At 42.9% G+C, this 72,089-nt stretch overlaps 1 protein-coding gene across 1 annotated transcript; it reads right to left on the bottom strand.

Annotated features, from left to right (window-relative positions):
* Nucleotides 1-36,060: 36,060 nt before the first annotated feature.
* PXDC1 (PX domain containing 1) lies at nucleotides 36,061-61,122 on the bottom strand. The gene is made up of 5 exons (XM_058803486.1): nucleotides 60,666-61,122; nucleotides 47,850-47,941; nucleotides 47,449-47,566; nucleotides 44,630-44,741; nucleotides 36,061-37,718 (listed from the first exon to the last, which is right to left on the bottom strand). Exons 1-5 carry the CDS (start codon nucleotides 60,919-60,921, stop codon nucleotides 37,601-37,603), a joined length of 696 nt encoding a protein of 231 aa, XP_058659469.1. The 5' UTR covers nucleotides 60,922-61,122; the 3' UTR covers nucleotides 36,061-37,600.
* Between the last annotated feature and the right edge of the window lie 10,967 nt (nucleotides 61,123-72,089).

The following is a 72,089-nucleotide window of genomic DNA, read 5'->3' as shown; positions in this document are numbered from 1 at the left end:
AGGGCCAACCTAACAAAAAAGAATCAAATCTTTTCAGTGTTGCTACACGTTCAAGGGAGATTTCTGCACCTCTAGGCTTTCTGTGCAGCCGTGACTTCAAGCTATAGGCTAAGCACTGAAGCAGTAGATCCTGCTTGAGAGATTGCCTCATTAACCAAGGCAATAACCACAGTCAGACTTCATGATCCCATTCCTAACCTGCTTCCATGATCAGTGCTCTGCACTGGGCAGGTGAGACCACTCTTCACTCTCACATTGCTAGCTAATCCTGGGAAAGGCTCCTGGATGCTTCCTTATTCCAGAGAAAGATGTTGCAGAATGCTAATAACACATGCAGTTTGGTACCCTGCGAATTTAATGGTTTCTCTTCTCCTCTTCTGAGTGAGTAGCTCTCAGGGTTCTGCTACAAAGCTGCAGAACCAGTGTAAGCCAAGCCACAGCCAAGACAGGCACTGGTCTTACATTAAATACAAAACCCAAGCAAAACAAAAACACACACAGAGGTTTAATTATATACAACCACATTCAAGTGGCACCATAGCTGATCAAACTAGAAACTAAACCTGAAGGGACAAAACCAAACACCCTTTTCTTTCCACTAGGAGTCAAGATTGTCACTTGGCCATACAGTATAATAAAGATAAGAAAAAGAAGTAAGAATGGTTAGGAGGACTCAAACTAGCTGCCCTTGCTCATCAGCAAGTCTTGTAAGTAATTGCAAAGGAATTTGTATGATAAAGGCTTTCAGAAAAGAAATCTAGAATGGAAAGTAAATGATAACTATCATTGGTTGGCCTTTGGACATCTCAAAACTTAATTATGTATTTTGGTTTATTCATGCAGAACATAGCATATATAACATTTACTTTGAGAGTAATTTCTCAGAGTATAGTATTAGAATAGATAGTATAATATTATATACAATTACATTATAGACTATAATATTAGTATTAGAATAGTATATAGTATAGAATATATGCTATAAATAGAATATGTATAGTATTAGAATATAGTATTAGATATTCAACCATTCTTAGAATGCTGATGACACTGTCAGGTACACAAATATATTACCATCTGCTCTGCCTGTATCTCTTAAAGATATCCCAGAAAATTAAAGCATCTTTGAGTTCCACACAGGAGCAAAAGGTTTCTAAGGCAGCACAAGAAAATGAAGATATTTCAGAGCTTACTGGTTCAGCAAAACTGGTCCAGGTACTTAATAGTTCATTATATCATAGGGAAGTCAGGAAGAGCTCAAACTGTAAAGCCAGACTCACTTATCTAATTTTCAGCTTACTATAAGGCAATAGAGACTTTAAAGAAGCAGATTATAGCTAGACTCTACATGTAGATACATTTGTATGGAGGAAAAGTAATTTCAAACTTGATAACGTGTGCAAGTATATCTGAGCACCACTCCTGCAATGCTAACAATCTGGATAATGCATTCTTCAAAATCAGTAGACGGAAATGCTTACATTTTGGAAAGAGGGCATGTTTCTGGATGTTCACCTCAGCTGCTTTCCATCAACGTTTTCCTCCTAAACTGAGCAATTCCTTTCAATTTGTTTGATTGAGGATGTGTTCACTATCATGGACTCAAGACAGCACCTGCATTAACTTCAGCCATATTTTATGGAAGATGACATTTTTTTCTGAGACTTCTGTTGGTCTGGGAGTATTTTGAACACACTGATTTAACGGAGGACTTAGAAATTTGCTGCTCATCATATGAGAAAAGAAGAACTCTTAATCAAATCTAACAAAAGTTTGCCTGCAGGTAAGCAGACCCTGGAGAGGCCACAGCTTGTGTCTGCCCAGCACCTACCTCAGCTTCTCCCCATCCCTCAGGCTCTAACACAGCAGGAAGGTCAGTCCACTGGACAAGTCTAAACTCTTTCCAAACACAAAGTCAAAGGGGAGGCACCACAAGCACAGCATCCACCACTGTGAGATCCAGCAGCAGCTGAGGGGTCTGCCTGATCATGAACAACCACAATCAGCTGCCCAGCAAAGACTGAGCTGGTGAGGTGTTACAAGGCATCAGATTTTCCCTCAGGATTCTTTCTAACCTGGTTTCACCTGACTGCCCCTTCAGCCTCTCTCAATCTCCTTCAGTCAGCATGTTCACCTCCTCTCTAGAGCTCTTCCACAGGAGCACTCTTCTTCACTTTCATTCCTGCCTTACATATTATTTCAGAAGAAAAGCCCCATGCTTGAGGGTCCTGTCTCTTCTCTCAACAGCTCCCTTTCTGAGCTGTGAACTCATAGACCCCTGCCAAGGCTTTTAATAACCTCTCTCTTTTCTACCCTACAGATTTTTCTGCAGCCTATTCACAGACAGCACAGTCTGATCTGAGCCTGCTGCACACACAAAAGAATATCAGCCTGGAATTTGCTCTTCTCCTTGGAAGTTTTGGGTTCAAGTCACAGGCAAAAGACAAAAGAGGGAAAGACAGGCTCTTGACATAGATAAATAGAGCCATAAAACTCATAGAGATATACATGAAACCACAAAAATAGTCTACTCCAGCTCCCAGCTTTTACCATGCTTTTTAATTTTTCCACCCCCTGCAGAGAATGGAAGAAGTCTTGCATGATCAACAATTCTGCTCTAGTGGGAGAGATCCAGAAAGGCCATTAGGACCATTCCAGAATTAAGCCATTGCAGAATTTAAGCCAATGAACATTTCCATGTATCTTTCTGCTTTCCATAACCTGGTTTCTAGAGCTAGATGTCACTGTTTGGATTGTACCAAAAAGCACTCCCAAACAACCAAAATTCAGCAAGTCCAACCCCAAAAAAACTCCACCAATAAATATATACAGCCAAACTGTCTGCAAACCCTTTCTATTATAAAGTTGAAATGTTTTGTCTCCTTTATGTTAAAAATAAATCAGAATTAAAGTGATCCGTACTCCCCAGAAGAAAGGGCAAGACATGTCAGGATGACCAAAGTCATCTCAGCTGGCAAGAACCAGTGTCTCAGAAATGCCTACTCACCAGTGAAATTCACTGCAACAATTCACTGCACAGGCAGATGTGTGTCAAAGTCTGCTAAGAGATTATAAAACCAGGCTGGAAATTAGCTCATCCTAAACATCTGAGCTCTCATTCTTACCACAGAGCTCTCATTCATCCTGGGGGGAAATCTGTATGCCTGTTTCCCATTCCAAGAGAATTAGCCCTCCTTCTCTTGCAATGAGTCAGTTCACCTTGCCAGGCCACAACCTGGGTAGGAAACGGCATCAATTTGCTCTGGCCACTCAAACTCTGAAGCAGCTCCTGTGCAGCTTGACAGGCTCCTTTCCCAGGAATATCCACTGGGTATCTGCTTGCCCTGGCACAGGGACAGAGAAACAGCAATATAAGATGTCAGATAGAGCTCGTCAGGGCTTGTCAACCTGGTAAAGATTCCACTAGTTCCTTTGGGCACAAAAGCTCTGCACTTCCGAGGGGTTAATTTTCATGGTGGGAGCATCGCTTGGGGAAGGGGGAGACAAGACATTTGCCATTGTTGTTGCCTTAAGAAAACTTTTCAAACAGCTGATATTTTTACAGCTTGGCTGTGGGGAAAATGCCAGGTTTCTTAACTTGAAATCAAAAAGAGAAGCTGTGTTAAGAGGGCACTCACAAAGGCTGGGAGACACACACAGGCCTGGTTAAGATCACCTTTCCAGGAGCTGCTTGGCTCGCTAAAGCAATCAGTGTCACCTCATGGCAGCCTTGTCTCATTTGGTTCTGGCTGGGTAGGTTTCCATAACATCAAGTGGCAGCTGGCACTAACTGGCACCTTGGCTGGTCAGAAAAGTGAGTAAAGACATGAAGAGGCAGGAAAGGCTCCCCCTGAGAAGTCCAGTCCACTGTATTTAACTTGACTCTGCATCTTAGACAATAGCTGACAAAAAATTCAGAGACTGGATTTTAGTACTGCTTGTACTGATATCATCCTGAAGCTTTTAGGGGTGTCAGAGAGAAACATCACTGATCTATCCACAAGGGATATATTCCTCTTGCCAAGTGTAAGGAAGGTAGCTAATTAGAAAATCAGGAAATTAGATCTGCTATGAATTTATTTTTTGAGATTACCAAAGCAACAGAAGCTACACAGTCAAAGTGCAATACTTGTTTTGAATGTAACCTTCAGTTTTGCTTTTCTAAGATTACTGTATGAAGACAGAAGAAATTTGAAAATTGGGATTTAAAGTAGACTCTCTATTATGACCAGTCAAGACAAAGCACAGCTAGACTACAGAAAATCAGAAAGGAGGATGTATTTTAAGAAGAATTTATCTTGATGTTCAGGAATGCCAAGTAGGAGCCAGGGCTCCATCAAACACTGGCCTCTTGTCTCAAACATGGTCTCTGCATATTGTCAATATAGATCTCTTTTCTAGCTTTCAGACCACATCCTGTATCACTTATTGCTAATTAATCCCTGAGGGGTTTAGATATTTAATATTGCAACATGAGAAGATGTCTTAGAAGCAAAAGAAAACCTGCCTAAATCAAAGGCACCTAGGCTTTAACCAAAGAATTAATCACCAAGGGCCAGACTGCCTCTGGAAGCAGAGCTCTGCTCTGTGCAAGAGAAAATGGGCATTACCTCCAGATATATTGGAAATCTCAAATCTAATCCCAGAAAGAGCAGAAGCAGCCCAGAAAGTGCTCTCATTTCTGACATTAGCCTGAACTCCAGCAAGGAAACTGTGGGTGAAGGATCAGCCAACCCACAGCAATCACTAAGCCATGGCAAGGAAACCAGTGGGAAATGGGTCCAGGGTTTTGCCAAAAGCAGTTTCCGGATCAGAAGGAGATTTACAACCAGTTACTTATAACTGAAAACAAATCCATGGTCTCCATGACCTTTGTGTTTGATAGAGGTATAAATATATAGGAAAAATGCTTGTAGAAAAGATGCCACAACAGAACGATTTGACAGGTAGAACTTCCCTTGATTCTGTGGTGAAATATGCCAAACTGACAGATAGAGACAGCTCTAAGGACTTCTGCCACTTTCAAGTGTCATAAAAAGGAAAAACAATGAGTAATTTTGCCTCTCTGCAAGGTGTTATTGCCCTGGCAACAACCCTCCACGTCCATGGAACAGCTTTAAACAGCGCAAGTGGGCAAGACATTGGTGAGTAGCCAAGTTTGCCTCTGTGGAGAAAGGCAGCACATTGCCTTTGTGACACCTGAACTGCCCCTCCAGCTCTGCTTGGGCTTGAGAAGATGCAAAGATATGGCCCTTATGCTCTGTGTGAGGAGGCAGTCCCCCTGCCTGGAGCTCTGACATGACAAAGAGCAGCTCCCACATTCAGGGCAGCTACAGGTTTTGCATTCTTAGGCCCAGATTCATAGTTGGGGTACAGATGGCATCATTATCTCTCCTCCTTGGTTTCCTACAGAAGTACACGTTTAAACAGCATGGGAATGAGGGCCTGTCATGCCATGGTCTGTCTGAAATTGTCATTATCTCTAAAGCACATGTCACAATGTCAAGATTGAAGTAAATGTACCAGCGCTTTACCCAGCTGACAGAACGTGACACCAGCTAAGGAGGTTGGCAGAAAGAGTAGGTAAGGCTGAAAAGTATTCCAGGATGGAGTAGGGGAAATGTAATAGCAGCACATAAAACCTTGGGAATGCTAGGTTTGCCTTGTGTTCCCATTCCCATGGGATGATGTGGAGTTTATATGCAAGGTAAAGGGCACCCACAGGTCTTGTCATTACAACTTGGGGGTCTTTAACTCCACAAGGTGCATCAGCTCCCTTTGACTACAGCCACTGATAATTATAGAGCATGAGCAGGTTTCTCTTGAGCCCTACAGTGGGCTCCATCTAAGATCAGCTTCCATCAGTCAAGCCAGTGTCAGATGACATTCTAGATTTACAGCAGAGATCACCATTTGCCTTGCCAGCTCTAAGAGCCTAATGACAAACTCTGAAGTTGGAAACTATTTTAATGGGAGCACACAAGCACAGGAAGTAGTAAAATTTTTCCAAAATATCCAGTGGGGCAGAGCTCTCTCTCATGCCCCACTGGATGGTAGCAAATAATAATGACCACATTTTAGTTAATAATTACCAGGCCACCAGATCACACTGCCCTGGACAAAGATCCAGGCATCTCCACAGAGTCAGGCAGCTGCTCCATCTGCTGGATGAAGCCTCCAGCTAAAGCAGCTTAGCTCTACCCCTGTCCTCGTGAATGTGGTCCTCTGTGCCAGCCAGCCTGTGAATTGTAGCTATGAATAGTTGTAGCACTCCTCGGGGAGGTCATGAGTACTATGGAGGTCCTAGGGGTGTGGGTCAGTTGAGTCATTGGAGTAAGGAATAAAAATGGCAAGGCCATGGGCATGTTGGCCAGTCTCCAGCTATTCTCTGATGAGACAGGCTCTTGAAAGATAATTTGTGATGTGACTGAAGTCAAACCATAAATGAAATTTCTTAAAATATATAAACAAATAAGCATTGATGCTGCTGTTTCTGGGTTTCTAGGGTACACAGAATGTCAAGTGACTAATGATGCATACAGAAAGCCTTGCAACAAAGGAGATCAGTATTTGCTGAAACAGAGCACATTATGGAGTTTCTCTTTGAACTCGCTGGTATTCAGCTCTGTCAAATCTTCCACACTGATAGATCCAGTCAGCTCAGAGAAAAAAATTCTGTATCACCCCACTCTGTGTATGGTCACTTTTGTCAGGGTGACATAGGAAGAGTTTTAAAAAATATACTAACTTTGCACAGCTTTAAATGTCTACACAGAGATGTAAAAGAGCATTAGCTGCAATCAAAAACAAAAAATAAGTGGGTTGGGAAAAAACAGATACCTTTCTTTAAGGTGGCCATCATTCTTGGATACTGGATAGGATATTTCAGATTATTTGCACAGTGAAGATTTGGTTTAATTTGTGTCTTTTCTTCCCAGGGAAAATCACATTTATTCTTATAAAACCTAGAAAAACCCCAAAGTGTGACGAAAATGAAGACTGGGGCAAGGTCGTAACAAAAGCCATGTCAGAGGATAGTGCAGCTGAAACAGAGTTTCAATTCTCTATCAAGGCAAACTCATCTATAAAAAAAAACTGTTGAAGACAGCTACTAATGCACAAAGATGTACAACAGTTGTTAGCCATGTAATAGTTCTGCAAATACTTCTTTTGGGGAAGGATCTCATTTTGGGAACCAAGGAACAACAGATTGCTATTTTGTTCCCAGCTGTGATGGAGAGAGTTTGTGTGATATTGGGTTAGCTTTCCCCATCTCTGTGATGGTTATTACAAGTAGAATCTCTTATCACAGCAAAGTCACTTTCCTCCTGGAATTTTCAGCATAAATATAACATATCATTATTCTTAAACAAAATTATTTAAAACACCAGCAAGTTAAACCATTGTCTGCATCCACCAGAATTAAATTTCACACTCAGAGATGTCACTGAAAGAAATCCCAAGATATACAAGAAGAAAGTGTGGCCTTCCTAAAAATTGCTGGGATAGGAACCATCTTTTGGATCTTGGATATCTGCGCAGCTGTTTCATCTGCTGCTTTCCCAGTTTGGTGGGATCTGCTGAGAACAATCACCTCCTGTCCTCATTTATGTTCTTTAGGCTAGAAACTGGAACAAAAGACTAATGGCAGGGCTAGGTCTTTCCTGTCTGTTTTGATGATTTGAAAACACAACTGCTGGCTAGCCACAAGGGGCCTATACTTGCTGCCTGCATTTGCATCTTCATTCCTAAACCCTGAGTCATGGTGGGAGCACTGAGATTAGCCAAAGGACTGCATGAGATGACTCATGCAGCATTTATCCCTGCAGGGGTTCACAGCCATGCACCCCTTTCCCTTATTGCTCTTACCCTTGTCCTTCTGCCCCAGTTGTCCCTCATATTTTTGATATTTCTTTGCCGTGTCTGGTCCAAGCAGAGCACAAATGCTGGTATTCTATGTGTGGGTGGGGGTCTCTCTGCTGTAGCACATCATGTGATAACAGACACCTATAAGAATCTCACAGCAGCATAGCCCTTCCTTGGCAAGGAAACCCCTTCCAAACCTGACTAGTGAAGTGTAGTTTGGAGTACTACACAGCCAGGAATACAAGGCAAATAAAAATACTCAGTATTGTGTTAAATGTCCTAGCATATTTTACTCCTACTGCCTCTCAATGACTGGCAGAGATGTCTATCAGAAGATATTTGAGAGACAGCTACATCAAAACACAAGGGTGACACATGCACAGTGCCTTTTATGATATAAATAGGATGTCGTTAAAATTCTTTGTTACATGCAATGATGAACACACTACTTCTGATTCTTAGCAATTCAGATTATTTTCCACCATGGGTACAGGAGAAAAACCCAGGGCATTTCCCCTAAAAACACCAGATGCTGACAGTGTTCTGTAGCCAGGGATTGTTTTGTATTTCTTGTGTGTTTCACAGTTAAAGTAAGGAGAAGATAAGGACTATCTTTGGAGGCTTGCAAGCTCCTGATGATCTTGGTTCTGTGGTGAGCGTTAGTGGAGCCTGATGCCTTCCTTGAATAGTCTCTGTCTGCGCAGTGTGTGCATAGCTCAGTGAATTTACTGAGCATGGACTGGGAGCACATCACACTGCTTCCCACCCTCCATCACTGACTCCTCAGAAACTGACACCCATCCTGTCCTACATCAATTTAGGGAGAAGGCCCAGGCTGACAGACTGTTAACAAGGGCATGGTGTTTTCTACTTACTGCAGTGAAGTTAATCTTGCTCATTGAAATTGTTTAACTGTAAAAAAAAATCCAACCAACCACCAAAACAATGAAACCAGAGAAGGTCAGAAGCCCCTAAATCCTTGCACCATAGACCGAATGAGTATAAGCTGTCCAGATTCTCATTTACTCCTTCCCTGACTCAACAGAAATTAATCTTTATGTCAAATCTATCACAAAGCTCCCTGCCAAGAGGGCTGTCAAAGGTGACAGATAGCAGTGATCAGTGTATGATCTGTGTTTCACGATCAAAAAGAGATTATGGCATTTTGTGCTAGCTGATGTGATGGCAAACTCAGCTTCAAGGTGCACAGACAGTGCTGTAGAGCCCAAGGCTGACATGTGGAAGTCAGGCCCATGGAGCCAAATTTTGGGTCCTCCCAAGCACAGGGCTGGGTGCAGGGTCAGAGCCAGTCTGGGTCTGGTACATGGGCCAGGCTCAGCTGGAGCCTGCCCTAGGAGCTTGCATCTGGTGGGGAAGGTCGAGCTGCTCTTTGCAAACAGATGATTTTGTGCCCATTAAGCCACATCTTGTTTACACCTGAACATGATAGTGAACAGTTGTTCCCATTACCATCAATATTCAAGAGGAAGTTTTGAACCCTATCCATCTGGATGCCTAAGGGAATGCTATCTGACCAATACTCTCCAAAAATGCCACAAATTGTATGATCTGTGCTCTCACTGCCACTGCCTTAAAATATTTGCTAACTTTTCCTGCCCATACACAGCAGGAGCACTGAGGATATTTTTCTCTTCCACATCACTGACTTAAAGGTTTCTTTGAAATCCTCTTATTTTTCCAAGGAAACTATACCACAGAACAGTATGTGTGTGGCACAACATACACAACCTCAGTCAGGGGACAGTGGAGTGGAATAATGCATACCCTGGCTGCTATTTCTTAAGTAAACATCTAAAAATTATCAATATTGATCCATGCCCAGAGCAAGTCTGATGGAGATTAGACATGCTCACGGAAACACATTTCTGTCAGAAGGAGCTGGTGCACACAATGCAAAATTTATACACTTCACATCATAACCAGATCCAGAAGCGTCTTCCCAGATGGCAAAGATAAGCAATAATTGCTCTACCAGAGCCTGCTGGAAATTAGATGCTACATTGGTATGTTTCTAGGAAACTGGAAGCAACACAATTTATCCATACTGTACTAGCAGTTTGTGTCACTTGGTTGTCAGCATTCTTGATATGGTTTATGGAAGATCTTTGTTCTTTCTAACAACAGCAAAAAATTGGTGCTCTGCTGACACACATTAATGTCCGTGCAGAGCAGAGCTATGTGAGAAGCTCCAAACAGCTGTTGATATTTCTCCTCAGGTGCTGCTGTGCAACTCTTCACCTGATTCACTGTGAAACCTCCCAGCCCCAAGGACCGGTTTACACAAAATAATTCCTGCCAGTTTAACTGCAATCAGTTATTAAACTGATTCACTTAATCCCTCAGAAACTCCTTTGGGGACACAGGTGTAATAATTTATATCAGTAATGACTTAAAACAATTTACCTTTCAGTTGGTAAGATGTCATATCAATTTAAAATTTTGTTTCAGGTTCATAAACTACAAAATTAACACCTAACTGCTATCAGCCAAAACACTGTGTTTCCAAGTGATGTTTTCCATAACTGATTACAGTTGAGTCAGTTCAACTATTGTACAGATCAGTCCAAAATCCCCTGCTCCAATTACATGGCTTTTGGTTTCAAATGTTGAGCAACGCACAAGTGAATGATCCATCTGTTCCAGTGGTAAACAAAAGGGTAAGGCAGGCAGCACTTGACCCTGTTTTTAGAACAGCTCAACATGCAGAAAATGTGTTGAGGAACCAGAGTGAAATGACAGCAGTGAAGAATTTGACACACAGACATGCCTTGCAGCCCATCATCCCACAGCTCCTCAAAGACCCCCAGCTTTAAGCGCAGTGTTGGGTTTCATGTACATATTTCTCTCCTGTGGTTGTCCCAGACACTAATTGTGGCCTTGTCTGTGTGGTGTGGCTACTCTTATGATACACAAGGGAATTGGTTCATGTTTCCAGAAGCCTGGAGCTGGCATTGCTGCAAACAAGTTGAAACAAAAGAAGCAGTTCACTAAATGCTAGTGCTCCTGGTAGGCATCCCACTAATAAAACTAGTTTTACTTCTAACCACCAACTTCAGATTAATTACCTATAAAACCTAGTTGAATCAGTCAATGGAATTAATTTTAATAAAATTAAATAACATCAAAGAAAAAAGGTTTCCTCTAGGATTTTTAGGATGGGAGAGGAGCACCAGGGAAGATAGTCTCTATGCTCTTACCTGATGGTTCTGCCAGTGCAAAAACAAGTGGTATCAAGCCCTTTTGCTTATGTATCTGTTGCTCAATCAGACCACCACCTGCTGCAGACTCAGCAAGAAGCAGCCTGGAACTCACTGGCAAACCAGCTTGGGGAGGAGGGTGCCCTCGGGTCGGGCTGGGGTGCATGGGACAGACAAGCCTGCACTGCCAGGGGGGCAGAGCAGAGCCTGCTGCTGGCACACCTCAGGCTCCTGACACTGCCAGCTGCTGCCAGGGTCGGGGCAGGGAGCCAAAGAGCTTCTAGAGCTGCTTTCCCTTGCAGCTCTGTTCTTAGCTAGCAGAGGGACAAAGCAAGGAGCAGGGGTTGAAGTAGGCTGAGTGACAGCATGGTGCTGCTCCCAGCAGGGTGGATGCAGCCTCAGGAGGGGCTGATGTTCACAAGAAAACAGAAACAGCTTCTCAAGAGGCAAACAGCTCTGCTCAGTTGTTCTAGCACACTTGAATTGCACCTGCCCCAGGCAGCACTGCTCTGTAGGGTGATATCTCCACCTGCTGTCCACTGCAACCTGCTCTGCTTCTCCCTATAAAGGGCTTTAGGCTTTTTTTTGTACCTCACGGGGCACCGGGCTGAGTTTGACAGCTTCTTGGAGGGAGTGCATATATTTCACTTCTGTTGTATTTCAGCTCAGTGGACAGGTTCTTCCTCAATTTCATCCCCAGTGGAGGATTTTTTCCATTTGATGGACAAAAGTTTTTAAAGTCCTCTACTATTTTGGGAGGGCACCAGGTGTCACAGCTATATGCCAAGCTATGTTGAATTATTTTGTTTCAGCTAGGTCTCTTTACAGAGTTGAAGTTAGCCTCAGTTTTTCCTGGGTTAATTTCTTTATCTGGGGCTCCCTTTGGACAGTCTATGCTGTCCAGGCAGAGAATTCAGTTTCATTGCTGTTTGCTTTCCAGTGTATTATTACTGCTTGGCACAACAATGTCATGAGTGCAACAGATGTAAATCCAACAACCTTGCTTCTGTTGTTCTTTGGCTTTCAGTGTGCCACCTAGTAGCAACAAGTAGTCTATAAAGTTTAGAGTGTAAAACCATTCTCCTACACAATATCAGCCTGCACTGCTGGAACCTGCATTGCTTCTTACTCACCTAGTGCAAGGCAGTGTCACAGAGCACTAAAGAAAGAGATGCTAAAGCTAAACCCTCTCCTTTCTCAGGGCACCTGCTCCTGCACTGCTCTCCACACTCTTGGAGCTGTGCTGCTGAAGGACAGCTGATGGATGGCCCCATGTTGGAAGCCATGGACATCTCTCTGGCTGTCCTAGGGGGCTCAGAGACCTTGGCACAGAGCCCAAGACACACCTGTGACTTTGATTTTGACCCATGGAGCAAATTTACACCTTTATATGAAGAATTACAAGCCAAGAAAGTTTAAGTAAAATAATAGTTAGTTTGTCACAGGGTGAAAAATAGATTTATGGAGTTTTTAAAATGGGGGCTCGGGGTCTCAAGACGGAGGAATTTGGGCATACCCTGTCCTTCTTTCTTCTGCCTGGCCTCCATCTTCTGAGTGATGTTGGCATTTTTGGATGGGTTTAAGGTAGAAACTCACTGTGTAACATAGGTGATAGGTATTGGGAATTTATTGTAAATAATGTGCACATAGTTTTTAGTATAAGAGACAACATCACCTTCAAGGGGGGGTCAGTGTGCCTCAACCTGACCTGCCAGACAGAAAAAAAATAATAAACAACCTTGAGAACAGAAGAATCCTCACTCCTCCTTCAGCTGCCAGGCTAAGAAAAAAGTACCTATCTCAGAGTCACTCTGACCAGCAGAGATTCTGAGAGTCCCTTGCCCATCCACCCCAGCCTTCAAATGCCTTTCAAAAATCAATTCAGACACAAACAAGGGCCCCTCATTTTGCATGCTCACTGGCATGTCTTCAGCAGGAACATGCAAGGTGTCTCAGGGTTAAAGCCAGCCTTGTCTTAGCTTTGCAACCATTTCATCCTGCATCTGTGACTCTTGTCAAACCTCATTAACACTCAATCCCCAAGAATGAGCCTTCATGCTCTCTCACTCTCTAATTGTACATGGCATTCCCTCCCACACCCAAACCCCCCCATGTTGGTAAGCAAATACACTGACACCCAGGCCAGCCTTTTACACCTTTGCAGAGACTTCCTGCACCCCTGCTTCTCCTCTGCAGCCCAAATCTGCTGGACAAAGAAGAACCCAGGTGTCAGACCTCTCTGTTAAGCCTAGGCTGAGAATGGCTCTTTGATGGCAGGAGAATAAATAAGTAATACTCCTGGGGCAGGTGAAGCGCAGCCTTGCTGTTCCTGTCATGCCCTCTGGTCAGCCTGAAGGCAATTCCTATGAAAGCTGCCTTTGCCAGCCCTGCACAGCTGTGCTAGCTCTTCTGAAACAGGGATTCTTCCTAGAGCACTTCTGCAGCCCCTTGCTGCCCACTGCACTCACATGAACAGCATTCCCTGAATGAACTGGAGAGGTAAGAAAAGAAGAGATAAAAAAAAATCTTTAAGTGAGGCACTTGTACTTTAAGTGAGTGTGCAGTAAAAAATGAGAAGCTCTTTGTCAAAGTCCATGGTGGTGATTCATTTTGAGGCAGCACAGAGAAAAAGAGAAAGGGTTATTTTTTCTCCAAAAAACCAAATGCAAAGAAATCTTTGGCTTGTGTAAGAATTCCTTGAAAGGACAAGATGCTCAAGAAACAGGATGAAAGCCAGCAAGCAAGGATAATAAGACTTATTTTCCCTTGGAGACATAGACAGCAGATATTCCTGAAGCACCAATCCAGCATTTAACCAGCTCTGAACAGTTCTTGCCACAGCTTTGTAGCCTAATTCATAAGGCTGCCATCATTCACAGGAGTGAATGATGGCAGCCTCCTTCTTTGCCTCCTGAACAGAAAAGCAAGACCCAACTGCTAAATGGCTCAGTACCCTGCACTGCTTGGTATCCATTTGTTAGGTCCAAAGAGTACAAAAGCACCAAGAAAGAAACAGACACCAGAGAGATCCTTCCCTGGGGACCAGCATTGAGATGGACAGTGGGAAGAGACCACTGAGAGATTGTTTCATGCTGGGGGCAGCAGTGGTGGAGGGTGTTGGTAATGCCAGATGGCACAGGGCTTTGAATCATGCCTTCAGGCCAGCAGCCACCACAACAATCTGTCAGCAGCACTACAGGATTGCCAGAATGCCATTTCAGGCCCAGAGGCTCTTTATACAATGGCTGGTTTCTGCCAGGGCCTGACACAGCTGGAGGAAGGAGGCTGTAGGCAATATGATCTCCCCTGCAACAACAGAAGGGGTTTGTTTGCTTATCTGCCTCCTCAACAAACACAGTTTTGAGACATGATTTCTCATGGCTTGGTTTTCAAACAGACTGCAGTAGGAAATAGATCAAATGAAAAATGGATGGACTTCTGCTGATATGACGTGGGTTTATAAGCCTTTAAAATAATTGTAAATGACTGGCAATCCAAACCCAGCAGGTTTGATGGGGTTTTGGGTTCAAAAGATCTTGTTTTACTGTCTGTATTAAATAGGGGATTCAAATAATGTAAACACAAAGTAAATTACCATCATAGATGGTTACAGGACTGGGACCTTGCAGTAGGCTTGGCTCTGGATCTTTCTTCTAGCAAAAAGTCACTGCATTCAACCCAAAGGAGAAAGCATTATTCCTCACCTAAGCTCAGTCTCAGCTGCCACCCAGTGGAATTAGAAATCTCTGCATTATACCAGTGGCTCCTACTGCTGCCTCTCACACTTGTCTACAAAATTTTAGTGACTAACCATAAGATTTGATTAAACTGCAGTGTTCCCTGCCCGTAGATTCATGTAGCTCTTGAGAGAAACATCACCATTTCTATTACTCACAAGAGAAACTGAGGCACAAGAGCCAAGGGATCTTACTGGTCATACTGCAGGCCAGGAACTATATTTGGGATAGACCATGCCTTTCATGATGATGCCCTAAACATGGCTGGGTGCTGATCCAAAGAAGATCCTGTGGATTCATGATCTGAAGCAGAAGCAACAGTGCCAAGCAGAGAGAACAGATTAAAACACAGTGGAGGCTGAAGGTGGGATTGCACCTGTCACTTATAGAAGAATCCTGTTCTTATCCTGCTCTAATCCTTATAGAAGAACCCAGTTCCCTTCTCTTTGTGGTGTTGTGTGTTTGCTTAAACTGAAATGAGCAGGCAATCTGGTTTAAGAGATATCTGCAGGGATTTTGCAAGCTGTCATGAGTTATCTTTCGCTCTAGGAGAACATGCTCTGGTTACTGCAACACAAACCTCAGCATATAGTAGGATGTAGAGGTGAAAGACAGAGCTGTCTGTACATCTGGAGGGCAGCTCCTGGAAACAAGTGGTCAGCCAGAAAGCCAGAGGTACTAGGAATACAGAGGAAGTGCCACACAGAGGCAGGCACAGCCCTAACAAAAATGCAGACAGGAATTGTCTTTGCTTTAAGCTATGACCACTTAATATGCAAAGGGAACACAACACACCTGTCAGGTCTCATGGGAGCCCTGGTGACCAACAATCCCCCATCTGCCCACCCACAATTACCATCAAATTTAATTCTCTATGAATTATTTCAGTGAAAGAAAATTAGGAACAGCTGGAATGTTTTGTTGCCATCCTAGGCACAACTCTGAGTGCAGCTCTGTCATAGCAGGGACAAGAGCTGGTAAATGCCATAGCCTGGAATGTATGGAAAATGTACCCTAAAAATAGGTAGTGGCAGAGAGAGGAGGCATTTATTTCTAAAGACAAAGTGTATGCATGCATACACTTTAGCATATGTGTATGTATGTAGCTTGAAAGATTACAAACAGTGTCATATTTACAAGCAACAGAGATTCTGAAAGCACAAGCAAAGCCCAACCTTCTCTGACCTGAATTACAATGTCAGGATAAACACTTAAACAAGTTGTTTTTCAGAAGAGGAACACTTTGTGCCTTCTGTGTGCTCCTGAAGAGCACTCAGCAGAAGAGTATCACAAGTAAGAAAAAAAGAACATTTCTATAAGCTTTTATATTGCTCCTTAAATAGCTGGATTTGAACAGCACATCCCCAGGCATTCAGATCTTGGTAGCACATAACACAAAAAAGTGACCATGGGGATATAAGGGATCCAGGGGAGACTGCTCAGCAGCCAGCAACTCAGGCTATTCCTAGTCAAATGAGAGGCTTCCTTTTCAATCCACTTTGCAATTTGCTCTGCCTTTGTTCCTTTTACAAGGAAGAGTGAGGCAAACACAGAGCAGGAGGTGAACACACATGTTCAGCTCATCTCCAAAGTCACTGAAGACCAACTGTAGTTTCACAATATTTTCACTTTGCTGCTGAAGGCTCACATCACTGAAAGCCTGCTTCAAAGCAAGAGCCAACAGTGACCCAGTGCCACAGAGTAATCCCAAACTGCAGTAGCATTATATTTATTTGATGGCATCATCAAGCAATGACAAAAATACCCCTTGCTAGATTTACCAAGTGGATACTATTTCAGGAGATTTCATTTTCAAGCTTTATATCTTCAGGATAAAAAATGACCTACTTAACTTTTCATCATACCTCTGGAAGAAATGACACTTTCTAGTGCTGTGTGAGAGAATTTTAAAACAGTTTCCATAAAAAAGTAAATCCCTGACTGGAATGTGCAGCAGCAACAAGCCTTCCTTGGTACTAACTACTTAACCTCATGCACCACTACATCAAAACCACAACTGGTGCAAGCCAGTGGCTGACTGATTTCACCAATCAGATGCCAAATTATATTGATGAGGAAGATGAAGGGAATGAGCTGTGGTCTGAGACACAGGCAGCCTCATGCAGCCAGATCTAGGCACAGACAAGTCCAAGCAGAGCAACTCCATGAAAGTGCCAAGGTTCAGTGTGGGGGGGAAGAAATCTGTGTAAATAGAAACCCCATTTACCCAACTATCTTTATTATTTCATCTGCTGCTCTGGTTTCCCTGTAAATTAAATCCAGAGAATATACTCTGCCAATCAATCATGTAATGCTGGACAACATGTCCAGGCACACAAGCTGTTAAATTGCCACCAGCCTTCAATCTGGAGCCATAAAAGACACACAGGTGGGCTGATGGGCTTGTCCCCTCTCTAAACAGGCATTGACAGGGAAGACACCATCATGCTCTGACTAGACAGCTGGACATACAGGCAGCAGAGTGATGTATGTGCTTCATTTGGCCCAAGAACTCCACAGGATCAAGCCTCTTCAGTATGAGGAGATACCCCCTGTTCAGCTTGGTGTACTAGAAAGAGTTGCTGCAGCAGCTGCTGTAGCTGTTGCTACAAATATTTAATCCCAAAGCAGAACTGAGGGATCAAGGCACCTCAAGAAAATGACTCCTATATCCTCTGGCCAGGGCACTGGGCTCTGTTAGCAAAGATCACTTTGAGGGTTTCCTTCCAGACCTGCGGGTCCAATCTGCTCCACACAGCAAGAAGAACAAGCTGCAGGGATCTTGGGGACCCTCCCCACCCCTCAGTCTATCTTCCCATTCACACTTGGATCCAGATTAGCTCCTTACCCTGGTGCTGGCTGAGGGTACTCCAAACATAGCCATTCCAAATCCCAAAATACAGGGTTAGTGATCAGAAGGAGTGGGGTTTCCAAACTGATTTTCTATGACAGGTAGAAGTTAGTTCAAATAAAGCTACTTCAAGTCTCAAGCAATTGCAATTCGCCCCAGACTGCTGTCAACTAGAAAACTTACCAGAACAGCACTACATCCTTATTTTTGTTCTGTGTCAATCACATAAATTAAACTGTAGGTGAACGTCAAACTAATTTTAGGAGCTTTTTCTTTACAAATATGAATTATTTTCCCCCTAAAACACTAGCAACCTTTTCATCATACTCAGACCCTAGTTATATGATCATTTGTTTATAGCCATAAAAACCTAGAAGCTTCTTTTTTCAAGACTTTTCTTCCTCACAATCTATAAACACGTTTGAAATAGCAATAGACTGCCTCAGTACATTAGTGTATGGCTCAGCTCTGTGTCTATGCACTGATCCTTGAATGAGAGCTATAGATAACATTGTTAAATACACTGATGAAATCTTTTTTTAAAGCAACAAAGCAGTGAAACACAACCCACACAGAGTAAATATATCTTAGCTTTGAAAAAGAAGAAAATACCACAAGCATTTAGCTTTCTCCATGAAGATCACCCCTTCAAAACCACTAGAGTTTTGAAGTACCTTACTTTGGTTCTCTCCATAGTCTCATAAGATACCCAAAAATGGCAGTTTAACATATCCATCAAGAATCCAGCTTGATCTATTGATTGAAAGGTGATTTTCAGCTTTACCTATGTCCAAACAATCCAGGTCGTCTCAGACTGCAGCAGCAGCTGCCACCCTCCTGGACATGTCTCTGTAGATGTGGACATGATATATGAGGATTTTAATTCTCAGCTAAGCTTTGTTTAAAAACACTCTCTAGACAACAGCCTATGACAATTCATCTGTCCTTTCTTCTATTGTTAACCTGCCATTCAGTAGGGAACAGCAAATGAGAACAGCTAAGGGGAAGGGAAAGCTGGGAAAGTATTTAGAACATTCAGAAGTAGGTATCAGGAAATGAGAGTTTCAGTGTGTGTTTGTAACATTTTGCTTAGCACAAAAGAGTCATTCTGAGGATACAGAAAATGTCAGAGTTGTTCTTTGGAAACTCATATTCCAAATAATCCATCAGTATTTTGCAGTTTTTATGATGTCCTGGCCAAGAGGAAGGACTGACTTGTATTAGCTTTAGTACAGTATGATGGTTTCTGCCTCCAACATGTTTAATGAGTCATTAAATTATTGAACAGATAGGCTATCAAGAAAGCCAAAATAAACTCCACAACAACAAAAAACCCAAAACACAGGGAAAGGGACTTATTTGGTTTTGCTTTTGAGAATCAGTGTAATAAATGAAATATCTTGTCAATGTTAGTAGCAAATGCCAACTCTTTTGCCTGCATGAATTAAAATTGCTGGTAAGATTAAGAGAGAAAACTGTTTCTAAAGAACTGTTCTGGCTTGGTCCAATATAGGACCTCTGTAGGAGGGTGGCTTGTGGTGGTGTTCACAGGGGTCTCAGAATGAGGGAAGAGATGAGAACCTTGACTCTATGTCTCAGAAGGCTGATTTATTATATATATTATATTAAAGAAAATGATATATTAAAACTACACTATAAAAAAAGAAAGGAGCCATCAGAAGGCTAGCAAGGAAGGGAATGGAATGATAATAAAATCGTGAGACTGACCAGAGTCCCAACACAGCTGGACCTGTGGTTGGCCATCCAGTACCAACAACTCATATGGACCAATCAAAGATGCACCTGCTGCATTCCACAGCAGCAGATAATTATTGTTTTTCTTTTCCTCTGAGGCATCTCAGCTTCTCAGGAGAAAAAAATTCTGTCAAAAGGATTTTTTGTAAAATATCTCCATGACAGTGGTTTATCTCTGGAATCCAGTGGGATTTCTTTACATTTCAGGGGAAAGAAGGCATTTTCTTGTAGCACTCCTATGCCTTCCCTATAAAGTGCTTGTGTGCTGGATGCAAACCAGAATACAAGATCACCATTCCTATGCCTACTTTCCCCACCTTCAGGACAGCTGCTTTGAGGACAAGCAATTGGTCGCAGATTCCAGCATACAGAGATTGCCACTGACTTCTCTGCCTGGAGAGCTGGAAGTGGACTTCTCAGAACAGGTCTCCTTTTTAGCTCACTTTTGCATCATCCTCAGGCCATCTTGCATTTTGGAGGTTGTAAACCCCTTTTCATCTCTCAGTTTGACACTAATCTTCATTGTTATTCAAATTATTTTAAACACCAAAGCTCTAGTCCTGCACAGAGTGAAGAGGCATTTTCTGCAAGCATTTCCTCATGACCATCCCAAATCAGCTATTGCACAGGCACACCAGAATTTGGGAGTGCACCAGGAATCAACATAAGAAGCATGACATACTGCAAAACCTCTGACTGAATAATGCTCACAAAAATACCTGTTTCTGGTAGATTGTGGAGAGAACAATGTCATATTTATCACTGAAGCACCTGGAATGAATAGAATTATTTCATTGATTACTTGAATCAATGAGATGATTGCTTTTCCTCCTACAACTCCCATTACATTCACAGTGTCCTAAAGCTATCACGAAGGCCAATTCCTTCCATAATAACATTACCAATCTAATCTAATAAAGAGCCATCAGCCAGTAGAAGACTACAAAAACAGCCTTGCTTCTTGATGAAAGGTTACAATTTTTCTCTAAATTTCTCTGTTAAATTCCAGGCTAGTTCCTGATAGCTAAGTGCCCTCGTGCACACTGCTATTGCTTCATGTTAGAGCACAAACAACCTCAGCAAAAGCAATACCTTTGAGAAATTTCATCAGGCCCCAGCCTCAATGTCTCATGTTTGAGGAAAGATGTTAAGTGTATTGGTTGAGTCTTAAGCTCCCTTCCACAGGGAAGAATGAAAAGTGAGAAGCAGCCAAGAAACAAACAGGGACAGAGGTAATGAAATTACTGATTTAAGTACTTGCCCAGAAACTGTATCCAAACTTTCAAAATCTTCCTTTAAAGTCTAAGCCTTGTTCAGCATATGGAAACATTGGTGAATATTCAAATATAAATGTCTGTATATATATACATACACACCAATATACATGTATGCCTACATATGTTTATCTCAAATATTTGTATCTGACTTTATGAAGCATTTAATTCCTTTAATCACACTAGAAAAGGACAATCCTAAACTAATTTTCCCTAGTAACAGCACTACACCACTAAGAATGGCATGGTGGATTCTTCCCAGACTGCCACATTGTAATCTTGATGGTATAATTGCAAACAAGAACAAGGTGTAATCACAATATTGAGTACATCACCTAAAATGTTCAAAACTATATTTCTTAAACAGCTGAGATAATATATTAGCTAGGAAAGGGGAACATTCAAGCAAGAGCCCTGGCTATTCTCACATCATGGGCACAGAAAGCTGGAGGGCAAGCTAGAATGGCAAGCAACTACTGAACAAATGGATACCTGCAGCAAGGAAGTGATCTAAGTGTTTATTTTATATTTATTTAATAAGTTATTGCCCTGAAAAGCCATGTGTCAAACTGGATTTGGAATTCCCCACTCTCACAACTGAAAGAATGACCATTTACAAAAACAGCTTTACATTTTTCCTACTAGGCAGCCACAGTAGGCTCAAAGCCTCCAACCTAAGAAATGCAGATTCCAATTTTCTTATGTAGTAGGTTTTAATAAAAGGCTCTGTCTAGCATGAATGTGGAAGGCATTAATATTTATGCCCAGCTGAAAGAGGGCTGTTTGTCATGTAGTGCCATTCTACCACTGAACACCTTAATCTCCCTAGTCACTACCACTCATATTTCTTGTCTTTAAATTTGACTGCCTTTCTTGCTGTGACCTATTTTCTGGAGAACATATACTCAGCTAATGCTGGTAGATCAAATCAAAACTGTAGCTATGATTCCTTTGAACAGAGTTACATCCTTTTCACTTGAAACATAACACATCAGGGCTTTTTCTGGCATTTATTTCTAAATGTACGTGCTAGATCTGTGTAGCCAGGCTCTTCTAAGCCTACCTTAAACTGGAAATTAGTTATCCTTATTACAGCATCAGAAGCTCTTTTTTTCTTCAAAACAGGCTGGACTACCTTTACTAGTAATTGAATTCCTATCTATTACACAATAGCCACATGTTCCACAATATTCAATAAAAATCAGATGAGAATAGCACTGCAGAGCTGATTTTTGACACATTTGCACCACTGCTCTACCTCTGTGGATTTGCTTGCTGCTTCTGAAGCCTCACCAAATGTAGTAACTTAAGTGAAAAAGCTGAAGTCAGAGGGAGGAAATGCCTTTGCAATTTTCCCCATCAGCTCAGCACCAGACATGTTCAGCTCTGCTTCAGCACCTGGTTTCAGCTCAAAGCCTTTTGACTCTTTAACTGATTGCAAAAGATTACTTACCTTCATTGCCCAGCAGCAGCCCATAGCCCACACACAGTGTATCCATCTCTGTGAACCCTGGGATGACCAGGAGTTCTCCACTTTGGGGTGAGCCCCATGGGCTGTGCTGCCCCTTGCTGCAGGAGAGCTGCTGAGCACCCATGGGAACTGCAGGAGCAGATTCCAACCCTCCTGCACAGGGACAAGGTGCCGCTGCCTGGAGCAGTGAGGGGCAGAGGAGGCAGCCTGATCCACAGTAGCAGGATCCTGGGAGAAGCTTGCAGCAGGGTAGGGCAACACAAGGTCTTCTTTCAGGGGTTCTGCAGGAGCTGGGATCTTACTTCCTGCTGAAGCCAGCCTCTCCCAAGAAATGCCATCTTGCCTCTCAGCTATGACTTAGAGCTTGTCTTGACTTCACTGGCTCCTGGTTAAATGGTCTAAATTGTGCCTCGTGGGGATCCCCAACTTCAAGAATGCACGAATTTTCCCCAGCTCCCATGACAAGGAGGCCGTGCATTAGAAATGGAGTTATAGGATAGGTTTTGGCAGGGAAGTGGGGACAAGTTTGTGTCTGGCAAAGCCAGACCTTTATATCTCCCACTGTTAAGCTGCATCCTTGACAATGTTGCTACATGGATGGTACAGATCCTTCGTGGCTCTAATGGAGCAATTTTTTATCATTATTTAATAACTGCTCCTTGAGCCTGTGTTTGACCTGCCTTTAGAAGGCCTGCCTCTACTACTTCTCCTAAAGACTGATTTTTATGGGTTGTACAGAAGTCTCGACCTCCACATATCCAGATTTGTTGTCATCTTGTTGCAGGGGTTCCATACTGTTGTCTCCTTATTGCAAAATTTTCATACCTTCTTGGTGGTCCTCTGAGCACTGACTCTTCTTCACAAAGCAGCCACTGACTCGAGTTCCCTTCTCAAGCAGCCACTCCACTCTTAAGCACTCTTCTTCTCATTGGTTACAGCTGTGGCCTGGTAAAGTCAGGCCTGTTCCTAATCTTTGATATTGGCCCAGCTGAAACTCCTTAGGGGTAAGATTACTTTCTACACTATCTTTATTTTTTTATATTCTATCCTCTTACATGAATTTATTTTAAAAACATCTTTTTCCTGTCCCCTGCAAAAGGCTATCTGTGTCAGACTATGAACTGCACACATTAGAAGACAAAGTTATTACACAGACCAAGAAGTCAGAGCAAACCTGACTACTAAAAAAGGCTCCATTAAATCTTTTGTCATGGGCCATCTGAAGATTCTCACATAAATGGGCATCTTTCCACTTGCTGCACTAAGAGCTGGATCAAGACCTTGGCTGTTGCCCAAGACTCAGTTTTCAAGTACAACACTTCTCAAGAATAGCCACCTGTGTATCAGGGGAGAAAGCAAGACAGAAGAAAGGAAGGAAAGTGAAAGGAATTCCACCACATCACCCCACTGGTAACTAAGCTCCCTACAGCAGAATTAACAGATTTAAGCTAATCAACAGTTCCAGTGCAGCCTGTGGCCCAGTTTAAAGAACAGCCACTGCTACTGCTGCTTGCATGACATTTCAGTCCAGTGAAATGCTTCTCTAAGCTGCTTTTGGCAAAGCAGATGTAAGCTTCTCACTCACTTAGATATTACTGAAAATCTACCCTGCTCACATTAATTAAAAGGAGAATAACTCTCATTACACAGCCTAATTAGCACCAGATTCTGCAGAGGGTATCATGTATGTGATGTTTAATGAGCGTGAGGCAGATGTTACTCATCTCATTTAACACACAGCTGGCAGAACTTCTTCTCAGAGTACTATGGTGAAAAAGAACCAGCTACAATAAACTGTGCTTTGCAGAAGTATTTCTGGCTTGCTCCTTTGGGGTTTTTTTTTGTACCCTCCACCATCAGTTCCTGAAGATCCAGCTTAATTTTTGTGGAACTAGAAGAGCCCCACATTTTTCTGGGACTGCTGCATGACTATCAAAGAAGGTAAAGATGCAAGAGGTTATTTTTGTGAAGTAAAAGTGATAGAACACCACAGAGCCAGGCAAATGCTAGTTGACAGAGGTACACACACAATTACTACTGCACATCTCAAAACTCTCTCCAAATTCCATGTAGCTACAGCTGTGCCCTATGACTGCCAGCAGCATTAAAAAGTTATATCATGGGCTTATCTGTCAGGGGATTCAGAACACCAGCAAATATCAGCCACAAATTCTCCCCATCAAGGGGCTGCTGCCCTGTCAGAAGAACCTCATGGCTGGCAGGTGGCTGTTGTGGTGGCTGAGCATCAGCAGCAGGCTCTGCCTGGCTGAAAGCCATCCATCATGGCAAGCAGTCCCTCAACCCTTCAGCACTGGCAGCAGTACAAGAGCATGCTAATAAATATGAATATCTTATGGTGTTAAGCTGGCACCCTCTATAAATAGCAAGGCATTCATTTTAATCATTTTATTGGAATATGGAAGCCTGGAAATATCTTGCTTTGGGATTTGAATATTTATTGCCATTTGCAATGTTCTATTGCTTGGTAAGCTTCCCTAAATGGCTAGATGCTTCTTCTATCAAAAACTCATTTTATTTTTCTTAAGTACTGCAGAAATCTACTGTAGAAGTTGCAAACAAAAAGACTGCAAAGTATCTGCAACTTAGGCATTATGAGAAAAATACATTTTAAAAATGGGGTGGATTTTGGTGTGTATTTTGCCAAAAGGCTCATTTTTCACTAATGTAGTTAACTGAAGGATTTCTATCAATTAATGACAATAAAACAAGTTAGAATAAATCCTTTGATAGTCTTGTCTGGAGCATCAGTTAGTCTGTCCCCCGAGTGTTTCTATCAGCATCTACGAGATGCAGCTGCACTCACCTTGAAAATTGTGTTGATGCTTGTTCAGATAAGTGATTCTGCATTAAAGTGGCAAAAAACTACAGTTAAAATCTGTGGAGGAAGAGAGCAAGAGAAGCCACCAAGTTTAATTTCTAATGTAGGATTTTGCTTTGTTTATTGCTTTTTCTCTTCCCTACAGTCAGGTCTTGTAAGAAGGCCTTAACCAAAGTTACCTGATTGGCAATTACCACTCCAGAATAAAAAGTTTTCCTAAAGGGTGGCTCAGTTATCTCCTAGCTCCTCCCACCAGGCTACAAGCATATGCAGAGGCTCTGTACTGACCTTTTCAGAAAGACATGCTAATTCACCTTCTGTATTTGTGGGCAAGGCCTTCTCAAATTTTATAGCAGAGGCAGTGTGTTCTTCAGTGCCAGTCATGGGACAAGGCTGGCTTCAGGTTTACCACAAACTTTGTCTCAATGCAGCTACTTCATAAGAAGATCTTTGTGCATGCCCTGCACCCCTGCGGATGTGCCCAGCATTATTCCTGGGTTCATCCAAGTGCCCTACAGAGCTGGTCAGAGGCATGAGTTTTTGACAATGCTGCCAAAGAGTGCAAAGACAAGGGGAGAACCATTGCTCCTGCATTTTCCTCCATTTTATTTGGAGGAAAAACAAAATGGAAGTGTACAACTCTAATAAGAGAGAAAAACCCATTTTCCTTCTTACACAAGAAAATTGCACAACTTGGTTTAGTAGCTATTTTGCAACATAGCCTGTTTCCTGCCCTTTAGTACTCAAGGGACCACAGAAATCAGAGGGCTTTCAGCAATCTAAGACTTAATGGTAAAGGAGAGTGCTACATTTCCCAGTAAGACAAGGGGGTTAAGAATAACATCTCTTTTTCCAATTTCATATCTGCTTCCAACTGGGCCAGAATGACCATTAAGGATACAAAGCACATTTACCCTGTCCCAGATGCAATTGGTTTTTCTATTTGCTCTCTGCAGATTTCCCACTCCAAGAGCAGCCGTATCCCCGTAACCATGGAAACCACTCATGGCAAATTCCCTCAAAACACAAAAGCAGAAGGATGGAAAGGAACAAATATTTTAAGCAGGCTTCACATGAACAGGAAGACAGCATTCTGTCTTCATAGAATAAAACCACAGTATTCTCATGCTGGAAGGCTTGCCATTGGATTGGTGACCTTCCTCACTGGACAGCTGGCATTAGACAAAGTCCTCTGTTTCATCTCTAACACTGCTATTATACCCTGAAGATTTGCACACTGTCAAACCTTTTCTGAAGATCTGGGAGATCAAAGGACAAAATAGTGAATTTTCATGGCAGTATATGACTACCTTGCATCATGCCTAGGACAGATGTGCTTTGAATTTAAAACAGTAACTTAGACTTTTTACTTCAAAAGTAAAAAGTAAAGATAGGAGCTAAATCACAGTAAAGGTAGCATTGTATACCTTGGTCCATCTAGTTCAGTTTTCTGTCTCCAACAGTGTCTGTAAATGAAGTAAAAAACAAGTGCCACTTGGCAGATACTTTCACACTAACATTCACCCCAGCCTTAAGGGACTACTTTAGCCTGTTGTGGTTTATCTAGATAGTAAGACTCCAAGAAACTCTATTCCAAACACTTCTCCAGGCTCCTGTCCAAACCATCCTTTGGCAGCCAGTACAACAAGCCTCATTCACTTCCCAGGAACAGCCACCTCCTGTTTGCACCGAACCTGCCTCCCACTAGTGTCACTTGATGGGCCACAGTTCACATGCAAGAAGAAATAACAAGAAATCAAGTTCTTGTCTCCTCTGTCACTCATGATTTTGTAGATCTCTATCACATCATCCACCCATCCTTGGGAAAGGACAATGCAAATTTCCTACTTAACTGCTCCTTGTAAGACATCATCTCATACCTTTGCTCAAATGAATTACCTTTCTTCAGACTTCCTCTGCTGTGATATATTTGAGACGAGAGGATCAAAACTGCATTGACCGGGGGGGGGGGGGGGTCAGACTCTTTTATGCCTGTTCTCTTTCCACAAAGTAATAGTATCTAATCTTTTATTTCAATGCTACTGTGTACTATCTGATGGTTTCATGAAACTATTACAAACCCACAGTTCCACTCTTACATAAGAATAACAAAGTGTTAGCTCAGAATATTATATGTGAAGTTAGGATTAATTTTACCCAGGAGTTACATTGACATGCACCAAATTTCATTTCCTATTTTACTATCCATCTCTCAAATTCAGGAGATCATTCTTCAGCCTACCCTTGAGCTCCTCCAGAACACCTGGGTGATTAGTCCCAGCCCTGGCAATCTGCTAATTTTCATGTTGTTTATTTGTACCTCAACCTGTTCCAGAATTACCTCAAATTTCAGGCTGGAGATTTGCTGAATCATTGCTAAAAAGAACAGAATAGGGAATCTCCCCAGCTTCTCCTACAGTAAGCAGACACAAGTTATTGTCTCTGCAGCAGCCTTATCCACACGGTTAACAGATGGCCCTACCAACCTTCTGGTCAAAGTTTTGTTCCTAGTGTTAAGAAGAACAAAACTGCAGCCTCTCCTCCCCCTTAGAGGGCCACTGCTCAAGGCTGGCTCCGAGATGGTCCAACTGTGTGACCTGACTGCTGGGAGCAGAGATGGAAGATGCTTTGCTGGGGCTCTCTGCACTTCCCAGTGTATTAAGCACAAGCCCTTGCTCTTGGTCCCTGCCCAAGCTATGCTGTAGATGGCCCTGGGCACCCAAATCTGACCCAATAATTTAATTTCCCAACCCTGCACCTTCCTGTCACAACAGACTCGCATATCCAGCTGGACTCCTGGCTGGCCCTGGTCACCATCACCCAGTCCATTCTGCTCTCTCTGCCTGGGACCCACCATGAGGGCACTGTCCCACTTATTTTGCTTCACCTTCACTCCTGGCTCTGTGCCCTGTCCAGTAGCCTCAGCTCCATTTCTGCTTGGCAGACAGGATGGAAGGACAACCAAGTCCTTTTCCTATCTGAGTCTCATATTTTTATTATATTATCATAAATTTCAAACCCATGATAAGCAAACCTAAGGAGTGGTTTTGAAAATAGATGTGGAGATAAGGGAAAACAGGACCTCCAGTTTATTCTGGTGTTACCAGAGGAGGCTCAGCCACTGCATACACCACACACAAGCCCTGCGTGTGACCTCAGACTGGTTGTTTAACTGCTCCCAGTCAGCTCCTCTTGCTCTTAAAGGGGATTAAACTTTGCTACTAAGAACAAAAGAATGCTCCTTCCTTCCTGTAACAAATGTCAACAGCAACAGCCCTGAATACAACTAGGAAAACTTGGAAGATTGCCATTAACTTCAGCAAGTCAAGAAAGAGGCTTCATTTACAGAGCAGGGACAAGATGAGCTTTTCTGTGAAAAACCTACCAAAAATGGTCCTCCTCTGTGTTCAGCATGTATAAATAAACTAGCACATGGTTGGGCATCAGATATCCCTAAGTCTTGTCAAGACATACTCAGAAACTTGAAGAAAATAGCTTTTCATGCTGAAACACCTAAAATTTACTCATGAATATAATACATCATATTGTGTCAATGTAGCCAGCTCGTAGCCTCAGCTACCACATCTTCCTTTTTAAAAATCTCTATTTTGGCAACAATTTTACTATGCCGATCTACAAAGGAGATGGCATATAGTCTTCCACTGACTATGCTTTAGAAAATTCTCCTCTACAATACTAATTATTAAATAGCTTTCAAAAAGAATGCTAATGCAGTATTGATAACTCTGTGTTGAAACACATACAGAGGCACAAAAAGTTAAAACCAAAAGTCAATCTAAGCTCTATAGCCACATCTCAACAAGGTATAAGTGAACAGCAAGGGGAGCAGAAACAGGAAGAGCACCTCAGCAAGACAGGTTTTCAAAACAGCAGGTTTTATTGGTATAAAACCCACCCCAATACTAAAATATCTTCTAGTTTCTCCTGATTCTATTTAAGGAAATTAATGCAGTTTTATGGTGCTCTGCATTTCAAATTTAGTTTTTCCCCCCTTCTCTCCTTCCTCTGTTTTGCTTCAGCCTTCTTGGTGGTAGTGACAGCAGAACAGCAGGGAGAAAAACAGCCATACAAACATCAGGGGAAAGAAAAATCAGAATATATCTTCTTATAATGAAACTGTTCAGAGTAAAAATTGCCCTAAGAAAAGCCTTGCTATAATGGCATGTATAGAAATATATGGAAAACCAGACCAGGAGGCTGAGACAATATTTGTGGCTTGTTTTGTTTTAAAACCATTATGTTGGCAATAATTTTAGGAACATAGTAATTCTTATGAAGGAAGACTGTACCTAAAATTTCACCCTCCCTCCCATCTATATAATTTCCTATTAATATAACTAAACTCTGCATAACTTTTGGCTCCTAAAGTTGTCATGCCTACTAATGTTTAGCTCAGCTGCCTAAAATATTGATCTTAAATCAGATTCCAGTGCCATCTCTAAGATTAAGCAGCACTGGTATTAACAGAGTAGGATGAAAACAAACACAATAATTATCTCACTTTCAGCTTTTAACATTAATCCTGATTTGAATGTCCTGACTTGGCTTCTGAACAGGGAATTTCATAGTGTCCACCCAGAGGATAGGAAAGGTTATTGATGATAATAGTTACAATGGATCACAAGACACTCCTCAGCTCTGAATATTTAATGGAATAAGGACTTGGAATCCTGGTCTAAAAGGCTCTCAGAAAGGGCTTTTTCTTATGCTCACATAAATGCCTCAGACTACATAAACCTAGGATACAGGCCACAGTCAAAGGAAGAGAGCCTAAGGAGTCAGTATTTTTCATTGCACATCATATCCTTTCTCCCAGGCCCTTGCCATTCAAAAGGTTTAAATTGTTGTGCTGGACCTAAAGAGGGAGAGATACAAAATCCATACCTTGTATCTGCAGGCTGGTGCATGAAAGGTAATGCATTTAAATTGGATGAGTAGCAGATCCTGCTACAGGACTTGTGCTGACACTAATTTAGAGGTGAGTTACTCAGGAATAGCTTGGTATATAAACACCATGCAGAGCAGAGCCATCTCGAGTCCTGATCTAAGCAGAAATTCAATTTCACCTCTCCTTGAAGTGTGGCAACAGCCAGGTGGGAAGCTGCTTTTCCCACCTGGGGAAATCACTCCTATGCTCTAGACAGCTCACTACAGGCTTTAATTGCTCAGAGTCACACTTCTTCAGCTGTGTGCTGTGCACATCTGCTTTAACCAAGAGTTCCACATCCAGGAGTGCCTTAGGAGCCTGTGTGTCTAATCTGTAGTCATGCCCTCTGCTGCAGCAGTAAGCAGTGGGCAGCTATTTTTAGCACAGCAGCCCCATAGGATGTGTGTTATGTTGGAGGCTGCTTCAGTGACTGGAATGACAACAGGACTGTACACATGGAGCATAATTTCCCTCTTCAGGCTAATTAAGTGTATTAGGGGAGGCTTCCAAGTGAGAGCATCTAACTGCATATAGAATGATATTAATCTTCCTTCGCAGCTATTAATGAATCACCATTTAGATGCCTAATAAACTTGCACATTAAATTCTAATAGCCTCCTGCTTCCTTCATTAACCTGAACCACTCTATTGGTGAAAACCCTCTATTCTTCTACTAGGCACTACAGTGCTTGATACTCCCTCATCAGACTAAAACACCAAGTCTGTATCTGCAATCTCAGAGCCACCTAAAGTGTAATTCCATCTTTTCTATTTATTATGTCCATTTAACTGCCCTGCACCTCTCCTCTGACTCACTGAGATATGAATGCTGAAGCTCTGTTGCATGCTTCATAAAAATCCTGTCTGGCACTGTAGCCCTATGGAAAATAATACCTGTTTTCCACTTAAATGCCTGCAAGGTCTTAAGCAAAAGCCCTGTAGGTTCACAATATATTGCCGCAGTACCTGTTACTGCATCCCTTGACTGGCACTCTCGCTCCTGTTCTGCTGGTGTCTGCTTACACCCATTAGCAGCCAGCCTTGCCTCCCCTCAGTCATGCATCCAATCACCCATCCTCCACAGCTGGCCTGCCACCTTCATCATTGCTCAGGCTGTTAAACACAAAGGAGACAAATTGAATTACAAGTCTTCTCACAGCTCAGAATCTGCAGTTCTGCACATTTCAGTTCATATTGAGTAAATGTCCCTGTTGTCTCCTCAGCTTGAGGAATGGGACTGCCAGCCCTCTTCACCTGTCCACAACTAACCTCAAGGATATTATGATATTAAGTAGAAAGGAGATGAATTTTTTCTTTCTGAGAAACTGATTGCTTGCACATTGAACACACCCAGCACCAGTGCAGGCACCCTGGTGATGCCACACCTATCAAACCCCTGACATCTCTGGGTCTTCTGCCAGGGAACACCTCCACCCTTCCTCTGGTAATGATCATATTTACCACCCGGAACCACAGGTTATATGACCAAGATCAGTTCAAATTTGTAGCTATAATAATGTCAGCTTGTTTATTGGATTAGATATTTACTAGCTTTATAGAGGGAAGGCGTCAATAAATAATTTCAAGTAAACTGCCCATTGACTTCTGAAAATGGTTGGAATCGGAGAAGAAACACAAGAAAATCCCGCAGCCATCAAAGCCTTCTAACATGATTATTTTTGGAAACTACACGTGAATAGAAGTAGTTGTTTTATTCTAAAACCCAGGGCAACATTAATTTATCATAAATACCAATGTTACATCAGTGCTTTCTAGCAGCTGAGTCACCAAGCAGCTATACTTTCCAGAACAAACTAACTATACTCTTAACTCATGTGTTACACAAAGAATGTGTCCCCAGGCATAGAGTCTCTATAGACATTTCGGGAAAGCATTTCTCTAAAACAGGAAAAATCATGTTAATATCAGGAAATGCTTGTAAAGATGAGGCTTCTCATAATAAGCAAAACAGGGGAACTCACTGTGAGCAAAGTAGGGCGGTCATCAGTCACCCAAGTGCACATCAAGCATGACACAGCTCACATCAGAAAGCAGCCCAAGGAATCCCTCCAACAACTCAGGAGCAGGACTAGAAGGAACCACCCTTGTAGTCCACTTAAAAAATGCTAAAAGTCCTAAAGGATGGAGCTGAATAAGAGCCCCTGTTTGGAGGTTGTGAGGTCCCAGCTGATGCTGGTCAGGGCAATCCAAGCCTGTGAGGGCCCCCATGGCCATCACCTGCAGCTATCTGCATTTTAATCCTACACACATGGGCACAAGGCATGCAGAGTAAGGTGCATGTGGGAATAATTAAAACAGAAGCTGAATTCCTAAACCATTTACATGAGCTGTGCAGTGCTTTGAAGTGGCAACCACAATCAATTTTGTTGCTGCAAAATATCTGTTTCCAGAAAGTTCAGCATATTCACTTTATACAAAGGCACCTGATCAGACATGGACATCTCCTCTCAACAAAAGCAGCCAGGGCTGGCAACATTCCTTGCAGGATACTGGGTGAGGAGCAGTATGATTCAGCACCCAGACACTGCCAGAGCAGAGCTCTCTGACAAAGATGAATTACTTCAGCTTCAAGACTGAAACTATCCCTGGAGACCTCCTCTGTTTCTCTGTTTGCATTACAATCCTTCATTTATTTCTCATTCCTTCTCCTTCCAAGCCATGCCTGTGCTTCCTGCCCTCCCTTTGACCTACACCCACTGCTTGTTTTCCTCTCTGAAGGCCACTGTGAGATGGCTGGATGTACCATGTGCTATCACCGTGCTTAACCACTGAAGCCAGCTCCCATAAGACAAAAGGAAACTTGGCAAAATTTGGGATATTTCTCTTCTGAAATGAGCCCATGTTCATTCAAAAGTCATGGAATCTGTTCAGCCTAATTTTAATGGCTACAAGGGAAAATAATGGGAAATGGCTGTTTTGCTGGTGGTGGTGCTGATGGTGAGGTTTTTTTTCCCATTTTACATAACAAAGTTGGCTTCTGGTACACGTAATTATTTCTATTTCCAGCCTGCCCAGTACAAGGTGATACAGCTAAACAAGATTACTTGCAGATGGTTTCCAAACTACAATGCTAAATGGAGCTAACTTACTAATGGAAATTATCAAAGCTGCTTGGAACCCCCAGAATGCTGGAGGAATTTTAATGTGACTGCACAGAGATTTGTAGAGTTGACAGGTGCCTCCAAGGAATTGAGAGCCTCCTGTGAGGTGCCAGGGGATCCAAAGGAAGCTCAGTATTTCACAGACCTTACAAACACACTTGCTGCAACTGCGGCCAAGCATTGATTTTTACCAGGTTGCTTCAGAAACAGCTGTACCAGAGGTACATGCAAGGCCTTGTACAGAGTGCCAACAGATGCTGTAAAACATTTTAGTGAAGAATCTTCTCATTTTTGAAGTTCACTGGAAAATACATACACAGAGCTGGTGCTGGGATGCTTTTAATCAAGAATCCCTGTTCACATTTGGGTTTTCTTCTTGCCAGTGTATCAGATGCCATTTCTATCTAAAAGCTTCTGAAAATTGTTTAGCAGAATTTGAGGACTACAAGAAGGATGGTTAAAGGCATCTCCACAGCCCAGGCCAGGACTGGGCTCTAATCCAATACTTTTTGGCAGAAGTGGGCATTTGTGCAGCTGAGAAATTATTTCCTACCAACCAGTTCTTCAGTTCAAACATGTAGGTAGCCTCACTGGACAAGAGAAAATGAACTTCACTACTCTGAAAAGTTAGACAAGGCATCTTCAGAAAGTAAGGAGCTTTTCTCTAAATCCTTACCTGAGCAGGTTCCCTTAACAGCACTCTGTGAAGAATGACAACCCAAACATCTGCAGCAACTCCTATCTTGCAGTGCAAGGCATCTGCATGCTAGATGTCCTGCTTGGACAAAAACTAAGCACTCCAAAATTCTGTCTCAACTAACTCTTGGTGTTCCATCTTCCCTTCTGTGATACCAAAGTTCAAGATTTTCTTTCTCCCAACAGAGCACAGTGGGGTTATATACATTAACTGTAAGAAACAGAGGCATGATAACAGGGTTTGAGAAAGCCAAGGAAATTCTGATTCATACAGCTCAATTGTAAATGCATCCCACCAATCTTCACAGCTGCTTTTAGGTAAATAAGAATTCTCCATTTCTTACATCTAGATATAGTATGTTTATTACCATGGTATTTTGCCCTTAGCTAAATCCCCTAATGTATGTATTACTAACAGAGCTAATTAGAATGAGAATGAGTTTAGAGCAAGAAGAAATTATCTGACAGCACTGAAAACAGGAATAGTTTGTGTGCTATAAAACTTGAGAACTGCACTTCAGGCTGTGAATATTTCCACCAGAAAGGAATTACATTGATGAAAGCTGATCAGTAAAATAGCCTGAATAATTTGTGTATGCGTGGGGAAGGGAGTTCAGAGATAGCTGACTAGAGCAGGAATGCATATTACAGGAAGCATTAGAAAAAGTTCTTTTTTCCCCACTTTTTTATTTTAGGGTTTGATACTGAGCTACAGATTATTGCTGCTATGAAGTATGAAGAATGCACATGGAATCCAAGACTGAGTTTTTAAATAGTAGTTGATGCAACTAAAAAAAAGAGACTGGTGGACAAAACACAGCATAGTGTGATACACTTTGTCTTCCCTAATTCTCCTATGATTTGGCAACACTATAATGTCAGCATATTTCATGACTCAAAAAATAAAACCCAAAAGATTTTGTCATTGCTGCTCCTGCCAAGAGACACATACCTCCTGCTCTTCCCTAGATACCAGCACACTCCAGCCCTGCTCAGGCAGCTCATAGCAAGCACTGGTACACATGATCCCCACAATGCATGCCAAGGGCAGAAGCCAAAGTTGCAGAGAAAACATAGACCAGCTTTTCAAGGACAAGCCTTACACAGGAAGTATCTTGGCATGGTGTGGAGAGGGGTTTGGGGACAAAATCCTTGTGCCAATTTCTTCCTTTAGAATCACGAACAGGTTAACTAATGAATAACGACGCTAATTTTTTACATTTAAAAACTAACAATACTTATCTATTTATTTTTTAATTCATGCAATTTAAAGTGTTTTAAAAGATAAGTAGTTATCATGTGGTCAATAATTTATCAGAAAATTCAAATGAATTAGGGGACAACATTGCATCAAAAGCCAACAACTCTGCTTTTCAAAATATCAGTCAAGGAAAACTCAGTAGAAGGGAAATGAACTAGAATTACCCAAAGCAATGTGGTAGGCTGACAGCAAGGTCAGGAATTGAAATAAAATATTTCAGTATACAGTCCAATACACATGTCTACCAGATGCTATTTCTACTTCATCATGGTTAACTAAGAACATTAGCAGAAGAATTAAAACTAATGAGCATTGTCATCATATTGCAAAGCTCTCATACCTTCTTGGTGATGTCTCACAGGCATCTCCTCACAGTACTGACCCCCTCACAGCACAGCCAACAAACTCCAACTCACTCCTCACCCACCTACCCCACTCTTTTGTAGCACTCTTCTTATTGGACACAGCTGTGGCCTATTAAGGGCAAGCCTGTTCCTAATCTTTGGTGATTAGCACAGCTGCAACTCCTCAGGTGTGAGATTACCTTCTGCACTATCTTTATTTTCTTACATTCTATCCCTCCACAAATGAGAGTAAAACAAAATTTAAAAAAAAAATCTTCCCAATTCTAATTGAAGAGGCTGCTCAGAAAGTCTTTGAGTGAGTAATGACATATTCCTTTCCACTACAGAAATTTACCTTGTAAGAATCTGCTTCATCTTAAAAAACAATCATGTCCAAATTTGATTTCACTGATGATAGTGAAAATACGGAAATCTTCCACTAAGCTGAGTGGCATTTAACGACATACACCTAGACCTAAGATCAACAGCTAGGCAGAGGTTCCATGTGGATACACACCATGTCTACAGTATAAATAACAGGTGGAGCACAGAAATTGCTGTTACTCAGCATGTTTCAGAAACTATGTGGAAAAGAAAGAGGATGCGAAAAATTTGGGAAAGTATACTCAAAACAAGACAAAAAAAAAAAAAAGAAGGCACTGTTTGAAGCTGCAGAAGTGTACTGAAGGTGAGTTATATTTTATTTTATTTCATTAAAATATATTTTAAAAACATACTGTGTAAAATAATTAGGATTCTCAATAATTTATTATTTACATTAACAAATTCTGCTTGACTGTTATTCTATAGATAGAAATGAAAAGTCTGTGGAAGGGAGTTGTATCAGCTTCTTCAGGACCAAGCAAGCCTCTTGTCCAAGAAACATGTCCAAAATTGCATTTCTTTCCATTTCAGTCCCTTCAAAATAATATTTGCAAACAGATGGCAAAAAGCTCAATGAAAGGTCATGCTGGTGAGTGTTGAGCACTCACAGCGAGAGCCGGGAATTCAGGGTGCTCTGCAAGGGGCAGACTCCAAGGAGACATTAACATTGCACTGCTCAACAGTCAAGAGGCTGCAGGGTCCAATCCCACTCCTGCTCCCACTGTCCTATCTCTGCTGAAATCCATGGCATTACACAACAAGGAGGCCTGCACGTGACCTCTCCAGGCAGATCTCAGAAAGCTGGACAAACTCCTTGAGACAGGGTGGCAGTGGAGAGACTGTTGTTCCTACCACTGTAGGCACACTGCAGCTTATCATTCTTTTTCAGTCCAAACACAACATAAAACTCAGTGTCTTCCTTCCCATCCTCTGGGAAGAAATATGCATAGGGAATTATCTCTCTGATGTAAACATCTGTAAGCACCATTCACATATGCTGGTCCACATGAAAAGAAAAAATATTATCAAAGTGCCTGCTGCAGCCTTGACCCTTCTTAGTGGAGCAGCTCAGCTTTCCCATCGGCTTTCCAGACTTCTGAAATCATCCGGGTACCCAAAAATCATGCACAGCTCATTGCATTGCCAGTTGCTGCCTGCTTTACTATTCCAGGAAAGAGCAGTTGCCCTTCCAATGATTATACAAAAGCCCATGATTAAAAGAAGTAAAGCTGTCAGCTCGTGTGTTCTGTGTCCTGGAGGCACTCAATGGTATTTCTGACATCTCGTGTAAGGCACCAATCATCCGGTAGCTGAGCAAAAAGTGACCCACGAGACCTCCATTAAGCAACTGCAGAGGGAACTGACAAAGTTCAGCTGGTTTGCTTGTCTTCTTGCTTACAAAGCATAAAAAGTGTGGTCACGCCATCTGAGGAAGTTTCTGGTGGTATCCTAAAAGGGGAACTCAACTTGCACCACAAGGGGCATGGGTGACTTGTGCCTGCTTCAGCACAAGTTTCTGACAGCTATGTAAGGGTGGCAATTCCCACAGACATAGCAGAGATTTCCTTGATCCCCAGGAAGCCTCTGCTGCCTTGCTTTCACAGAAAGTGGGTTTGTTGTCAGCAGCAAAGCAGATACCTCCTCACAAGATGTCTCCATAACACACAACAGAGGACCACACTTACAAAACCAGATTTGTGGCACTCTTGCTCCAGCTTCCCTGCTGTTGGTGTTGTCTGCACAGCCTCATTCACAGAGATGCAATGCCAGAGATAGCAGAACCTATGGATGAAGAGGTTGGCTGGATGCTGGCTGGCTGCACCCCTGAGCAGCCTCAGTCCAGAATGTCAGTCTCAAATGGGACCAGGTGGTAGTATGTCAAATTGGTGACATAAGCTGTTGGATCATCACTGTCTTCCAGCTCTGAGGTAAAGTCACTAACACTTTCAAACCTAAGGAGAGATGAAAAAAAAAAACACCAAAAGGCATTAAGTAATTTAGAAAATCAAAGGAATTGGGGAAAACAGTACTAAGGGAGTGGGAGAAGCACTTGGAGCTGATTTCATCCACACCTCCTTCATCTCATATACTCATGTGTTTATGACTAAACCATGGGCCAGTGAGAACCATGGTGAATGTAAGCAATTAATCTTGTCACCCTTGACTTTCAAAGTTACTAGTGAGGAAGGAAGGAAGAAAGCAGCGAGTCTTGTAAGAGTGAATCACGCAGTTGAAGTCCACATCTTTCTATTTTGTTCCCACAGCATGTGTCAACAACACATGATGCCTCAATTCTCACATAAAAGTGAAAAAGAAACTGCCTTTGTTTCACATCTGAATGTGGACTCTCAGTCTTTCCCTTCACAGGTACCTTCTCTGGATTTAGCTTTTTAATAGGCCAAGTGTCTAACATAGGTAGGGAAAAATGACTAGAGTGTCCTTCTTCCAGAGTCTAGCTGTACTTCCTATGGTACAAGGTTCAGATTTTGACAATCAAAGGATCTACAAATATAAAAAGATACCCAAATTTAGTTTCACTTGTTTTGGTATTTTCCTCCCCACTTCCCAACACCTGTTTCATAACCTGCACTTTTGCAAGAATTACTTACTGTCTCATACCAACTCTCAACCAGAAGGCATTGAGCTGTTAAAACCTACACTTCTCACTGTTACACACGTTCCCATTTCAAGAAGGCTTGAATTTCTGTGGTAAGAAACATTATCTTCTTCCTAGATAGCCTAACAGTTAAAAGTAGTCACTGCAGGCCAAGGACTAAATTTCACCTCAGTTCTAAAGGGGGTTTGAAGAACTATAAAGTTTCTTTTTCTCAAACTCTCTCTTTAATATTTTGAAAGAAATTTCATTCACTATGACAGAGTGAGAAATACAAGGAAGTAGAAACTGAAAAATTGTACAAGATGGAAAAAGAAATTCTAACCTAGCTCTCACTTTTACATGTGTCTCTAATACTTTATCAGCCCAGCTGGCCTACTGAAGCTCTCTGAATGGCAGATAAACAGATGAGCTTTAAAATAATTAATATTTAAAACTGCATCTCATCTATACATGAACTAATTAGACTCTTTAGATAAGTGAAACAACTGTGGACATCCCTCTAACCTCGCCCTAGAGGGGGACGTAAGAGCTGAGTATTTCAGAGGACCTGAAAAAGGGTGGCAGGGAAAACAAACAGATAAGTCTCCCACTCCCATCTCTTCCCAAAATTTTATTTAGAACTCTCATGGGTTATAGCATAGCCTGGTCTATACATCCTGCAACATATAGCCAAGTTCTGTCTTTTCCATACTCCTTCCTGGTCCTTCTCATCTCTTTTTTTTCAAACAATGAGAGCCAAAATAGAGAACCCTTTTTTGAGCAGAAACTCATAGATTTTCTCCTGCAGTGCTGTGGCTTTGCTCTTCACTTTAAATGAAACAGCAATGAGACTGAACTTTCAATGTTTGTTACCCTCATTCCTCTAGTCCCTCCAGGCTGTTTACTTGCCTGTGTGTGTGGGAACGAGTGCACGAGGGAGTTGACTTGGTATCTTGAAAATACTTCACAGATCACATTGTGTTGTCTTATGGACTGCAAGTGATCCAGAAACAACAAATTATGAAATACCAGAGGGGCAGATAGAGTGAAGAAAGCAGAAGAGGAGTCAAGAAGGCTATTCAGATTCTGCTCTGTTTCTCTTATCAGCATAAAACCAGTATTACATCTGAAAGGTCCCACAGATTTTGTAGTTCTCCAGCCTCACTGATAGGTTACTACAAGCAGAATGTGAGGAGCAAAGCAGTGGACATTAGATGCTGTGGTTAAGCAGAAAGCTTTTCTTGCCACCAAAAATGAAGTGTGTGCACAGCAGTCTGCAAAGCACTGCTCTGGAGTGCTCACAAAAAACCAAACTCAATAAACCAGGACTGTTTACCACAGTCAGAAGCTGTGTACGACATCAATAGTCAAAATGCTTTTGTGCTGTTACCAACAGCTCTTTCTCTCAAAAGAAATTCTGCAACTCTACTGTGGACCTTCAGATTCCTAAATGACTGAACTGCTGCCCTTATTTTTTTTTCCTCTAAGTACCTTCATGGACACACTGTCTTTTGCAAGAGCCTACTTATTGTGTTGTAAGACAAAATTCTTTATCATTTTAATCTATTTGGTAGTCTTTCACAAGTAGTGTTTTCCTGGGCTCAGTTTTGGGGCCAGTCCTGTTGAATATCTTTATTAATGGTCTGACCATGGTGATCAAGTGCACCCTCTGTCAGTTTGCAGATGACACCAAGCTGAGTGGGAGTGCCAATGTGCTGGAGGATAGGAAGGCTTTCCCAGAGGGATCTGGACAGGCTGGATTGATCAGCTGAAGCCACTTGTATGAGCTCCAACAAGAGGAAACGCTGGGTCCTGCACTTGTGTCGCAACAAGTGACCCCATGCAGAGTTACAGGTTTGGGGCAAAGTGGCTGTAAAACTGCCTGGCAAAAAATGACTTGGGTGTGCTGGTCAGCAGTGGCTGAACAGGAGCCAGCATGTGCCAAGGTGGCCAAGAATGCCAATGGCATCCTAACCTGTATCAGAAATAGTGACCATCAGGAGCAGGGCAGGGATTGTCCACCTGTACCCAGCACTGCTGAAGCTGCACCTTGAATCCTGTGTCCAGTTTTGGGCCCCTCACAGCAAGAAGGACATTGAGGGGCTGGAGCACATCCAGAGAAGGGCAACAGAGCTGCTGAGAGGTCTGCAGCACAAGTCTGATGAGAAATACCAGAGGGAGCTGAGGTTTTTTTTAGCCTAGAGAAGAGGAGGCTCAGGGGAGACCTTATCACTCTCCACAGCTGCCTGAAAGGAGGGTAGCCAGGTGTGGGGTTGGACTGTTCTCCAGGTAACAAGTGACAGGGCAAGAAGTAAGGGCCTCAAGTTCTACTGGGGAAAGTTTAGATTAGATATTAGGAAAAATTTCTTGACTGAAAGTGTTATCAAGCATTGGAACAAGCTGCCAGGGAAGGGGTTGAGTCACTGCCACTGGAAGTATTTAAAAGATGCACGTATCACAGAATCATAGAATGGTTTGTTTTGGAAGGGACTTTCAATGCCCCTGCCATGGGCAGGGACACCTTCCTCTAGGTCAGTTTACTAAGACCCCATCCAGCCTGATTCTGAATGCCTCCAGGGATGGGGAATCCACAACTTTGGGAACTTGTTTCAGTATCTCACAACTCTTATCTAAAGATTTTCTTCCAAACAGCTAATCTAAACCTACTCTCCTTCAGCTTAAGGCCACCCCCCCTTATCCTATCACATGCCCCCATGAAAATTCCCTCTACAACTCTCTTGCAGGCCTCCTTCAGGCACTGGAGTGAATTTGCCAAAAGGCAGCTTATCCAATGCCACAGACTCTGCTGCCGGCCTAGAAGAGAAAGGTACCTGTGGAGAGAGTCCCTGTAAGATCTATGTGTTAGATAAGTGGGTCCCAGCTATTCTAAATGAGCTACAGCTGCAAAGTCCTTAGTTGGGCAGCAGCTGTAGCTTGTGAAGGCAACTGGGATAAAAGGGGTGGGCCGAGAGCCCAGGATGAGCCCCTGTGGAAACCATGAGGAACTGTGCTGCAGAGAGGAGCTGCATAATAGGACCAGCAAGAAGGTATGGACTTTAAGATGGGACTCCAGAAATATGAAATACAATAAGATGACAACAATAATTGGTGACCCTGACGTGATGGAGGTATGCAGCCTGAAGAGCTGTGGAAAATAGGTGTAGCAGCCTGAAGAGCTGTGGAAGATAGGTATGCAGCCTGAAGAGCTGTGGAAAATAGGACAGCCTGAGAGCTGTAGCAGCCTGAAGAGCTGTAGAGAAGAACATAGCTATTGGATCAAGGAGCTGTGGCAACCAGGAGCTGTGAGAAATATGGCCTTTGAGTCAAGAAGCTGTGTGTTGTACATGACCTTTGAGTCATGGGGGAATGTGTGTATTGTATTTGTGTGGTGTGTGAGGCCATTGAGTCTCGGGATAAAAACATGTATTGTAAGGAAATGCATATATTGTACTTGAATATCTATACTGTATTTGACTATATTTGTTAGTAATAGAAAAAGGGGGAAATGTGGAGAGAGTCCCTGTAAGATCTATGTGTTAGATAAGTGGGTCCCAGCTATTCTAAATGAGCTACAGTTGCAAAGTCCTTAGTTGGGCAGCAGCTGTAGCTTGTGAAGGCAACTGGGATAAAAGGGGTGGGCCGAGAGCCCAGGATGAGCCCTTGTGGAAACCATGAGGAACTGTGCTGCAGAGAGGAGCTGCATAATAGGACCAGCAAGAAGGTATGGACTTTAAGATGGGACTTCAGAAATATGAAATACAATAAGATAACAACAATAGGTACCTCTGTAACAAAACCAAACCATGAATTCAAATGCATTTATTTACCACCTTTTTCTTTCAAAAGGACTTTAGACTACAGTCCAAGAACCACACACAAAAGGACTATGCCTTTAGTTATGCCACATGGATGCTGAGCACACTGGCTTCACTATAGTTTACAACAGTGTGATGTAGTGTCAACTAAAATCAGAGAGAAAATGAAGGAAGCAGAAAAGACCTACTTCAGAACAACAGAGTAAGCAACTGCAATTTGGAAAAGTGCTGTGGTTTCTTTTGCAACAAGTATGAGACTTTTCAGCTGATGGATCACTAGTCAGGCAGCTCTGCAGGCTACACAGCTAACCAGTATAGGGAATGAGCACTTCCTGCTGAAGCTTCAAGCAGTTTTTCCCAAAAAATCCAGGCTTGCTCTGCAAAATGTCTCATTCAAGTCCATCAGCATCCAAAACCCAGAAGTCATAAAGAGTTTAATGCAGCTGAAAGGAAAAAATTCCCATCTGAGGATATCAAGTCCACAAGGAATTAACTCTGATTTCAGGGTAGAACACACCATAAATCCAATTTTACTGAAACTAAAAGGGAGCAGCATAGGATTTGAAAGGTTTTAAAGTTTCCTTTCTGGGCTAATAACATACCTTTAAACCAACAGTATAGAAAATCTCTGCTTTTGTAAAAGGTTCAATTTTTACAAAACAGCTGTGCTGCACTGGTTCCACTATCTCCTAGCTATTGTGTCTTGGCTATAAAATACAGCTGCAGGATGGGAAAATTTAGGGCACCGTATCAAACACACATTGGAAATTTATTAACTTCTTGACTCATGACTTCACATCCTTTGGAAAGTTAAACTAAGTCAGGCTGCACAAGTCAGGCTGTTACCCTGGATTCAGTTCTTCCACCACAGTTTATGGGAAACTATGCCTACCATTCAGTTTTTGTCACATTAGTATTTTCAGACCTTAACAGTCTCTGACTCCAATGGGATGACAGTTAGATGATAGTAGTTTCTGATCTCATGCTGGTAAGTTTTGCTTGGGCTGGAGCACATTTTTAAAATCAAAACTAGCTATAAATATTTTTTAAACAAATTTTTTTAAAGAATCAAAGTAAGGCAGGAAAATGCTTTCTTTAGTAATTTTCCTCTATAATTTGTCATTCTCAGTACAAAGAATGATCCATTGTGAATTATAAAAATTTTAATTTCCAGGTATTGGCCTTACAGAATTACCTCTAGTGTGCCATTTCAGCCTCATTATTACTATCTTATAAGCTTAAATGCTGTTAGCAAGGTCAAGGTTCAAAACACTAAGTGATAAGTTAATAAAAAGACTTCAAGAAATTACACTCAAGCCAGACATACTCTCCAGCCTCTGACAAAATGTTGCCAAGCTCTAAACCTTATCACAGACTGGCATTTCAAATAAGACAAGACAGATCATTGCATTCAAAGAGAAAGGCTCCATTAGTCTTTCATTATTCTCTTTCCTTCATTCGACTGCTCTAATGAAAAAGTAGGTCAACATTTCTCATCAAAAATATTAAAATGGTTCACTACCTGAAGCTCATTGAAATATCAATCACCTGATATAACAGAAATCTGTAAGAGCATATTTCCATCAATACCCATCTGTGAATACAGTCACTGGCTTAAAACCTACATGTATCACAGAATGGTTGGGTTAGAATGGACCTCTGGAGATCATTCACTCCAACCCTCTGACAAGGCAGGGTCACCCAGAGCAGGTGACACAGGAAGATGTCTAGGTGGGTTTGGAATGCCTCAAGGGAGGGAGACTCCATGACCTCCCTGGCCAGTCTGTTCCAATGGTCTGCCATCCTCAATGTAAAAAAGTTCTTCCTCGTGTTGAGATGGAACTCCTTGTGCTTTAGTTTATGGCCATAGACGCCCTCCTGGTTACAGGTTTCTGACCCCAGAATACCTATATACACTTGGAAGCAGAACTTTCCAATGAAATCAGTCTAACTTGCCTTTTCCCTAACGATATACACATGCTACACCAAGTCCCAGCTGTGCAGCTGTTGACCTTTGTTCAGTTTTTGACCTTTCAGGGATGCCTTCCCCTCTGAGAACAGTGTTTTGCTTTCCAAACATTCTACTGTCCTTTGTAGCAGGATATGACATTTGTTAGGCTATTTGAGTTTCCAAGTTTGGGTTCAAACCAGCTCTCATCACAGTCATGAGAGAAAGAAATAATTCTGTTCTCCCTTCACAGAACCCCCATGGCAACCTCAGATCTTTTTTCATACACAGGGGATTGATCACTTTGTAGTCAATCATTCTCCCATTTTACCCACTTTAACAGGAAACTGCTCTGAAGTGTTAGCAATCAGGCCCAGTAACCTTTAACCAGTCAGGATGACAGCTGTACCAGTCTTGCTCTTAGGCAGACAATAACATTTTGCTAGGGGGGTGGGAAAGCTACAGTGAAGGTGACAGCATTGCTCCTGCTCAAATGCCACTTACAAATGTTCTGCTGAATCTACATCCAGGTGCTTCTCTTTCCCATTCGGTATACTGTGGTCAATGACTATTGTTTCAGTGTTGGCTAAACAGAATCCATTTGATCGCATGATTTCTGTTGGGAGAAGAAAGAAAACAAGATTTAAAAAAAAAAGCTGGAAAAGAGCTGTGTATCCTATGTAATTGACATGGCAATGAACTGATATATGCACATGACACTGAAAATCTGCACAGGAAAGTAGGAATGAAGAACTGGTTTTACAGCTTCTAAAATCTGCAAACTGACAGTGCTCAAGTAATTTTATTCACCTAACCAATTAATGACACAGCATCTGAAGCAACGACCACTACCAAATCATAATTGTATTTTTCTTAGACAGTCCTAGGCTTAAGCAAAAATAAAAAAGGCATAACAAGGTCAAGACTTGACCATACAAGTTAATTTAACCCCCAAGACATAGGAAGAAATACCATGTTTTACACTGCCCTTGATACTGCTTATTTGTTTCTAACTGTGTTAGAAGCCTCCAATACAGAATATCTAAAATTGACACCTAATTCCACTGACTTACTACCATGGGGAGAATTGATAACTAAAGAACAGTATCTGATGTGAGAAGTTATCCACATCTGTGCTCTATGGAAAATCAAACTAGGCAAGTCACAAGGATTTCTTTTGAATAAATGCAATTTTCAAAAAAAATCAGCACTGACTTAAGTAGGATAACTCTTGATCTGCCTCAAGACACTATGACCTTGTGTTACAGCCTTGCATTATCAGCACAACAAAAAAAAATTAGCCTGTGGTACAAAATATGGCAGGCAGAAAACACACCAACAAATTTCACCTATATATACAGTTGAAGCAATGAACAGGAGATGAGGCATGAGAGAGGAGGTAATTTTTTTTTAACATTACATGCTCCTCATTAAGGTAAAGCCAATACTCACTTTGAGACTCATCTTTGACTTTCATTCTGTATTTTACTGCAGCTCCCTTTAGCAGAATACATTTGGGGGTTGTGAAAACATTGAACCCCAGCAGAATCACATTTCACATGACTCATCTTGAGCCATCATTGTGTGATAGTGAATTTATGGTGTACAATAAGATTTCCACCATAAATTCAAATTCAGCTTTCATCTTCAAGGGCAGCCCTTTCTCTCTCTCTTCTCCACCACCTACCATTCTGAGCAGGACCTTTTGGGGAACAGCTTGATTTTTCAGAGAATACAAAACATTTTTGCCTGCTTTTCCAAGACTGCAAGCCAGGTAGAGAGCTGTACAATGAGTAACAGGAATGTCAGTATTTTCCTAGTGTCCTTGACTTGACCTAAGAGTTAAAGCATTTCACTGCTGCATGAACTGCTTTACCCATTATCATTTACTGCCATCTACTGACAGTGCTGCCAGACACTGCAACATTTCCATTTGCAGCATCCAGATGAGGCAAATATCGATTAACATCAAATTTCCACCTATGTTCTTAGCATTAATTGCAGCAATCACTTGAATGATGAAATTAATTACCACAAGATGCTTCTGAATAGCTGCATAGGTAGGAGAATCTTCCTCCAGTTAATGAGGTATGACTCGTCACTACCAACAATAATTTAGAATTAAAACATGCTATTATTATTCAGCTGAGATAGTTTTGTTAGTACCAAAGAAAATTGATACCAGCTCCTTGCAATATTATAAACCTTGGAGGACTTTGTAGTATTTAACTTCAATTAACTGTAAATAAGCTCTTCTGGTGACACAAAACCAGGAGTTTGCACTAGGTTTAAACAAAGTGTTTCAGTATAGAAATACAAAACCAGGCACACCAGAAGCTCACAGACCTTTTGACAATGGTCAGTAGCAGATGAAGAGGGGAAAGGCTAAAATAATAGGCAAGGATAGGCTGTCCACTTCACCCACTAGCAATCTGTGGTTTAGAACTTCCTATGTCTCCACCTGTGACAGGTTTCAATGCACTTGTCCTCCACTTCCCTGTCTAATTCCCTTTTGAAGTCACTTCTGCTTTCAGTTCCACCATATCCTATGACAGTGAGTTCCACTCCTTAACTATGCTTTGTATGGAAACAAAACAATATTATAACTTGTCTTTTGTTTGTTTAAAGCTTGTTGTCTGTCAATGATATTCGATAACCTATAGCTCTTGTTTCAGAAGAAGTACAGGGTAATTGACCTCCTTTATTCACAGCTTTGTAGACTTCCATCATACCAGTCTGTCATCTCATCTCATCTCATCTCACAGGTGAAGGTGTCCTTCTTTAATTAACCCCTTTCTTAGACAAGCTGTTCAACAACTTGAATCCTCTCTGTTTATTTGTATAATTTTAAATTCTATTATATCCTGAGATGAAGAAACCAAAATTGTGCATATTGTATTCAAGAGGGAGCTATGCTTCTCTTCTCTGTTTCCCTCTCCTTTCCCAATAATACCTAATATTCTCACTGCTTGATATTGCCAATTGCTTGGCACCAAGCTTACCCTTTCACAGAACTGTATGAGTAGCTTCAAAATCTCCTTTCTAAGTGCTAACAGCACTATCATATGTGATGATGTGCAGTAAGGACTGCATTTTCCTCACATTCACTGCTTTGCATTTGTCAGCCTCCCATGTCACCTGCCACTTTATTTTCTGAATGCACCTTGCACAGTATTACAAGGAAAATTATATGCTCTGTATCACAAAGCACTATTGAGAACGACATCTTGAATTGTTGATAGAGAAATAATAATGGGAACAGCAAGGAAGTAATTTTCATTTTTCAATTCTTGTGTCAACTGCGGGTAGATAACAATTCTTACCTGATATTTTAACTGGACTTTGAAAACTTGGCTGAATTTTATGGACATTGTCATTTTTTAGAACTTGGTCCAAAGGAGATCTCTCAAAGAACGTGAGGACAACTTCAGATCTTGAATACTTAAAAAGAGAAATAAAAACAAACACCCATTTTTAACCAGTAATTTGCTTTGTCCCTCTTCTCCATTCCCACCCCTTCATAAAATGACAAAAAGACTTATTATAAGTGACAGCTTGGAGGCATCATTACACAGTTCTGGCACTCAGCATTCCTCCAAGTTACTCAATAAATTGCTGCTTCTTTAGAGTTTGGCAAAGCCCATCACATTCTAATCTGCATGAGAGTGCATGTCACCATGAAGGAGGAGTCAAGCTGGGCTAAATTGGAACTTGGCTTACACACCTTCCAGGGCATGTTTATAATAGTCTTCAGAAGCTTTTCCACTTCATTAAGTCTGGCTTCTATATCATGGGCTTCTTTTATTGTGATGAGCCCTAGAAACAAAGTAAACAGATCATAAGCATAAACAAAAGCTGGCACACTTTAGGAGCCAGAAGCAGCCCCTCAGGAAGATGTGGAACAACCTCAAATATGCCTTCCAGAAATGTCTTTTAAAGCAACTGATGATAAAGCATGCACCCCATACTGAGGTGGGTGTAGTTTACAAGCAGAGTTGCAAGCCTGACACAAACTCAACTGTTTATGACCATATGTAGGAATTGCAAGACAAGCAGAAGTAGAACCACCTACTCCCTCACCCACAGTTTCACTACACAGCATTCCCAGCAGTGATAGTTAAACAGCCCACTTTCTGCTTCCAAGAACCATTATTCATCCTTTTTTCTGTAAATAAAAAATAAAAGAAAACCCAAGAAAACCAAAAGACACTTCCTACAGATAAGAGGGGAAAAAAATAAACACAGGCTAAACAAAAAACTTTGAGAGAAGTTTTGTATTTCTCTGACTGTAAGCCCCAGTGAGTGGCCCAAGGAAAATTTGTCAGTATCATGTTTTTCAAGTGCAAGATAACTGTTAGGATTTTTTTTTTTCATCTATTCAGTCACTGAATTACCACAGTGCTGCAGAAGGGATTAAGACCAAAATTTCACTGCCCAATGTCCTGAATGATGCATTTCAATGCAATGTGGAATTACTTGGTATGGTGATCTCAAACACTGATACCATATTTTGTATGTATAACCTGCAGGACATCTCTAACTTTCCCCTCCTCCAACAGACTGAAGGAAATACAGCACAGGCTGGATGCATGTATGGGGCATATGAGAAGTAAATCCCAAAATCTCACATCCCTCTAGTGAGCCTTTTATTGCTGATGTTTGCAACCTACTTTTTCTACTCAAATCATCATTTAACTTCTACATTTGTGCATCTTTTCCAAGCAGCAGGATGTACTCATGAAAATAAAATCTTTAAGAGAAATTATTAAATATAAGAAGCCACAATAAACAAACAAAAAAAATCCGAACAAAAAGCTGGAACGGGAAAAGACACAATCAATTAGAACCATCAAAATTAAAAATCTGCAAAGCAGTCTGTGAGAAAGCACTTCAATATATTACATTGTGTTAAAGTAAGTGTATCTGCATCTTCCTAAAACACAGAGCCATCAAACTTGCAGAGTGTGGGAACAGCATCCACAAACAGTTTCAGTCTGCACCAGTCCTTGTTGTTTGCTACCAATGAGATACAATCCCACAGAAACTTTCCAGACAAAAGTGTGACTTGGAAGCTCTCAGCTCTCCTCCAGTTACAGCTCTAAATAAAACAGAGATTGTCTCCAAAGCAACCAGGTTTACTTGACAGTTGTCCCACAAAAGTCCTCTGTTTGTACAAGTCTTTCTCTTGCTCAAGAGTGCTTCATTTTGCCTGTTTTTCAGCATGGCTAACCCCTCACCCAGGTACAACTTGCCCCCTCTCCTGACAGCTGAGCAATGCACACCAGCAGGCATATAAGGGAGATGCTGTGTGTCTTGCTTTGGCTGGTGTACACTACAGTCGGGTAGCTTTCCTTGGAAATTCTCTGAAAGGCTGTAAATGTGAAAAAACTCATCTGCATGGGTCCACAGACTGCATAGTCGCTGGGCTGTGCTTGACATTACAGACCTGAATTGCATTCCAGCACCCTTCATCATCCTAACTATGGGGTGCAGGCTGGGTGGATTTGCTTGGCCCCTCTACAAATAGTTCCCATCCCACATTTGGACTGAGTTCAGATTTTTCAGTTAAAGGGCTGTCGTTTTCCCTAAAAGAAAGAAGAAGCTGCCAATGGCCCCACAGTTCAGACACCCATCCATGATGTTAGCAAAACACTGCTGACCGTGCTGCAGTCCACCTCAAAAAACCAGAGAAAACAGAGCCAGCCACCCTGGTGCCAGCTGCCATGGGGTGCTGCTCCACTTCTCCTGCTGGTCTTGATCCATTGTGCATAAACACTGATATAGTCAGAGCAGAGACTGCCCAGCTGTGGCTGCTACCTCACCACCAATCCACCAGGGATTCAGCATTCAGCTGCTCCCTCCCAAATCTGCCCTCAATCTCAGACCATTTCCCAGATAAGCATGCACTGTTGGAACTAGTATTTTACCAGGAAGAGGGACACTTTTAAACAAATGGAGATATTCAGACTGGGAGGGGGAGAAAAAGAAAAAAAACCCAAAACCACCTCGGCAACAACCCTGAGCATTCATCTCATGAGGAAAAGCAGCCAAGTGGTCAGGACTTCTCTCATTAGTAATCAGGGAAAGCATCTGCAGCTCCACATGGTCTTTTTATGCTTCACCAAGAAGTCAGACAAGGCTGTCAGCCTGTTGCACTGTCACAGATCGCCCCGTGGGAGGTTTTACAGCTTCTTGCATTCACAAGGAATTTCCAGCTCTGGTATATTATCTCCTTCCACCTCTTGGAAAGACACCAGCCATGCAAATCCACACTCCAACCTGGAAACTGGCACAGAAAACTTGCAACATCTGACACCATAGAAGTGTTTCTTACTGAAGTTTTCAGTAATATCAAAACCAAAAAGCAGACAGCGTAGGAAGGAGGGTGATACATCTGCCTGGACAGCTTCCTATATATGTGCTCAGTGATTGCAGATGTGCAGCTTTGGGATGTAAGGCTGCTGACCTTAAATGAATTCCCCATACAGGGAGTTCAGTTTGGCCAGGCTAAAGCTTTTATTTTCATACATCTGCAACCCAAACAAACAGAAACCCCTTGACTGGCCTCATATACATATATTTAAGCCTGTAATTTCTTCCGCAATTGTAATGAAGTTTGTAAGGCCCTCATTTATCTTAATTCTACAAGTCTCAGTTTTTAAAAGCTAACAGATGCTCTTGTGGTTTTCAGTAAGTCATAGACCATGATCCCACAACCTCAGAGACTGCTCCCAACCACACAGCCACGCTGACCAGAGTGAGGCACTGCCTGCCCAAGCAGCCAGGAGGAGTGGAGGTCCTGGTCCTTCCTTTCCATCCCTTTCAGCACTCTCTAACTGGCTGCTGTTATCATCCATAGCACCCACATGCACGAGGAACACTGGGGTTTCACAAGGTAAAGTCTCTGGTGTCAACACTGGCTTAAGGTGCTCCCACCCTCCCCTGCATCTCATTTCCTCTCGCACACCACAACACAGAGCTGTTTCTGCTTTGCCAGCACAATTAGGTGAGCAGCAGGCAATACCTCAAACCACTCCTGTCAGAGGCTTCACCTCAGGAAACCCCAGCCTCCACAGAAGAAGCAAGAGACTGCAGGCGAGGATGCCCCATCCAAGCTTCTTTCTCACCCAGGCGCTATATTAGGTTTGAGCAGGAGCCAGAATTTGTGTAAAAAAGGATCACAGAACCTCACCCAAGTTTCCAGGCCTATCCTTCACTTTGTGGGGGTTTCTCCTTTGCCTGTCTTCTTTTTCCTGTTTGGAAGATTTGTCAAGGCAGAAAGACGGAGGAAAAAAAAAAGCCAGAGACTGATGTAGGATCTCCAGACACTGGAAACGCCTGAACAAACAGACACACAGACATGCTAGCTGACACTGCAGACAGAGCCCAGCACCCCCACCATTCATTAACCCTGACACAAATGCACCAAAATGTGGATGCATCTGAAGTGTGTGGGACCCCCTGGCCACATATGAAGCATCCATACAGCAGCAACAACATGTCCCGAGGCTATTGTCTCTGCCCATGGGCCATGAACACACGTCTAGCCTGTATTTCCATCTGGGAAATAGAATTTACTATCCAAGAACCCTTACTCTGATATAAAATAAAAATAAGATACCAGTAAAGCAGCCAGTATCTTGGAACCAGTTGTGCTTTCTTCACTTGTTCAGTCATGCAACAGAGCTGAACTCAGAGCTGGGAAATTTGTTAGTGAGGTCATGGTGAAAGGCTGTTCTCATGCCTTTTTCTCAGCTCTGGCCCTTGTCTGGACTGCTAATGGAAAACATGCACAAACTCCTCCCAGGAAAACTTTGCTGTCTTGTTACCTACACTGTACTTGGACAATTAGCTGTTATTCCAAGTGATTGAAATGGTATAAACACCTATGTTTATAGGGTTTGACATAAACTGGAGTCCTGCTGGCTCCTTTTTTGCCACAAACCCTGCTGCCAAATACCCCAAACTTGTAAGATTCCTTCACCCTGCACACAGGGGAGCCAACAGGCTGGGTGACAAGAGGGATGACACTGCCTAACCCAGTGTGGCACTCACCTGTGCCTGGGAGACTGCTTTATTTTTATTACATAATCAGTGATCTCATTCAATCCTTTTGACATTTTCTCTGCCCATTTCCAGACCAAGAGCCCCGGGCAGAGTCCTTAAAACTGAAAAGGATTTGCTTTCTGTTTTAAACTAAGTGTAAGTAACAACTCTGCACAGAGCAACATGTGTCTGGAAAAGTATGGCACAAGCAGCACCAGAAGCCTGCAGCTTTCCTCCTGGCCTGGCTCCCTGGTGCTGGGGCAGCTGCAGGAGGCTGGGAGAGCAGGTCAGCAGCTGTGTACCTGGCACGCTGGCTCTCAGCGTGGGAGAGGGGCCCAGAGCTGCACACAGGCAGGAAACGAGCTCAGCAGCAGGGGAGAACAGAGAGCCAACTCCTGATGTGAACACACAAGCCTTGGTAGGGCTGTCCTATTACTGCTGTGAGCCACCAAATCTGCAAGTAATGACATTCTGAAAACCACAGATAATGCACCCCATGTTTGTACCACAGGAAGCAGGACAGGAATTGCAGCATGTGCTCATAATGAAATCACAGAGCAGTCCTGACAGTCAGCATACACAATGAGCATTGTCTCAAAAATCCTCTAGTGCCCTCCAAGGAAGAGTAAGTTCATGCCCAAGTCAAGTATGTATCTGTAATGTCATGTCAATGATGATACACAGAAGTCTGTTTCTCTGGAGATGTACAAGTCACTATGTATACGTCATACCAAACTGTGGGCAAACCCCATCTCTCCAGTCTGAAGGACTACACCCCATGTTTTTGGTCAGGACAGGAGTAAAGAATGTCCATGAGATACCCTATTTTCTCAAAACCAGTTCTATACCTACAGGAAGCTGAACAAAAAGCCAAGGTGTACTTTCTAAGATACATGCAAGACAGAATGCCAATAGTCCTAAACGCTGTGTGTTTCATGAAGATTAAAATTGCATTGAACCCCTCTCATTTAATTGTCTTTCCATTCCCTATAGGGTGACTGCAGAGTAGGTATCAAAGGGAAAAAATGAGTAACAAATAAATCCAGAGAGAAATCCTAGTGTGTTCTGCTAATCTACACTGCAAGTAAGATTTGAGGCTTATAGATTTAAATCATGAATCCATTCTTCTCTCTTTGCACAAGACTCCAAGCAGCAGTTAGGGATTTCAAATCTTTAGGGAAAACATATAAGCTGCCTTGCATGGGAGACTGCTACTTTGCTGTCTCTCCTGACCAGACTTCAAAGGTCTTTTCCCCAGTTACAGCATTCATTACCACTGCAGTGCTAAAACATTTTTATCCTGTTTCCCTCATTCCCTTTCCCTCAGATATGTTCTAAGCTTTGTGCACACACACAATCCAGGATGTAGATGGAGCAATAGAAGGAAGGTCCTAGTCATTAGAGAATAATGTTAAATTAGAGTCTAATTTGATTCATCCAAAAAAAGACCAGGTCCAAACTCAGATCAGGATGCTAGGGACCACATCTAGTCGACTTATGAACAGACCCACAGACAGATATTCCACAGAAACATGCAGAAACTGAAGCTACTCATCTGGCACATGGATCAGGGCTGAAAGATGACAGACAACTCAGCCCCATTTTTTCTGCTGATTCGCTCCTTTGCCCTGCTTCCTAATTCTTCCATCTGCTTAACTGGGTCTTCTCAACACCATTTCAGCTGTCATTTTCCCCTGCTTCAAGGCCACCATACCTCACTCCTCCTAGCAGCTGCCAGGTAGGATCCCTCCTCACCCCAAACACTGTGTCCCTCAACCTTGCCACCTGGGAACTATGGCATTAGCCACCTCTGACTGGATTCTGAAAAGGCCAAACCAGCTCCCATTTACAGCTGCCTCCTCTCTGATGAAGGAAAGAAGGATAAAAGATTGCCAGAAGGGCAAAGGAATACTCAGGGGTATGTAAAGGCAGGAAATGAAAAAAAACCCAGCAGATGGGAAAGCTTGTTTCACACAACTTTTCTTCAATAACTGCAGAAATAACACCACAGGAATCCCTTAAGTCCAAAGACTTGATAAGATCCAGAGAAGGGCAGATAATTACAGGCAATCAGGGATGTCAGATCTTCAATTACTAGAGACCAGAACTGTCATTTTTTTGTTCTCTGCCTTTTATTTATGCTGTCTTCTGCAGCATCTGGTTCTCATCACCAGGGACAGGATCCTAGAGCTAGCTACAGCACTGGTCTGACTTAAGTCTGGCGGCTCTAGCAACTCCTCTTTGATGCCTCTCTCCTAATTCTTCAACCCATCTCTTTTGGGGCAGACACATTTGCCCCCTCCCCTTGAGGGGGAGTTCATCCATCTCATGTGACAGGAGTCACTACAGCCTTTACAAAGGATTTGCTATCAATGCAATATCGCTGACAAGATCCCTCTTGGTGGCATTACTGAGGGAGCAACTAAAAGAACACAGCAGAGCTGAAAAGAAGGGTGGGTGTAGGGAGGTGGACTTTTGACATTTATCACATTGTGCTGCCCTTCTTAAGCTTGATGACAAGGACCAAAATTTTTAAAGAGGTATCAGTACACAAAATTCATTTTAGTCACTCCATATTTTCAGAAGTTCCACAGGGTAGTAGCAAACATATTGAAGATACTGAGATAAGTCTGTTTGATGCAGAAAGAGAGAGAGCTTTCAAAAGCCTGCCCACACCTTTCTTCTTTTGCAGTTCATATGAAGCAGATTCAGGATGGGGAGAAGTCCTGTCCAAACAACTGTGACTGCAATTCCCCAAAGCAAAAATGACAATGACCCGAGGACACTGGCACTCTCGAATACCCATGCAAAGAAAGGAGGCAAGTCAAAAGCTGAGAAACCCAGACCCTCAAGATGATGGGTTATCCACACATTGTATTGTTAGTTATGGGATCTCCCAGGATCTCTGGAATGGAGAAGGCATGTTTTGGTGGCAGAACACAGCAGACAGGCTTTCCCCACCGAACTCCTTGTCTTGATGCTTGATGAACCACAAGAAAGAAAAAGATGTCAAAGAAGCATGAGATAGGAGTGAACAAAGCAGTCAAAACCTGCTGAAAAATGCAAGCTCCTACAACCATTTTTAGTGCTGGTTTCTTATCAGGTGAGAGCCGTCATGAAAAACACACCTCATTTCCATTCCTTTCCACCAAAACCTTCCCTGACACATTGCCTTGGTTCACCACAAAAAGGCAACTTGTGTCTAGCTTTATAACAACACAGTCAGCTCCATTTATCTCCATTATTACAAATGAACCATGAAATTCAGCTGATAAAAAAACAAGCCCAGAAGCCACAAACTTAAGTTTGGTTATACAGTTCTGCTAGAGCCTGATAACCAAGAGCTGCATCTTTTGTCTGCCAGACAGAAGTTCTGAGCAAGCTCCACTAATGAACTGTTGACAATGTCAACAATGAAAAGAGCACAATAGATGCAGTGTATTTATCTGTATTGTCACAGCACCGAGAAACAGCTGCCGTCTGTGGAAACCACTATGCTGCTTCTGTAGAGCTCCCTCTTCTCATAAATCACACTCCCAGATGGTCTTGTAAACAACAACAACAAAAATGCAGCATATAGAAAATGAAGTTGTGAGTACAGCATTTGCAAGCAAACAATGTTCATGGGTAGGCTCCTTGGGAACTGCCCTCTGTGTTGGGCACATCCCTCCAATGGCAGCCCTGGAGGAGCTTCCCTGCGCAGGCACTGGGACATGGAAAACAGCCGATCACCTGCTTCCTGCAAGAGGATGGCACCCCAGAGGCAGGCACAGGGCTTGGAGCTAGAGCTCAGCCTAGTCTCTGTGAGGGACTGCTCAGCTCTGCTGCAGGTAAAGTGACTGCTTCTACGCTAGGAGGCAAAATAAAGGTGCAAGGTTTGTACAGGGAATCTCCACCACTATTAGAAAACTTCTATGGATGGACAGAGGTTGAGCACCTGCAAGGTGGAAGGGAACAGAGAAGTTCTGCAGAGCCATAAATAACCATGGATGGCAGCACACCGGTGAGGGAAACCTGGAGGAAAAGAAAAGGAACAGAGAGAAAATAACAGAAAGAAGAGCAAGGGAAAAAAAAAAAAAAAAAAAAAAAAAACCACGACAAAGAATGAGTCAGAGGAGGCATGGAAAGGAGGAAAATGAGAACTTTGGGAAGGGAGGCCCATCTAGTAATAAAATAAATCTGTCAGAGGGCTTCTGATTTGGCAGCTCAGAGTATCAAAGCAGGACCAGGCACTACAGGTATGTACAATATGAACAGTTACATTGGAAAAGCATCTGAGCCTCTGTCTTGGTAACAAAGGCAACAAACAAGTGCAGAGGAGGATTGCCAGAAACCACCCTGGCTGGCACTCCAAAGGCAAAACAAATCCCAGTTTTGAAAGGCTGCTAATGTGTTCTTTTGGCTTCCTTAAGGGGTTGATTCTGCCTGCACTGAAGTCAGAGGTGAGGGAGGTGTGTGACTGCTGACTGTATTGAAGCTGGCTCAAGTTCAAGGATAAACCTTAGATGAGACCTCCTCACAAATGGTATTTAGAGAAAATAGGAAAGGAGGGGGGCGGGGAAAGCAAGAGTCCTTTTCCAGATGTATACCTCAGTTCTGGTGTCTGTTTGGTCTGCTGCAACCATTACTATTTCCATCAATTTTAAGTCAGCTTCTAAGTCCATAGCTCTGCCTTTCTCAAGAAAACTGATTAAATTCAAAAGTAGACTTTGCATAGAGAAACAGTTTAGTAACATTAGGCTGTGTTCATTGCAGGAGTGAACGAACCCGTGTTCTCCTGTGATCCTCTTTTGTACATTTGCCTAGAGCAAGGGACAGGCAGATTTCAAAGACAAATAAAATACTAGCAAGTTACTGGCAACATCACAGTGAATCATACTTAGTCACCCTGCAGGTATGCACATATCTAACCTTGTTTACCAGCTTCCCAGTGAGATGCCTTGTGCTGCTGAATGTCCTTGGCCTTTAGCATCAGTGTACATTCCAGAGAGTGCACTCTGCCATGGGTTCCTACTAGTTACCAAAGACAAGACAAAACTGTGGGAATGCCCTACTCCCCCCTGGGACTTCCCCTCCTCTCATATCTAAGAAAGGGTAAGATGAACAGCCACTGCAGACAGCTACACCTCCCATCCTCTCCCCTGCAATCTCAAAGCACTCAGCAGCTCCAGCAAATAAGGAAGGGGATAGCATTGTGGAAGCTCATCCGGGAGGATGAGGGGTCAAGGAAGGAATGGAGAGAATGGTTTCCTCATGCTGAGCAAGAAAAGGAGCACACTCCTGCACAGCATGAACTGTCTGCTGAAGCCAGCAATAGAGGTAACAACCAACTCTTTCTAAAATTGCTGACGTTTTTAAAATAACTACAACCTTCGTTTAAAAAGTTAATAACATCAAATAGCTCAAGCTTCCCCTCTCAGTAATATCCCTTACACATAACATACTGCAGCTTGACTGAGCTGTAGGATAATGCTAGTCCTTTTAATGCTCCTTAGGCAAATCTGTAGGGACTTTGGAGTCCTTCAATGCAATGCAAATTTGGCTTGCAACACTTTATCACTTCCTCCAGATAAAAGCACAGCTGATATTCACCTTCTTTCAGGAATCCCAAGACAAACACACACACACACACACACACATAAACTCACATACATATGCAAATACATTTGTGTGTATATATATATATATAACTACACACAAATGTATATGACTAAATGCTAACACACACAAGAATGGGCTTTTGTCAGGTGTTTTTGTTGGTTAAAGTACATTGAGCTTCACTGTAGACACCACGACATCTGCTTTTAAACATGGCGTTAAGAAACCAAGCTTACCCCATGAATTTTGTAAAGACTGGACATGCCACATGCAATCTCTTTTTACATGCAAAGCTTTGCATCACTGTCACTTAGTTAAATGAGATTTTTATGTTTCAACTTTGTCAAGTTATCAGAGGCTGTGACCAGCCAATTTAAAATGTTGGTTTGATGAAGTGTTCTTTAGGCAGAGAAGCATACTCTGCAAAGTAATTTTCTTTAGAGCAGGAGCAGCATAATTTTAAAGAGAGAATTGCTGAAATTGTGACGCACGCTGTAATTGCTTAGAAACTACTCCTGATTTTTATTCTGCCTCTGTTGCAAAGTTAACCTCCACCCTTTCAACAAGCTAAACAGATCATAATCTACTTATATTAGGTTTCGATTTTTCAAATCCTGAACTGATGCTTTGCTCATTCACTATTCTACTGAATGCAGTGTGCCTCTTCCTGAGATAAAGGTAAGCCAAGGCTCCAGGTTTTAGGCAGAGATTGAGCAACACAGGCTGAGGATGGTTAATCTTTCCCAGCTGCTCATGCATGAATGGTGTATCTACCTGGGACTGTCAAGTAAAGCCAGTGCAAGAGACCATAATCCCATCTGGCTCAAACCACACAAATAATGCTTCGGAGAGAAGTGAAATGAATTGAACACTTTGCAAAAGCTCAGGCAGGCTTTGAGACAGGAGAGGAACCATGCTCGCTTGAGAGAGGCGCCGAGGAAGGAGAAGGGCTTTAGGATAAGCAGCAGCTCCTGTGAGTAACCAATGGGGAAGGAGCACTGGGAGGGGCAGCAGGCCAAGGATCGAGTCCATTTACAGCCAGACACAGCACACACCCCAGTCCAGCTGCCAAGCCACTCTTCAGAGCCCATAAAGCCAGCAAGAAGGACTATGGGCACCCTGGCACGTCAATTTCTAGTCATAGTCACTCGGGTAGGTGCTGTGCCCTGCAGGCCACAGGCAGGCTCGCTCCAAACCTACCCAGCATCCTCAAAAGCCGTGGCCCAGGTGCCACATACACTTGAAGGCCATTATTACCGAGAATTTACTGCCTCTCAGCACTAGCAAAAATCGCACCCGGGCTAAGAAGTGGGGTCTAGCTTCCGCAGGAACAGCCCCATTCCCAGCCTGCACCCAAGCGGGACGAGCCAGCCCCCTCCGGCACCCAGCGCTGCGGACATCTCCCCTGGCAGCCCGGAGCGAGCGGGGCTGCGGAGCCGCGGCTGCCCTGCGCCCATCGCCGCCGTCTGCAGAGGGCACTCGGGGCCCGCCAGCGCTGCCGAGCGCCCGGGGCGGCGGGGCCGGGCCGCCACCTCCCGGCAGCGGGGCCGGGAAAGCAGAGCCAGGGGACACCGGCCGGGGAGAGGGCTGCGGCTCCCGCCACACGGGGAAGCTTGGACAGGGAAAGGTTTTAATATACGGTACATAAAATAACCCAAACCAAGCCCACCCCCAGAGGTTAGGGATCTGGCAGGAGCATGGAAAAAGACCTGTGTCGCTATAAACATCTGTCAGAAAACATCATTGGGGAGGCAGCCCGGGAGAGATTGCCACTGGCAGGGAACAGAGCTCGCTGTCACACAGGGACGGCCCAGGAATGAAGTCCGGTGGGTTTACATCTCTACGAGCGGTGGAGACCAAGTTCAGAGAACAGCAAAACGCAGACCCTCTCCAAGGGGGTCCCACTAGCAAGGTAAGAGCTTGGGAAAACTTACCCACCCTCTCACAGAGAAAATCCGGCACAGAATATTGGCTTTTGCCCGTTCCTGTCAACCAAATCATTTACGTCGTAACTCAAACAAGTGGGGGGACTGGAAGGGCTAGGTGTACACCCATTTTCAGATGACTGGATGCTCCTCACCACTCTACACACTTGAAATACGTCAGAGTAGAACACGTAACTCTACCTAAAAATTACCCCAACAATTAAACAAACTAAACCCAACCCGCAAAGACATCTAGGGTACATCCTGCTTCTACAATGCCTGAGCATGGACAACATCCCTCGAGTTTGGTCAATCCACTTCAGAAACTGGAAGAGAACAGACGTCTCTACTGAGCGCTGTTGCAATTCCCGTTTCACAGAAGTTATGCGAGGAATTATGCCAGCTCCCAGAGTTGCTCCGTCCCCTGGCAAGCGCCGCAGCCCTTTTTTTTGCCCTCTCCTTGTGGCAAACAACATAGCAACATGCGGAGATTTTTCAGCTACACCCTTTTCCTTGCCAACCTCCCCCAACCCTTCCTCGGGGAGCTCGGAGGCACCGGAGAGGGGCAGCGCCAACGGGGATCCCTCTGCACCCCCAGCCCAGCCTAGCCCGGAGCCGCGCAGCTGGAGACAGCAGCAGCGATACTGGGGTCACCGTCCTGCGTGGAGCCCTCGGCTCCAAATGTACAGTCAAAAGAAAAAAAAAAAAAAAAAAAAAAAAAGGAGAAACACAAATCAACATCCCGGGAGGAGTTTCCGACCGCAAAACGCCCCCGCAGTTTTTCTGCCCCCCCGCCCCGTCCGGTTCTCAGCGGCTCCAGCTCCTCTCCCCCTTCCTTCCGCCGAGAGGGACCGCTCGCCCGCCCGCCCGCCCGCCCGTCCTCCCCGGCCACCGCCACCCCGGGGAAGCGGCGGCCGAAACCCGCCCGCCCGCCCAGCACAGAGTGCCGGGGCCGCGGAAGCCGCTCTGACCTTGGAGCAAGGGGGAGCGGGACAGCTCGGGCCGGTCCTCGGGGAAGGAGTCGAGGAGCCGCTTGAAAAGGCGGCCGAGGTCGGAGTAGCTGCGGTGCAGGTAGAGGATGTTGCGGTCCGACCACTCAGTGCGGATCTCGTAGAACTCCTCCTCGTCGCCCCGCCGGCTGATGATGAGCCGCCGGATGCCGTTCACCCAGCAGCCCCGCACGTACATGTTCACCAGCGAGGTGCCCTCAAACACGGCCGAAGCCATCCCGCCGCCGCCCGCACATCCCCCGCCGCCGGCGCAGGGCGAAGCGCACCGCCCCGCGCCGCCGTGGCCAAGTTAAGAGGAGGAGGAGGAGGAAGAGGAGGAGGAGGAAGAGAGAAGGGGGGTGCCACCCGCCACACGCCCCCCCCGGCCTGGCCCTGCCCGCCGGGGCTGTGTCGCCTCCCGGCGCTGGAGGGAGGCTCGCTAGTGCCTCATAGACGGCGGCCTGGGCACGCTGCCCCGCCGAGCCCACGGCGCCGAGCGGGACGGCGCTCACCCCCTGCGGGGCGGGGAGCAGGGTGGCTCGGCCCCTTCTTCTCGGCTCCGCAGGAAGGCACAGCCCCTCCCGTCCAAAGGCGGGGGGACGCCCCGGTCCCGGCCCCGCAGGCAGCGCCCACCCCTTCCCCGAACCCTGAGGTCCCCGCGGGGCGGGATCCTCCTCTTCCTTCTCGGGACGTTTTCGTAGACACCGCAGACATAACGAGGCATTTTTTTTCTCCTCGCAGTGACCCCAGAAGGTTTTTTTTCGGTTTTTATTTTTTTCCTTAAGCCTCCGTCCCGGCCAGCTGAGGGAGGAAGAGGGAGACTGCCAGGCTGTCAGCCGGCAGGGAGGATCAGCGCCCCCGCCGTGCCCTCGGTGAAGCCCCCGGCAGCCGAGCCTGCCCTCCAGCGGGAAGGGGCGCCAGCACAGAGAGGGAAAACAGGAGGAAGGGAGTACACAGCTGGTGCCTGGGACTCCTTCGGCCCTTTAATAATAGTCTGGCGGGACGGCATCCCTGAAGGAGCCTCCAGCAGCATCGCGTACGGCAGGGAGATGGGGAGGTCTGTGCTGCAAGTACAGTCCCTCCTTCCCGCCGGGACCACATGCCATGCGGTTCCCGAACGCCCAGAGACCGGGGACGGGGAGAGGTGGCGGGGGTCACAGCAGTCAGCAGCAGGCATCTGGCAAAACCGGAGCAGCACCGCAGAGCGAGGAAATGTGTGGGAGATGCCTGGATGCCTGCAAATACCTTGGAGCTGCGGGGTTAAGATATGCGTACTGAAGGTGAAGCAAATGACAGCGCAGTGATGTAGGATGCATCATCCAAAACGGGATTCTGCTGGAAGGCAGTGGCCTCCGGCACTAGGCTTTCTGAGACAGAGGGGCTCGGCAGGGCCTAGGGAGGCGGGAGGAACTTCCCTGGGTCATGCCATGGCCCAGGGCAAGGAGAGACCCTTCTGTTTGTATAATTTGGGGAGGTCAGAGGTCGATACACTCACACTACTACAAAATTTAAGCCAGTTTCTGCCAGAGTGACATCTGTGGCTCAGGAGACCAAGAATTCACATGGTAAAAATTCAGGTGCTGTTTAATCTCTCAGAAAAGTCAGCAGAGCCCACAGGAAAGACCACTGTTACAAGGATCAGCCAAAAAGCAGTGCTTGGAGAGCATCATGGCTGGATCAGCTTGGGGTAGCACAAATAAGCATGATGGGATGGCACAAGGGTGAAAGATAATAGGTTTTTGTAAAATGAATAATTAAATAACTAAACCACACTCTTTTCAATAGATAGCATTGCAGGTAAGCTGCCTGCATCATTCAGGTTCCACATGCCTCTACATTAAAGCAACTCCAACAGTTGTAATGATGTCCCAATTGTATATTTTCTGCTTTGCCTGTACATAATAAAACTGGGTTTAGCTCTCTCTGAAGCACAGTCATATATAAAGAATGCAAACAAGCAACTGAGCCTCATCTCTGCAAACAGAAAGGCACGTGACTGTTTGCTGCAGCCTTGCTCTATTGCACCTGCAGACATTTCTTTAGAGAAATCTGTGGTTTTGAGAACAGGTGGGCGATACTTAAGATGACAAAGCAGATCCTATTCGTGCTAAACCGACTTCACAGAGCACAGTACCAGGCCCAGAGCTGTTGTACAAAACCAGAAAAAGCAAACAACCTGAAGGCACTTGTTTCCCCTAAAGAGGTGTGTAGCCTTTCACAGGGCAAAACGTGGCAAAGAATTACCTTGGATCACCACAAAAAGAGTTTTCACATCACTGTCAGGCTAGACATGTCCCAGGTACCACATATTAGCTGTTCAGAGAGTTCAGTGTGGCTTTACAGGAAAGGAATTACTGTGAACCTTTGTATTGTAGAAAGATTTCCACATAGCTCCTTTTGTTCAGGGTAGGCTTTTGTAATCCCTGCTCTTGTTCAACTACATGGTGGTCTTTCCTGTTCTTCAATATAAAAAACCCAAGCATATAAAATGCCTTATCTTCTGGCACTTGTTGTGCTAACCTGAAATAACCACACACCCAAAGGAAGTGAAACTCCTAGGAAGAGAACCACAAGAGTAACCCCCCCTTTTTTAAAGATACCAGCCTTGCACTGCTTCTGTTTAAGCAATGAAAGCACTTGACTTCTGCTCATTCTGACTGATATTTTCTGCATTTGCAATAGAATGATTTTTGCTGTTGTTGGCCTTCCCATGACCTGTGTGTCATTCAATAAACCTCTGAGGCTCTCAGCACTGAGTAGGAGCTCTGGCTTCAGTTGGACTCCACAAGGTCGTGACTGGGGGTTCTCAATTTGGGCTAAAGTCGGCATGTGCCATCCTGTAGGTTTAAGCATTAAGTAATTGGTTCTGTTTTTCTCTTTTAGTCTGACTGGTGCTATGCTTCCAACTTACTGAAAATATTCAAGTCACACAAACCCCAGTGTACCTGTCACTGCATGCTCACGGAAAATGAGCCTAAGCTGAAAATTCTATACCTAAAGGGCTTGAAACTGTCATCCTGATGCCAGATCCTACTGAATTTTACAAGTATGAAAGGTAGAAGTACTCCTATGCCTAATGCTGAACATGCAGGGTCAGTTTGTTATTCCCCTAAGAGAACGATCCTGTTTCAGAAAAACATTAATCCAGTAAGTCCAGAAGTACAACATCCCCTTTTGGAGTGAAAAATAGAACTCTGCACAGCTTTAATCCTGCCACTGAGCATTTCTAGCACTTGTTGCCTGGGGCCAAGTTGGTAACCCACTACAATCTAATCTCATTGTCAGCTCAGGTGGCAGGACATGCACATATATATATCCTGTCTCCCCCTAGGTCAGGAGAGCCCCTATGACAGCAGTGTAATGTTGACCACACATTAAATATGAGCACAAGGGATATTCATGAAAGTTGGGTTAGCAATAAACATCTATTACTCTGTGGCTCCAGAAATGTTTTCCTTTTTTTTTTTTTTTTTCCTTCCACACTTACATGTGGAAAAGTTTGCTTTAGACTAGCAGTGTGCTGAGGAGGATGGTGGAATTCACAAGCTTATCTGCTTCATGGAATGTAAAATGGATGTTCAGGAAGGCCTGACAGTCCCAAAGGACATAGACATCTTCCAGATGAAAGTATCTTTTATTATTAGCTCTTTTTATTGTCAGAGTACAACTTGTATCTCTTGTGGGCTTTTAAAAATACTGAGAGGCTGGGCCTTTACATTTGAGAAGTTTTTTACATATATGCAGCATGGACAGAGGCACTGTGCCATGGTTTCTCCTCAGCAGAAAATGGGAAAATGTATTTGACTTTATTTAAAGTAGAAAGATGTGCTTTATTAAAATGCATTTTATTCCTTCTTGTGTGACATGCAGTTTTATTATTTTCCATTTTTAAATTTTGAGACAAAAGCCATTACTAGCAATTGCACTTTAGAGAATAAAGAGCTAACAACCTATGTTTTATCCACTTGCATTTTTGTGATCTTACTGTCTCACTGGAGTAATAAAATGTTATGGGAATGCATGCATTTGCTTGGCCATTTATTAGATTGATTTTAACCTATCAATTTTATGGTCTTGCCTTTTACTTTCACAAACTTGTAAAGGATTTCATTCTTTTAAAATCCATGCAGGGTACCTTCCACATACTCTTAATAACCTTGCTGAAAGGACTCAGGCCCTGTAAAGGTTGCTCTGACCAAACCAATGCAAACACAATCGAAGTGATGCAGCAAAATTGCCTGGATTTGAAAACATGCCAGGGCCAAATTATGGTGCTTAAGAAGCTCAAGGGCAGGTAAGTCTTGGCTCTTATAATTGGGTTATGAACTGGGGCTAGAAACACAAATGAAGTCAAATGAGCTTGTAGCTCTAACCTTGTGCTGTAACATGTTAGTCCTACTTTTTCAAGTTTCTTCATCAGTGTAGTGGAAATTATAGGGATACTCACCTTCTGTCATATAAAAGTAGGCGATGAAGACTTCTAAAGGCTATTTCTGTACTATCTACATTTTTCTTCACATGTCCTACAGCCTACAGTCCACTGCAGCATTTTCTTCTGCCCTCACTATAGTCCCCAAAAATTACTGTCTCCCAGACTGCATCAACATTTAGGAGGAACTTCATCTAAATATCTAAGAAGATCTCTCCCTGTCATTGTTTCAAAGTCATTTTAGAACTACTTTTTACAATTGTGGCTTCAACACCCTCAGCAGAGAGGCATGATGATTCATCCTCTTTCTGTCCACATCCATGAACTATATACTTCTCAAGGGAGGAAGAGGCTTTTCTACTATTTTCATAATTACAGTCCTCATTTTTGGTATTTTGGCAGGCTTTATATTAAGTAATAAGGAGTGTTGAGAACTGCAAACAAGGGATAAAGAAAATTTTCACCATAAGGAATAAATGAGCCATATCTTTTGTGAGCATGACCTGACCAGTGAAACTGGCAGGTTTCATGACTTCAGTTTGGACCATTAACCTCTTTAAAGGAAATAGATTACTATAACAGTGGCAGCCACTAACCAGCCAACATGCATTTCCACCTGAAACCAAGGTGAGTGTCTCTGGGACAGGGACACCTAAAGGTGAAGCTTCTCATGAAAAAGCTGAGTTGGAACTCAAGGATGGAGGCAGGCTGTGAACTGCAGGCAGCCTGGCCTTGTCAGAGTTATGAGTACCCATGCCAGGTGACCATGCTTAAAACCACATTACTGAGGTACAGAGCGGGAACAACCAGACAAGGGAAGACAAGGGAGTATTTTTCCTTTAGCTGCTACTGCCACCAAAACTCAAGGATTGCAAAACGCTGATCTAAAAAATCAGTCTAAATAACTTCTGGTGCATCACCCTGGAAAGAGTCCAGGAGGGGCAGGAGAGTGACAATGCCTGCCGTGGGCTAAGAGGCTCTCTGGTTGTGCAAGGTTTGCTTTGCACAGGGAAGCAAAAATTATATCCAAGCTGCCTGGCTCCATTAATAACTGCCACTTACTATTCAATACCTGAAGTCATTTAAGTCAAAAGGCCACCACAAGTCCCAGGTCTGGAGTCATCTGTCAGCTTTTGTCTGGTGCCTTTTTAAAATCTTTCTGTCAGAGAACGTGGATGGCCTGAACAGTGCGGTGAAGAATAGGGTAACATTTCCATCCTCAGCTATCAGATTTGGTAAAACAGGAGACTGAAGTCTTTGCAAAGAAGCTCAGTTAGCTCATTTGCCTCTGTTGCCAGTGCAGTGCTGGAATAACAAAAATCTTAATCAATTGCTCAACAAAATAATTCGTAAAGCAATAGGGATTTAAATTTTATACACTTACTCAAGCAGTGGAAGGAAATGATGGGCTTTAAAAAGCAGCCCTCTCCTCTGTAATACCTGCAAACAACATGGGGTGGGTGGGCATAGGGTTTTTTCTGTTCTCCCCCAATATGCACTATTCTGCTAAAAGGGGTTTTTTTTGATGTACAAGCCCAAGTCAAAGCAGCCTCTCCTGTTTTAGCCTGTTGTTCACAGAACAAGATCCATTCCTTCTGAACACCTCTGTTGAGGGGGAGCCCTTGATTAAATGAGCTACAGACTGAAACATCCTTTCATGCTCCTGTGGGGAGTTTTGACTGCAAAATGTTTGCATGCATAGCCAGGGCACTGCTGGAACTGTGTATTCTCATTTTGTTCTCCTTCCCTCTCCCTCAGGCAGATTCTGTGAAGTACTGAGCCCTCCTGGAGCCAAGGGGAGTTTGAAAAGTCCTCAACATCTTTCCACTTTTGGCTACCTCATAATATAGGCATTAATGTATGCACAGCCTATTTTTAGAATCTGTAACATGTTTTCTGGGTAAAAAAACACTTGAAAGACCCTTTCTTCTCCCTTAGAGTTGACATTGAATTGGATTTAATAGAACAGCCTGCAATTCCTTCCATTAAAAAGTGTATTATAAATGCTCAAGGAGCTGTAACTGCAGTTGAAAGCTAGGTATATTCCTGCCAAAGGGTAAACTAACTTCATCTAATAGGAGAATATTTCTAGTGGGACAATTTACCCTTTATGAGCCTTTTTCCTGGAGACAACACAGAAAATATGTCTTCACTATGTTTCTAGCAGAGCAAAATAAAGTAAATGTACCTGTAGGTTGCTAAGAAAACCATTGGCATCAAAATTTGCAAGACAAAATTTATCTGTGTTTTCAGACTCTTAGCCTAGTGCAATCAGCCATCTGGGCAATAAAAAGGTCCACAATGATGGCCTTCACTATGGTTTGTAATGATCCTTCAGATGTCTTAACACTGCAAATTTGTATTGCATTTTGAAATAGGAAGCCCTAAAGTGTTAAAATAGATGAGCATTGTTATCCTGTGTCTGCAGAAGGGGAGACTGAGACACAGAGAAGAGAAAGCAGCTTGCTTAGGACTGCAGAAAGAGGTCATCCTAAAGTCTGAAGTATTTGTAGCATTTGGCATGTGAGTTTGTATACAGCCCTTAGAGAACATACTGTTTTGCAGGGGAAGGAAACCAATCACAGTGCATATGACCACTGGAGGTGTACATGTCCAACAGAGCCATTTGCACATACTAACAAATCCTTTTTTGGGTTTTTTTTAAGGATGAACTGTTCTAATGTTCTTCCTTTTTTTTTTTCCCCTCATTCTTGTGAAGAAAAATCACTCAGTTTAAAAATGGCAGGCAGTGGATAACAACTTCAAACAAAGTATTTTTTTGCTGCTGTTGTTAGCAATTGAAATGAGTCCTTCCTTTGCTCTTGCTACACTACCCCAGGAGAAGAAATTGCCCTTGTTTTAGATGAAAACTCTGTGTCTTAACCAGCAATAACTCTCTTGTAAACATTTGAGCCATCCTGCTGACCTGCAATAGGCTATTCATGCTCTTAAAATTAAGGGCACACAAAGTGCTCAGCTATGTGAACAAAGAGCCCTCCAACATCTGCTTAAGGCAAGGAGAAGCTCTCAATGAAAGAAATACATAAGGGAGTCACAGCAACAGGAATTCTGAGTATGACAGACATGCAGGATTGGACCCTGAGCCTGAGGAACAAGTACTGCTGAACTGCATTCATTCACACGGCAGCATCCACAAGACACAGCTCATCGGTGTTTGCTGCTTCAAATAGTTGAAGTCAAAACAAGCGTGAGTGATTTGATGTGTCTACACAGCATAATTAGAGATGTAAACAATAACTGCCACTGCAGAAACTGGAGCAATATGCTAAGTAATTACCTGAGTTATTTTGGCCTGGCTACGTTTTGCATCATTAGTATAATTACGGGAATTGAATTCAAGCCCATCATACCTTTGATAGTTCAGTTTGTGCACAACAACCTCAGCATCACTTTTTATGAAGTTTCCTTGATTGCCAAGGGTGGCCCATGCTCTCTCCCACTTTTTGTCATCTGAGCTACAAAGGAAAGACCCATTAATGAAAACAAGGTTAATTATGCTTTCATCAGAATGGTTGCAGAAGAGATTTCTTCTGAGAAAGAGCAGAGTGGGGAGTCCATTTGTTCTATTCCCTTCCTTCTTAAAAAATAAAGTAAAACCACACAATGAATGTCTCTATTTACATTTCAGAGTTCTTTTCATGCGTAATATGCCTGTGTGAATGTACCAAACACAAGTGAAGCATCAATAATATGTGACTATTTTCCCCTTTTTCCTTATATTGCTAGCACTCTATTTTTTAACTCTTCCCAAGAGCAAGAAGGTAACCATTTCCCTGCCCCCTTCCTCTTTGTTTCTTTTTTTTGTTATTCAGGACAGGGCTTGTAGTGAATCTGTTAGGACTATTGTGCTATATTCATCAGTTCTACTTGGTGCAACTTATGTGTGAATTGAGGCTTTTTATCTCTATGAGAAAAAATATTTCCCTTTATAGCATTCTAAATCAAATACTGTGTTGGCCTTATGGGGTTTTTCCCCTTCCAAGCAGACATATGAGAAATATTTTCCCGAAATTCCTTATTATTATTTGTCACCTTATAGAGGCCAGAGATCTTAACCATCCATATGGTTTGGGATCATGTACACTTAAAACACACTGAAAAAGGTCACAAAAGGTAGCAGAGCACCCTCTCCTTATAAAGCCAAGATCTGATGGACAACTCTTGTCACTTTCAATATAATGAAATTAATAAAAAAAACCTAGAAAATTTGTGTGTTTGCATAGGACACTGTTAATTCTTCTGTAACATCAACTAAGGACTCTCAACAGAACCCACTGTGAAGCCTTAGATAAACATGAAGAATGAAGCAAAAGACATACAGTGGTTGTAGTGTCAATTGCTGGGAAAAAACCTTCTACCCATGTTAAAAAGACTCTGGACTTGACTGCATAGATGTTTCAAGTACAAAAACCTATCAGGTTCGGCATTAATGATAGGTTGCTTGTTTTATTTGGGAGAAGATGGGATGCAAAGCCAGTGCCTGTTCTTATTTCCATACCATGCAGGTAAAGGCTTGTTGTATTCCAGCGCTAATCCCCCTGGACACCAACTTAATTTTCAAGTGCAGTGAGCTCCAAATTAGACCAGCTAAAAAATCTACAGAAGCATCCAGTTTTCAGCACACAATGCTGTTATATCCCATGGGTCAGAGCCAACAAAAATGCAACATGGGCACCAACCCAACTCATCTTGTGCGAGAGGGAGGGTCTTCACTGTCAATTCAAAAGTACAAATTCTCAATTTCTGCTGAAGGTGAGGGCTATGCAGCAGGAATTGCTGCAATGTCCTACTACAGGGTTACTGTAAATGCAATGCATGTTTTCTTTAGGCCTTCCCAGCAAAATTTACCCCTCATCATCACTATATGATCCTAACACAGCCCTTAGTCCAAGACCATCTCTTCTGCTGCTTCAGTGAAACTTCTGCAAATAGAAATTAATTGTATTAGAAGTTGACAGTGGCACGCAAAATCAGTGATCTCAGAAATTAAGTGGGCATGAAAGGAGTTCAAGGAGCCCTCCTGGAGGAGAACTAGGTATTAATAGGAGTAGTTAAAAACAATTTGACCTAAATAAATTAAAGATTAAATACAATGAGAAAGAAACAAATGATGAAATGCAGACTTCTGATGGAAAATGCATATTGTCTGACTGGAATAAAAAGTTAACAAAAGAAGAAATCTTAATCTAAACACAAAAGAAAAAGGTTTCTGAAGAGGTTTAATAGGGAATTTACTCATGACGGTTCAAAACCTTACTTTACTCAATTCAGTGTCTAATTATGAAATACATTTTCACAAACTCTGCAGATGGGAACCTCTGCATGAAGAAGGGGTTCTTTGGGTGGGAACACTATCTTGGTGCCAAACTCTTCTTTTATGCCAGACCTAACAGTGCCATCACTACCATCCAGTATTTAATTATATAAGGCAAAGAGATAGGATAATACAATCTTATCTTAAACATATGGTAAAATATGCATCTGTAAGCTAGCCTGTTGATCAAGTTGCTTCTCTTCAGTTGTTGCCTGACAAATATTAAGGCTTGTTTTTCCACTCCTACCACTTAGATTTCTCAGTTTTCTTATTTTCTATCACTCTAACTCAAGATAAGGTGACAAACTGCATAGAATGGTTACTTGTAGCTGCTAAACTAGTACTATTTTTTTCCTCCCAACCTTTGGTGAACTTCCTGTGTAATGAGGATCCTATTCTTCCCGTCAGAAAGGTCTGACCTAAATCCCAGTCCTATGTCATCTTGTGGTGACTGCTGCAGTTAGAGCTACTAAAAATAGGATTAAATGAGAGGTATGCACAGTTAGCTAAGTGCCACTATTATGTGCCATTTTCTTTGACTTCTATTTGCTTTTGGAAACTCATTTGCCAATGTATATTGCCAGTGCATCTTCTGTTTATTAAAAAATAAAACAGGTAGTTGTGGAAGAGGTTTTACAGTGACTTCTGTGAGCCAGAGAGAAGTTTGATAAGAGGATCTATGTTTACCCCTGAAAGAATTTCCTACCAAGATCATTGACATAGCAACCAAGAAAGAAAGAAGGATAAATAAGTGAAACCTGCAGCTGCCTATTCCAATAAGCACTTTGTTTATCTTTGTGACCAATGAGTAAAGTGTAAACTTATGAGTTTTGTAAGGATATATAAAAAGCATGCATGAAATAATATAACAAATTTGAAGCCTTCTAAAAATGGAGTGTGCTGCTTTGTACCATCTCTGTCTCAACTAGGACAGGTAATGGTTCTGTGAGGAACTGTTGGGGATTTTTTTTGCTTTTAAATTGTTTTCTTTTAATGCTTGTGATCAAAACCTCAAAATGCTGCTTGTGCAATGAACAAAGAGACCTGTAATTAAAGGCACTATTAGTAATTTAAGGATACTCTTTGTTGACAGGGTCCCAAATGCAAAGCAACATTTGTTGGATGTTCCAAGAAATTTCTAATAATTCAGCTTGCGGGGCTGGATGGGAATAGAGGGGTAACAGTCTTTGTTAGGACTAAACACAGTGAGGGACACCTTTTCACTCATCCCCAAAACTATTCTCCATGAACTTGAAAGTTTTTCTGAAAATTTTGTATTGATGTATCTCCACCAGCACAGAGTCACTGGTGCAAAGCAGCAGTGTGCTCTGATCACTGCCATGTACAGGCATATGTCAGCACAATTAAACACAGAAGCCAATGAAGCCCATGCAGAATTAGGCACGGAATTGGAGCTTTACAGCAAAATGTTTCAATGGGACCAGAATTTCAGGTTTTTTATTCCTCTCTAAAAAGAGTCACCAGGAAGGATCTAGTGAAGCCAGAGGCATCTGCAGAGATGAAAAAGAGATGAGAGACCTTGGGAAGACCAACAGGAATAAGAAAACTGACAGACTAAGCCCTGAAAAGCACAGCAGCTTTCATGTCTTTTTAGCTGCACAGGAAAATCAATACTGGGGCC

The sequence above is a fragment of the Ammospiza caudacuta genome, chromosome 1, assembly GCF_027887145.1.
Source record: "Ammospiza caudacuta isolate bAmmCau1 chromosome 1, bAmmCau1.pri, whole genome shotgun sequence".
Classification (NCBI taxonomy): domain Eukaryota; kingdom Metazoa; phylum Chordata; class Aves; order Passeriformes; family Passerellidae; genus Ammospiza; species Ammospiza caudacuta.
The sequence above is the reverse complement of the archived record's forward strand: the minus strand, read 5'-3'. Positions and strand labels throughout refer to the sequence as shown.

Excerpts from the sequence above, each read along its gene's own strand:
- PXDC1 (XM_058803486.1), bottom strand. The coding sequence starts at position 60,921 with ATGGCTTCGGCCGTGTTTGAGGGCACCTCGCTGGTGAACATGTACGTG. Across the intron at positions 44,742-47,448 it reads AAGTCCAGTTAAAATATCAG|AAATCATGCGATCAAATGGA; the intron begins GTAAGAATTGTT and ends TTCTCCCAACAG. Across the intron at positions 37,719-44,629 it reads GTAGATTCAGCAGAACATTT|GTTTGAAAGTGTTAGTGACT; the intron begins GTAAGTGGCATT and ends ATCTCTCCTTAG.